This window comes from Botrytis sinoallii (genome assembly GCF_014898435.1).
Source record: "Botrytis sinoallii strain Bc 23 chromosome Unknown BSIN_002, whole genome shotgun sequence".
Classification (NCBI taxonomy): Eukaryota; Fungi; Ascomycota; class Leotiomycetes; order Helotiales; family Sclerotiniaceae; genus Botrytis; species Botrytis sinoallii.
The window spans coordinates 2,295,698-2,367,786 of record NW_024066029.1 but is presented as its reverse complement, the minus strand read 5'-3'; the positions used below and the strand labels follow the sequence as shown (position 1 = coordinate 2,367,786).

The 72,089-nt window shown below is 33.8% G+C and overlaps 11 protein-coding genes across 11 annotated transcripts; 6 read left to right on the top strand and 5 right to left on the bottom strand.

Moving 5' to 3' along the window:
- Positions 1 to 36,973: 36,973 nt before the first annotated feature.
- Positions 36,974 to 37,773, top strand: EAF02_001695 (uncharacterized protein; the record flags this gene model as incomplete). Its single annotated transcript, XM_038897743.1, has 3 exons — positions 36,974 to 37,072; positions 37,258 to 37,320; positions 37,388 to 37,773. The coding sequence occupies 3 exons, from the start codon at positions 36,974 to 36,976 to the stop codon at positions 37,577 to 37,579; spliced, it is 354 nt and encodes a 117-aa protein (XP_038762718.1). The 3' UTR covers positions 37,580 to 37,773.
- A 488-nt stretch (positions 37,774 to 38,261) lies between these two features.
- On the bottom strand, positions 38,262 to 39,215 carry EAF02_001694 (uncharacterized protein; the record flags this gene model as incomplete). Its single annotated transcript, XM_038897742.1, has 3 exons — positions 38,262 to 38,615; positions 38,673 to 38,876; positions 38,931 to 39,215. 3 exons carry the CDS (start codon positions 39,213 to 39,215, stop codon positions 38,262 to 38,264), a joined length of 843 nt encoding a protein of 280 aa, XP_038762717.1.
- Positions 39,216 to 39,837: 622 nt separating this feature from the next.
- EAF02_001693 (uncharacterized protein) lies at positions 39,838 to 42,967 on the top strand. The gene is made up of 4 exons (XM_038897741.1): positions 39,838 to 40,722; positions 40,949 to 41,165; positions 41,217 to 42,541; positions 42,594 to 42,967. The coding sequence occupies exons 1-4, from the start codon at positions 40,593 to 40,595 to the stop codon at positions 42,662 to 42,664; spliced, it is 1,743 nt and encodes a 580-aa protein (XP_038762716.1). The 5' UTR covers positions 39,838 to 40,592; the 3' UTR covers positions 42,665 to 42,967.
- Positions 42,968 to 43,793: 826 nt separating this feature from the next.
- EAF02_001692 (uncharacterized protein) lies at positions 43,794 to 44,515 on the bottom strand (the record flags this gene model as incomplete). Its single annotated transcript, XM_038897740.1, has 2 exons — positions 43,794 to 44,231; positions 44,438 to 44,515. The coding sequence occupies 2 exons, from the start codon at positions 44,513 to 44,515 to the stop codon at positions 43,794 to 43,796; spliced, it is 516 nt and encodes a 171-aa protein (XP_038762715.1).
- A 1,850-nt stretch (positions 44,516 to 46,365) lies between these two features.
- Positions 46,366 to 47,752, top strand: EAF02_001691 (uncharacterized protein; the record flags this gene model as incomplete). The annotated part of the gene is made up of 3 exons (XM_038897739.1): positions 46,366 to 46,443; positions 46,531 to 47,412; positions 47,510 to 47,752. 3 exons carry the CDS (start codon positions 46,366 to 46,368, stop codon positions 47,750 to 47,752), a joined length of 1,203 nt encoding a protein of 400 aa, XP_038762714.1.
- A 3,188-nt stretch (positions 47,753 to 50,940) lies between these two features.
- EAF02_001690 (uncharacterized protein) lies at positions 50,941 to 52,973 on the bottom strand (the record flags this gene model as incomplete). The annotated part of the gene is made up of 2 exons (XM_038897738.1): positions 50,941 to 52,797; positions 52,911 to 52,973. 2 exons carry the CDS (start codon positions 52,971 to 52,973, stop codon positions 50,941 to 50,943), a joined length of 1,920 nt encoding a protein of 639 aa, XP_038762713.1.
- Positions 52,974 to 55,348: 2,375 nt separating this feature from the next.
- On the top strand, positions 55,349 to 56,014 carry EAF02_001689 (uncharacterized protein; the record flags this gene model as incomplete). The annotated part of the gene is made up of 2 exons (XM_038897737.1): positions 55,349 to 55,690; positions 55,769 to 56,014. The coding sequence occupies 2 exons, from the start codon at positions 55,349 to 55,351 to the stop codon at positions 56,012 to 56,014; spliced, it is 588 nt and encodes a 195-aa protein (XP_038762712.1).
- A 1,749-nt stretch (positions 56,015 to 57,763) lies between these two features.
- EAF02_001688 (uncharacterized protein) lies at positions 57,764 to 59,026 on the top strand (the record flags this gene model as incomplete). The annotated part of the gene is made up of 1 exon (XM_038897736.1): positions 57,764 to 59,026. One exon carries the CDS (start codon positions 57,764 to 57,766, stop codon positions 59,024 to 59,026), a length of 1,263 nt encoding a protein of 420 aa, XP_038762711.1.
- Positions 59,027 to 59,750: 724 nt separating this feature from the next.
- EAF02_001687 (uncharacterized protein) lies at positions 59,751 to 61,551 on the top strand (the record flags this gene model as incomplete). The annotated part of the gene is made up of 3 exons (XM_038897735.1): positions 59,751 to 59,829; positions 59,903 to 60,053; positions 60,217 to 61,551. 3 exons carry the CDS (start codon positions 59,751 to 59,753, stop codon positions 61,424 to 61,426), a joined length of 1,440 nt encoding a protein of 479 aa, XP_038762710.1. The 3' UTR covers positions 61,427 to 61,551.
- A 123-nt stretch (positions 61,552 to 61,674) lies between these two features.
- On the bottom strand, positions 61,675 to 62,595 carry EAF02_001686 (uncharacterized protein; the record flags this gene model as incomplete). Its single annotated transcript, XM_038897734.1, has 1 exon — positions 61,675 to 62,595. The coding sequence occupies one exon, from the start codon at positions 62,593 to 62,595 to the stop codon at positions 61,675 to 61,677; it is 921 nt and encodes a 306-aa protein (XP_038762709.1).
- Positions 62,596 to 63,015: 420 nt separating this feature from the next.
- EAF02_001685 (uncharacterized protein) lies at positions 63,016 to 63,958 on the bottom strand (the record flags this gene model as incomplete). The annotated part of the gene is made up of 4 exons (XM_038897733.1): positions 63,016 to 63,181; positions 63,236 to 63,344; positions 63,492 to 63,831; positions 63,884 to 63,958. The coding sequence occupies 4 exons, from the start codon at positions 63,956 to 63,958 to the stop codon at positions 63,016 to 63,018; spliced, it is 690 nt and encodes a 229-aa protein (XP_038762708.1).
- Positions 63,959 to 72,089: the final 8,131 nt, after the last annotated feature.

The window sequence follows — 72,089 nt, the reverse complement described above, 5'->3', positions numbered from 1 at the left end:
TATATTATAAGCATTTAGAAACTGGATATATTAAGGAGATTAAAGAAATTGATTATAATATTGATCTCAAAATAACTTTACCAAATTTTTAGCAAAATTATATCGTTTCTTTTAAGAATAGTGATTATATATATAATAAATCCAAAAAAACCTCTCTTGGATTTATCCAAAAACAATTAGATATCTATACTAATATCTTTTCTATAAATAATTATACTTCAAATTCAAACTTATATACAAAATTACTACCCCGAATATTTTGCTACTGATCCCAAGGATTCTATTATGTATAAGGAATCCAGAAAGAAAAAGATTGATGAATTAATAACTAAAAGTGTATTCAAGGTTATATCACTTTTGAATATTTCTTTTGATATATATATTTTTAAATCACAATTTATTGATAAAATCAAAAACAAAGAAACAAATACTGAATTCCGCAAGTCAAACTAGTCATTCAAGTATATAATAATACTAATAAGATATTTATATTAATATAATCCCCAATAATTCAATAATTATATTAATATATTTTAGTTTTATTAACTACAAGTATTCAAAAAATAGGTATAGAAATGTATATTCAAAATATTATTTAAATATATACTCAATTCATTTCGAACTTGCATTGTACTTTTTATATCCATACTCCGGAAGAAATGAATTTATTAACTGATATGATTTTACTTGTTGTTAAGCTATTATATAGTATTCCTGAGGTAGGAAACTATTGGTTCCGAATATATTATATTTATTATTACAAGAAGCTTAAAATACAGTAATTTATATATAACCCTTGTCTTTTATATATTAATGATAAGAGAACTAGATTTGGTATTATAGAACTTCAAATAGATAATATGCTTATTATTAGAGATAATATATTTATATAAATTAAGGATAAGTAATTTAAGTAAGTTAGCTTTATAACTAAAGATTGCAAGGAATTCATTTATAATTATCTATTAAAGTTTAATGATATTACTCTTATATTTAAGGATAATAATATTCATTTTGATCAGAAAAAGCAATGTGGCAATCTATAGCTCATATCTATAAGATCCATGGATATGCATAATATGTATAACAAAGTTCGGAAGTATACTTCTATATGTGAATAGTATGTTGTATAATAAGCCTGCGGAGTATATATTATAACTATATATCAACCCGAGGTATCTTTCGATCTATCTATAACAGTATAGACAATTCAATCTGATAAGGATGATATTATAGTGTTAAATAAGCGTATCAAATAGCAAAAAGAAAACTTTGTTAAAAGATTTAAATATATATCACTTGATTTAGATTCACTTAAGATTGTTATCTTTGCTGATATCTTTTTTATAAACAATAAGGACTATTTATCTCAAATAGATTATGTGATTATTATAATAAATAAATATAATAATACTAATATCATTCATTGGTTATTTATTAAATATAAAAAAGTCATATATAGTGTTTTGATATTCAAGCTATATAGATTAGTTTAGGGATTCGATATTGATACAGTAATCATTTTTATAGTTAGTATTATTTTCAATAAGGAGATTCTATTAGTTTTTATATATTAATTCCAAATCATTATATGATTTATTTACAAAACTGGGAATGATTAATGAAAAAAGATTAATGATTAATATTATGGTATTATATCAATCCTATAAGCAAAGAGAGATTATTGAAGTGATCTGGATTGATAATTCGATTAATCCAGTCGATGTAATAACGAAAGAAAAGCTATATCAAGTTTTTGCTGATCTGATTAATACGAATAAGATCGATATCAAGATAATGAAGTGGGTGGAATGGGATTAAAGAAAGGGATTGGTTTTGCTAGTAAGAGGTTAGGGACTTTAGCTAGCAGATAGAGGATTTTATGATTTTACGAATTTCTTTTCAGTCATTGTATTTGAAGCTATAAAAAAGAGTTCCGAATATATGAACAAAGGAATTCACTTCAAAAGAATGACTTCAATATAATAGCTACTGTATTAAAGGTATTTAGGTAAATGTAAAGAAGACTAATTCTTTTAGTAATGCCTATATAAAACCTACTATTTCCCCTTATTAGCTAGCTCTTTAGACAGAATACAATACAGACATTTAGGGGCCTACTAATGATAGTGGGAACCACGTCTCCCGTATTCCTGATCTCATTATTGAACCAACAATAGCAGAAACTAGAATACCTTCTAAGTATTATTAATCGTCCTTATCAGGAACGAATATGGTTATATATTGATAACATTTCAATAATCTGGGGAATATGAGGAAGCGTTGCTATTTTCTTTTAATAGGTATATTACAAATGTTATTAAGCAATATAATACTATAATATTATAATCAAGTGATTCCCTGGGCATATTGAGATTGAGGATAACAAGGTAGCTGATTGCTTTGCTAATTAGGATACAGTTGGGCCATTTGATCTTAGCTTATTTTATTTCCTTATAGTTAGCAGTTCCTATTTTATTCTATATGCCAAATATCAGTATTCCAAGAGCAAATGGTGAAAAAAAAAAAGAGATCTAATTTCCAAAACATATAATGTATAGAAATCAGTATATAATATCTCAAAGCTAAAAAACCTCAAACTTTTTTGTGAAGTATTATATAGATTTATAGCAATACGGACCAAATATAATAACTTTGTAGCTTATTATATTAAATTCAATCACAAAAATAGCATGAATATCTATATATATAGAATTGAGAAAAGCTCATTATATTTCTTTCAATATTCAATCAATAATCAAATATACAGTGATTAGCTATTTGTATTAAATCAATTTCGATCTAAATAGAACGCAATAGCATATATCAACCGTATCCTGTAAATATAATATAGCTTTATTGACCTTTTTATTAGATTTAAATTCTATATTAGGATATACTCAAACTACATGAAACTATATGAATTCCAATCTATTCCAATACCCCGAGGATAAGCTCTCTATCTTAATCAACCTAAAACCTGTATCAACTAGCTATAAGCATTCTGAGTGCTCTCTCGATCGATAGCAATCAATCTAATCATTCATTAACACCTGGATAGTATACAAAACAAGGCTCTCTGAAATAGGACCACAAACCCTTAAACAAAACAATCACAGAATCGCTATAAGCGGTATTGAATGGAGAAACACTAGAGACAACAAACCCTTAATTAACTAACATTACACTACTATAAACAGTTGGAACGCTAGCAGCCTGTAGGCCTGCTTCTTAGTACATCTAGAATACCCCTAGGGAGGTCAGATATAAGACGTTAATCACTATAAATAAATAAAAATAAATATGCTCATCTAGTATTAATATTCAATATTTGCTCTTTCTTCGATTCTTAATATATTTATTGAAGTATTTTAATTATTCTAAACCTGTTTCATTATTTGTCTATCCATTAGATATAGATTTAATAGCCCAGTCCACAGGAAAATCGGTTTCGGTATATTAATTGGAAAGATAAACCTATCCTTGAATTACTAGAAATAGGGGAATAGTTTCACCCTCTCCATTTCCGCATATTATTGCTATAGCCCATTCTTGATTGTCTAGCTATACTGATTTGCTTCTACTATATCTCTCAACACTAATAACAATTATTGCTATATATATAATTCCCATTATAAAGTCTATTTCATCGAAATTATAGAAATCTCTATCCAAAATACTGTATTTCACTTGTATATTCACAATTAATCGAAACCACTCTTCAAGAAGCTTAGGATCCTTACAAAAAGCTTTTTGAAAATCATAAATACAATTAAAACATATTTTTAATTCGATTCAATACTTTACAAATCGATATGCTTAAAGCTTTTCAATATATTTTATATTCTTCAATTCGAAAATATAATTCGTTATATCTTTTACATTCTTAAGTTTAAATAAAAAACCTCTCGAATCCATATCGAGTATATATTCAGAAATAATATTTTCTTCTAATTCTAAAAGATTATAAGATTTAAATCGATATTCGAAATAAGAAATTAAACCTTTTATTTTATATTGTAGTATTGTATTCAGGATATTATATATCTTTATAGCTTTTCGAATACTCATTTTTTTTATTTTTTCGAATAATTTCGATAGCAAGGAGTATACAGGATTCTTGATTATTCGAATTCATTATGAGTTATTGAGAAAATGTATATTGAAAGAGAAGAAAGTGAATTGAGGTGAAAGTGACCCATTCATTGATATGACCTACTCACTGATAAACCACGTTATCAGTTTTTCTATTAATTAACTCAAATCCTATTCCGCAAATTATATTACGAATTATATAAGGATTGTCTTAAAGCTAATAAGTACTAAAGCCTTATTTGTAATGCGCTTCTATTGTATATCGATTTTTTTTTAAATAACTGTTTTTATAATTATTTTAATGATATTCTAATCACTTTCGAATAAGTTTGAAAGGAGATTAATACTTTTATTGCTAGTTTATATTCTTTTCGAAATAGTGATTGAGAAGCAGTCATCGAGATTGATTAGAAAGCTTGTTATTCCTGTAGGTGATAACTGGCTCTCTGGTTCTCTCTGATTCTATTATAATAATATTCTTGAGCCAAGCAGTTTGGAGTGTTATAGTAATTGTGTTGGTATGTATTGTATAATATGATTTCGGGATATCTGTAGATATGATTGTTATGAACTCGTGTGTAGAATGTGTTTGATTATGTCTTTGTAATTAGATATAGTTATAGGATATAAAAATAAATTAAGTGAAATAGTTTTAGTAATTATGGGAATGAATACTCTAAAGGAGTACTAGGATTAATACCGTAGGGTTACACTATACAGTGAATTCCGTGACAACTATTAAACTATTTGTTACGGATATATATAGTAGTAAGCTATTAAGAAGCGATCTCTGATACTATGCCTTTTGAATAGATTGCGTATATAGCGTAGTAATAAAGCTTACAACTCCTATTGTGTCCGCTTACGTAAAACTATTAAACTATTAAATTATTGAACTATTATATTAAAAATTAAAAAAGTGAGAATTGTGAAGAATATCACGTGACACACATGATGACTCATTACAGCCTAGTTCAAGACTAGCTTGAAGTAAGTATATACAAGAGATAAAGAGATCTCTTAAGAATCTCTTTCCTCTTTAGCTTTCTTATTCTAGTTATTTAACCTCTATGATATACTCTAGTATGTAATCGTGATAAGAATTAATTGAATAATCTAATAAATCTAATAATAATTATTTATATAAATTTAAACTCGAGCGTAGCGAGGATCGAGGGCTTGAGGGCTGGCCCTTATATATATATTATATTATAGATATAGAATTAGAATTAGAATTAGAATTAGAATTAGAATTAGAATTTATATATTATATCATATTAATACTAGCCGTCTATCACGGGGCAGGCGGGCTGGATAGGGTTCTAATAACTTTGCCCTAATCTGACAAGGCTATACTGATTCGGGTAATAGGTTTAGATTGAGGATTAAGATATAGTTTAAAGAGCTATAATATAGGATTTTCTGAGTTGAAGATATATGGAATTCTTATAGCAAGTTAGTTTGATTGGGCTTTAGTTTGCTTGTATTCTGGTGTGAGTGTTTTTTTCGGTTTTTTTTTGATAGGATTAGTATATTATATGAGCTTATATTATAATATTACCTTCTTTTAAGGGTTGAGCTTTGTCAAAACAATATGTTATAGTTTATAATCTATAGGCAGGTAGGGCTTGATCAAGTGGGATCGGGTTTGTTAGGGTATTTATAGTAAAAATTGCAGATCAGTTTTTGTATATCTTTTAGGTAGCTTGCAGATTCTTCGATCAGTGTATTGTAGCTAATTCAATAAATAGTGTATTTCAGATAAGATTCTTTACAATCTTTTTTTCCTAATAGGAATTTAGGATTTCGGTAATCTCAAAATACTTAAGATTATTTATTTTTATAGAAAGTAATAGTGAATTATATTATCTAGGAATAGAATTATTGTGTATAGGATATAGTAAGTTGATATAAAAAATAAAATAAATCTTTATTGAAATTAAAAGCTTCAGTTTATAGATATAGGAGTTTATTGGGTTCAGGATTTTGAAGAACCTAAGGTTTTTTCAATCGAGTTTTTTTTATAGGTGTAGGGTCTTGATATTTCTAGTATTCAGTTAAATTAGATTATTGGGCAGGTATTTACAAGTAGGGGAACAGCAGGTATCAGTATTCTTCGAGTATCGAGCTTGACTGGTAATTAGTTCGATCTGTAGGTGTAAGGAGATAGTTTCTATTTTAGTAACGAATTCTTTAGCATTTCATACAGTAGAATAATTACTTTAGGACGATATAGGCTCGAAGCCCAGACGAGGGTGGAATCCGTAATTCGAGAAGAATGGAATTATTCGGGTACTTTCGGATCAAACATTATTGATAAAGAATTTGGCGAGTGGGAATCACTCTACTCAATTATCTTGTAGGTAGGCTATATACAACTAGAGGTATTATTCCAGTATTGTATTAGCCCTTTTAATTTGTTCATTAGTTTTAAAATAGTAAGTGATTAAAAACTTAGCGATTACACCTAAGTATTTATAGATATGTTTTTAAAATTCAAAAACGAATTGAGCTTCACAATCAGATATAATAGTTAGGGGTAAGCTATAAAACTTCTAGATATTTTTTGAAATAAGTAAGCAACCTTTTCGGAATTATAGATACCATAGTAAAACAAAAAATATTTCATTTTCATTAATCGATCAACTACTATTATAATAATATCAAAATTAATACTTTCGAATAAATGTATAATAAAATCTATTGAGATATCTTGCCAAGCTTTTTGTAGGATCAGGAACGGGTGGAGAACTCTTTTCTAGCCTCTGCGATTCGGGGCAGTACGGTGGCAACTATAACAGTTACAGATCCATTGTATAATATAATTGTAGTATCCAGATTAGTAATAATTTCGGGATAGTAATTCAAAGGTTCGGGTATAGTGTAGATGATTAGCGGCAGGCGATTCGTGGTACAAACGGAGCAGATAGGTTTTTAGAGGGTTGTGGTTGGGAATGTATAGTTTTTCTTAGTAATACAGCAGATTATTATTTCAGTATATTCAGCAAAAGTGATTTTCGGGTATTTCAGGAATCCCTTTTGTAGGGATTTCAAGATAGATTCGAATATAGAGTTGATTTGATAGCTTTTATAAAACAGGGTAAACAGATTGATAGAAAGGTTTAGAGGGTTTTCTGGATTCTCTAATTGTATTACAGGATTGGGTATAGATATAGTATATGGGATTGCAGGCTTTATAACTTTGCCATTTTCTGGTAAAGTTATAATATTATTGAAATCCAAATAATTGATGGTATCGGTAGGATCGGGATTTCTTTGGTTATAGATAGTTATAGCGAAATATACTCTCTTGACAATCTTGGATTCGATTAGAATAATAATAGCGGAAAACAGATTAGGATTCAGATTCTCTTATTTCAGAATAGTATGGCTTTGGTATAGAAAGCATTCATTTTTCTTCTTAAAGAGATCTTTTAATCTCCTAATTAGTATATCGGGTTTGATACCTAACTTTCCGGGGCGATAGGTAATTCGGAAATTAAATCGAAATAGAAATTCGGATTAATAGGTTTAATAATGGTTTAATAACTTTATTGTGGTAAAGTATTCCAGATTCCTATAATCGATGATTATTTGAATTGATAATATAGCACCTTCCAACTCGGAATACTATTTTTCGAAGTAATAAATAATAGCTAGCAGTTCTTTATTATAAATCTTATAATTATATTCAATTATCAAGTATTTTTTAAAAAAGAATGCAATAGATCTAAGTACTCCATCATTGTTGTATTAGGAAAGTACTTCAGTGGATATGTAATCGGAGATATTGATTTCTATAATCACTTTCTTTTCCCAATCGAAGAAAGCTAGGATAGGTGTTTTAATAAATGCTTACTTTAATTAGTCAAACACTTCTTAACAGGCAGAATTCTATAAAAACAGAATATTCTTTTTAATCAAATCTACCATTAGATTGATAATCTTCGAAAAATCTCTAATAAACTATCAATAAAAATTCGAAAACCTAATAAATACTTAGATATCGGTTATACTAGTAGACAATTTCCAATTCATAATTATTCGGATTTTCTCTGGGTTCATTCAGATATTATCGCTTCCTATAATAAGATCTAGAAACTTGATTTTGGATTTCAGGAATTTGTATTTTTCGAATTTAGCAAACAAGCCGGCTTTCCTCAATACTTATAAAACCTTCTGGATATAATAAATATATTTCTTTCGAGTTTGGCTGTATATCAGAATGTCGTTTAGGTAAGTAGTATAAAATATATTCAGATATCTCTATAAGGAATTATTAATAAATCTTTAGAAGATTATAGAAACCCCTATCAGCCCGAACAGTATGATTAAGGATTCGAACAATCCGAATCGGATATAGAATGCAGTCAGATATTCCTGCCCTTTTTTTATTCTTATATTATTGAAGACAGAGATAATATCAATCTTATTGAAATATTTCATTCCTTTTAGATTATTTAGAGATTTTTTTATTAATAATAAAAGGTATTGATCCTTAACTAACAAGTTATTCAAAGTGTAGTAATTTATATAAAATCAAAGGCCTTTATCAGCTTTCTTGATAAACAAAATAGGGGAAGTAATAGAAAAAAAGTTTAACCGAATAAATCCTTTTTTAAGATTCTTTTTTAGTTATTCTTTCAGGGTTTTTAATTCAAAATGGAATATAGAGTATAAGGTGTTAAAAAGAGAAATAGCTCTTTCTTTAAAACAGATCTCATAGTTGTATGGTCAATAAAGGGATAGCTTCTCTATATTTTTTGGGAAGAAGATATCTTTCCAATTTCGGAATTTGGATAATAGGTTTTTGGGATTGAATATTTTTTTCTTTTTATTTAGAATATCATCGATTTATTTGATTAATATCTAGAACATTTCATATTTCCAGCAGGTGTAAGCCAAACAGACTCTTAGGGAGATTGCGGCTATATCCTTATTCTTTAATTCTTCGGGACAGGCAGGTAAATATATAGATTGGGCTTTTGAAGGAATATCTGATAGAGCTTTTATACAGAATAAGTAGGACGGAATATTATAAAATTCATAGTAAAACGAGCTATCGAATTAAAACGAGTTTGTTGCGAAGTCGATATAGGGGTTGTGTTTCTTAAGCCAAGCTATTCTCAGCACAATAGGATAATAGGCTAGCTCAATTATATATAAAATGATCTTCTTCTCGATATAATCATTGATTCTGAATCCTATTCGAATATAGAAGGTAATTCGATTATCAGATAAAGTGTTTCCATCGAATCTTATGATTTCGAATGCTGTAGATAGTTAATATATTAATATTTTCTGGGAAGATATTCAATTTCGATTTGCAAAGGCAATTCCTTTGCATCTGCTATCGATTATAATGTATATCGGGAGGGTGTTTTTTTCCAAAAGCAGGGTGATGGGTAGAATTATCAGATCCGCATAATTGTTTAGTTTATTTTCCAAAAAAAGGCTATGAGTAATAGTAGCAGATAAACAGAGGGTATATAGAGGATTGTCTTGATTGTGGTTTAGATCAGGTATATTCTGTTTTCCGAATTGATTGAGCTAGTTAGTAAACGGGAAGGAAAGCAAGGTAGGGAATGGATAGAGACTCGGCCCCTCAAAGGACTATTCGATACAGGATTGGTTCTTATAGGATTGATTGTAGTAGTGGTAATTCGAAGTTGAATAGAATGGATATCGAGATGTGGGTAGTTTTGTATCAAATAATTAATAGAGCTGTAGTAATAGCATTCACTGTATTCCTATTGCGAACCTAGGTTTCTAGCAATATATTCCTTTTTTTCTAAGCTCAAATTTATTAAGTCTCTAGGAGTAGATTTAGGTTAGCGAATTGTAAAGACAGAGTAGCAATTATTCTCCAAAATAAAGTTTCGGAAGTAATAGAACGAATATAGTGAATTTATTATTGATATTGACGGAATTAGTTATCGAGTTGTTATAAATGATTAATATATTAATAAAATTCACAAGTCGGAATAAGGTTATATAATAGTATGTTTTGTAGTTTATAAAAGATTTCTTGAAATAGGAATGGGGTTAAAGCATTATCAAATATTTTTTCTTTTAGAGTGAATTTCTAGAATTCTACAAAAAAAATACTAAAATCAAGATATCTTTGTTTCAGTATATATAGTTTATTCTGTACATTTTATATTCGATCAGAATCCCTAAAGGCGTTTTCGAGATATTCGAGGAATACGGTATAATCAATGAACTGAGGAATCCCACAGGAGATTTTAGATAATATAAGTTTATATACTTTTTCAATAAGTTTTTTAGCAGTATAAATCAAGTAGATAAAAGTTGTTGGAAATCTATTATTATTCATATTCAATTTTCTATATATCTATTAAACAAATCTATACAGATCGAAGTGAGTATTATCAAACTCTTTCGAATCGGGGATACACTTATTCAATCAAGTGATTGGAATAGGTACAATAGATTCGGGAACAGAATTAGCAGAAGTTTCGGGGAATATAGTTTCCAAATGAGTAGGTATAGTAAATATAGATTCGGTAAGACAATCGAATAAATAAGTATTTTGAATAGCAATCTGCTCGTACAAAGCAGCTTGAATATATTTGCAGATTAGGGATTTAGAAATTTTGTATTTGAACGATTTGTTGATTTCCTTTAGCTTGATATAATACATAAATGCCGATTGGAGGTATTGATATCAAATCTAGGGGTTCTCCAATACAGAAATACCAAATTTCGAGGAGTCCCCAGGTCGGTTAGGCGGGTGCAAAACAGTTATCGCAAAAACGATATTTTAATAGATAAAAGCTACATAATATTATAGGGCAGGTAGATTGAATAGAATTCTAATAACTTTGCTCTAATCTGGCAAGACTATATTGATTTGAATAATAGATTTAAATTGAGGATTAAGATATAGCTTAAAGAGCTACAATATAGGATCTTCTGAGTTGAAGATATACAGAATTCTCACAACAAGCTAGCCCGATCGGGCCCTAGCTCGCTTGCGCTCCAGTGCGAGCGCTCCTTTCGGTCCTCTCCGATAGGACCAGCATATCACGTGAGCTCACACCGTAACACCGTCGGGGAAAAAGAATTTAAAGCCTACGAATTCGTAGGGTTTCTATTGGTTCAATAATGAGATCAGGAATACGGGAGACGTGGTTCCCACTATCAGTAGTAGGCCCCTAAATGTCTGTATTGTATTCTGTCTAAAGAGCTAGCTAATAAGGGGAAGTAGTAGGCCTTATATAGGTATTACTGAAAGAGCTAGTCTTCTTCGCATTCACCTAAATACCTTTGATACAGTAGCCATTATATTGAAGTCATTCTTTTGAAGTAAATTCTCTTGTTTATATATTCAGAACTTTCTTTTATAGCTTTAAATATAATGGCTAAAAAGAAATTCGTAAAATCATAAAATTCTTTATCTACTGGCTAAAGTCCCTGATCTCTTATTAGCAAAACCAATCCCTTCCTTTAATCCTATTCCATTCATTTTATTATCTTAATATCGATTTTATTTGTATTAATTAGATTAGCAAAAGCTTGATATAGCTTTCCTTTTATTATTACATCAACCGGATTAATCGGATTATCAATCTAGATCATTTCAATGATTTTTTTTTGCTTATAGAATTGATGTGTCACGGGGTGACACTAAGCCCTTTCTGTCCTGTCCTGTCCTGCTATATATGTGAGAGTAAGGTAGAACTTCCAGTTCTACCTCCTAGTCTTTTGGGCGTTTAGCTCAGCGGTAAAGCTTCTGAATACTCCCAGAAGTGATCCCGTGACATTAGGTAGAACTACCCTTGGTTATAAGTGGAGCTGTGTGGGGGGCCCACTTATAGCTTACAGGCCATTGGTCTGGGGGCTAGCATATATAGATCCTGTCTGCCTGTCTGAATGCTTGAGGCATTAGAATCCAGAATCCTGAATCCTGAAACCTCCTAGTAGGTGATGGTATGGAGACCATACCTTAAGGAGGGGGGTGGTGTCACGGGGTGACACTAAGCCCTTTCTGTCCTGTCCTGTCCTGCTATATATGTGAGAGTAAGGTAGAACTTCCAGTTCTACCTCCTAGTCTTTTGGGCGTTTAGCTCAGCGGTAAAGCTTCTGAATACTCCCAGAAGTGATCCCGTGACATGATGTAGTATTATAATATTGATTATTAATCTTTTTTTATTAATCATTCCCAGTTTTATAAATAGATTATATAATGACTTGAAATCAGTATACAAAACTAATGGAATCTCTTTGTTGAAAATAGCGCTAATTGTAGAAGTGATTGTTGTACTGATGTCGAATCCCTAAACTAATTTATATAGCTTGGATGTCAAAATACTGTATGTAATTCTTTTATATTTAATGGATGATTAATGAATGATATTAGTATTATTGTATTTATTTATTATAACAATTATATAATCTATTTGGGATAAATAGTTCTTATTGTTTGCAAAAAAGGTATCAGTAAAGATAACAATCTTAAGTGAATTTAAATCAAATAATATGTATTTGAGTCTTTTAGCAAAGTTTTCTTTTTGCTATTTGATATATTTGTTTAATACTGTAATATTATCCTTGCCAGGTTGGGTTGTTTATGCTATTATGAATAGATCGAAAGATATCTTGGGTTGATATATAGTTGTAATGTATGCTTTGTGAGCTCATTATGCAATATACTGTTTATATGTAGAAATATATTTTCGAATCTTGTTATGTGTATTATACATATCTATAGATCTTATAGATACAAGCTGTAGATTGCTGTATTGCTTTTTCTGATCAAAATAAATATTATTATCCTTAAGTGTAAGAGTAACACTATTAAATTTTAATAGATAATTATAAATGAGTTTTTTGTAATCCTTAATTATAAAGCTAGTTTGTTTGAATTGCTTATCCTTAGTTTGTATAAATGCATTATCCCTAATGATAAGTGTATTATCTATTTAAAGTTCTATAATACCGAATCCAGTTTTTTTATTATTAATATACAAAAGATAAGGATTATATGTGGATTACTGTATTTTAAGCTTTTTATAATAATAAATATAATATATCCAGAACCAATAATTTCCTGTCTCAGGAATACTATATAATAGCTTAACAACAAGTAAAATCATATCGATTAATAGATTCATTTCTTTTAAAGTATGGGTATAAAAAGTGTAATACAAATTCGAAATAAATTGAATATATATTTGAATAATATTTCGAATATATACTTCTATACCTGTTTTTCGAATACTCGCAACTAGTGAAACTAAAATATATTGATATAATTATTGAATTGTTGGGGATTATATTAATATAAATATCTTATTAGTATTATTATATACTTGAATAATTAGTCTTAACTTGCGGAATTCAATATCTATTTTTTTGTTTTTGATTTTATTAACAAATCACAATTTAAAAATATATATATCAAAAGGAATATTCAAAAGTAATATAATCTCAAATACATCTTTAGCTATTAATCCATCAATCTCTTTTTGTGTGAACAAGGGAATTCATTTCAAAAGAATGACTTCAATATAATGGCTACTGTATTAAAGGTATTTAGGCAAATGCGAAGGAGACTAGCTCTTTCAGTAGTGCCTATATAAGGCCTACTACTTCCTCTCATTAGCTAGCTCTTTAAACAGAATACAATATAGATATTTAGAAGCCTACTAATGATAGTAGGAATTATGTCTCCTGTATTCCTGATTTCATTATTGAATCAATATTAATTAGTAATATCACAAATTACTTAATTTATTTATTTAAAATACCTTCTCACTTTTATTTCTTTTATTTCCTGTTGTCAGCACTATGATATCCCAAAGAAGCGCTAGCACTAGCTCTAAGCAAGCTGGCAAGAAATCCGATGCTGATAAGAAACCTGTTCCATCCGATCAATTCATTAGTATAGGAGGATTTATCGATACAATAATTGACAATATCAATCCTTTACAATAGAAATTCAAGACTTCTTTTTACAAAGATATGATCAATACTCTTTCTCATCTTCTTACTCTTTTCAATCTCTATATTTCTGATAAAATAATAGTTGAAGAAAGAAAAACTCAGGAAACTGCTAAGGATTTGAAGTTCAAAGGAGAATTTCAGAATTATTTCTTTTCAAAAGATCTCAATAAAGTTAAATAGTTCTATAAAGGATATACATTCAAGATAGGGACAAAACACCAGATCGATGGATACTTTCTTTTTCGAATGGCTGTGTACTCGAATATAAGGATTATTAATGTATCTCTTCAGAATATAATTATATTTGATTTCGAATTCATTTAACAAGCTCTACTCAGGAGCGTTAATAAATTGATATTATATAACTTTTACAAGATCTTGTAATATTATAGAGTTTATATCAATATAAATACAAATCTCGATAATGCTTTAATGGAAGTATTTCTCTGTAAAGAGTATTACGATTGGACTGTGGATTAACTTCTGGAATATTAGATTAATGAGATACAACTATTTATATCTACAAAATGAACTTACTTTTCTATTGGACTTGATCTAAGATCACAAGTTGAATCTTTCATTGAATCTCAGAATAATATTCCAGCTGGTTATCTAACTTTATCAAAACTCGGTAAAGTTATAAGTGGTTCGATTATTCCTTTTAATATATATGGAGAATCAGTTCTATTCTAATCTGAGGATATATGAGTCCTATATGCACCTTTACCAATACCAGAACCAAACTCTAGAATTCTATTGATTGATGTTTCTGCAGGATCACCTGGTGATAATAATAATTCGGATAATGATAATAATTGGGGTGGCGGTCGAGGTGGTAATAATAGTAGAGGTGGTGGTAATAACAATAGAGGCAACAATAGAGATAATAGGGATAGGGATTATTCTAATTGTTTTAATCACAAGGATAATGATTAATATAATCAGAGTTATTGTTTTATTGATTTTTCGAAAATCTATAGGGATAACAATAGATATAAGGGTATTGATAATTCCTTTAATTTGAAAATCTCTATATTCGAAAAGCATTATTATAGAATATTTATATTAGTAAAGATAATTATAATAGCCTTTTTGATTATACTTGTAAATACAACTAGAGATTATTATTAGGTAAATCTTAATAATCTTTTTGATTTGTATCAAGGCTTGTGTGATATAATGATTAATAATTTTAAAGAATCTGAATATTAATAGAATATATTTTTCAAATGGAATAATATTATTTTTAAGGATTATATTGAGAAAAATCTATTCATAGAGTCTTAGGAAGTATTTAATACAATAATTACACCGATCGCACCAGGATCGGCTCTACGATGGCTAGGCGTGTGGTTTGATCGCAAGCTCATATTCAAATAGCATATCGAAATGCGAGTAGCTAAAGGCCGGAAATTGGCTTATCATATCTAAGGGCTAGTCCGGATTACAAACGGACTCTTAGCAGTATCTTTATGGAAAGTAGTGATTACTTGCTTATACCTAGCCCTATTCTATGGGGCAGAGGTATGGTATGCAGGACAAACAAAAACTATTGGATAGTACCGAGATGGGACATTAGTAGTAGTGAGTGTTTGATTAGGAGGAGCGATTTTAGTTATCAATAAGATCCTATAAATAATAATCAGAGGAATCCTCCCAGTCTGGCGAACAATCCCGAATACAATGATAATAAGGGACAGCGCTCTCCCACCAGTAGAAATAGCACTAGAACAAATAAAATGGAGAGCAGCCTTCCATGCCCAAACTATTAATCCAAAACACTCGCTTTATCACCGAGGGATAAAAGCCATCTATTCCTCCGGCAACAGGGAAGACTAATTGCAGCCAGTTAGAACAAAGGTCCAGGTGATCAGCCAGTGCCTTTCCCGAATTAAGGAGACAACTTTAGCAGGGCCTTATTACACACCAGAGTGTTTAAACAGATCCCACTAAAAGCCTTACAAAAAAGATAGCGATAGAACAATTTCAGGAATGATGGAATAAGCGTATACACAATCAGATCACTATATTCTCTAATGAATTGGAATAGATTGATAAGGATAGTAGACAAGTAGGATATAGATATATTGTATATAGAGGACAGATAGTAATATACGAAGGAAACGGTGGATTGCATTACAATTCTCATATATTCGATGTGGAAGTGATTGGGGTATACCAAGGCCTTCAAGTAGCGATTAGAAATATCACTGGTATAAAACAAATGAAAATTTGTATATACATCGATAGCATATCGGTGATATGGGGAATGAGAGGTATAGTCTCTATCATATTGTAGTAGGCTTTTCTCAAATACTACAAACTAATATAAACACACTCGATTCAGATCAAATAATTGCTAGGTCATACAAGGATCGAAGGGAATGAGCATGCGGATGTATTTGCTGACAAAGGGATAAGAAAATCAGCCTCAGGGTATGCGAATCGATCTACAGCAAGCGGTATCCGTTCTATAGCAAAAACTGCTATGGAATCGGCAGTACAGGCATGGTGGATCAAACAGATACCAACGCTCTCCAAACAGTACCAGAAATGGGACTCAAAGAGCACAAACAAATGCCCTAAGGAACTAGAACTCTCACGAGCAACTCTCCACTGTATGCTAGCAATCCGCTCAGTATATGGCGACTTCGAAAGCTATTATTGATGATTTAAATATAAGGAAGCAACAATCTATTGCTTATATGAAGTATTCAAATCCCCCAAGCATATTATGTATTACTGTAAAGTCCTCGCGACCTATAAAACCTGACCCCCAGATATCAAGCTCAAATACTCATTCTGTAATCAAGTAGTTTAAGAATGATTACTGAAATAGTTAATGTATATATTAGCCAAATTCGTTAAATTCATTGTTATAATAAATTTCTATAAAAGTATATGCTCTAAAACACTATTAGAAGAATAGAAAGAGAGAAGGAAAGGGATTGATTGATCCAGGCGAATATAAGCAGGGAGTAGAAGGGGATAAATCTAGAAAAGCTATGTGGAAGAAAATTGAAGTATACAGTATATTATACTGTAATAGAATATATACAAAAGCTATCCTTATAGGATAAAACAGCTTTCAAACAAATACTATATAGAAAATCGGAAAGCGTGTACGGAGACGCTCAGAGGATCGGAGACAAAGGCGCAAGTGCACTAGCCATTGCTTGGGAGGCTACTGAGAGTATTGAGACCCTATCCCTAGAAAAGGGGGATCATGTAAACTAGAAGATCATCCCACAGTTAGCCCAACCGTAATGCCCCCTGGGAGGCTCGCCTATACGGCCCGGTTGAAAATTACTAATAATAATAATAATAATAATAATAATACAATAATTATAGATTTACGCTTTCTTTAGTATATTATTCCCAGAATAATGCGTGATTCTCAATTATATTATATTAAGATTTTATCTGTATATGATAGTGTTCCGGAGTGTCATTTTGTGATATACAATCCTTATCTAATTATTACAAAGCTTATTAATCAGATTAAATAGACTATTGACTTTTATCAAAAAGCATTTCCGAAACTATATTCTCTACTTAAGATATTCCTTACAGATCAATGTTTCTATAATAATGTATCTTCAGGCTTTTCCTTTCGGAAATCTTATAATAAATATATTGGTCGATAATCCTTCTCTGTATCAACTAATAAGGGCAAGGACGATTGTTATTTTTTTGGTTACAAGAAGAAGGACTATAGATACTATAAGTATATATAAGAAGAGAAAGACCGACTTAAGACAAATTATCGTATTAAGTATAGCAATCTCGATAATAAGAGCTTTATAAAACGATATAATTAGTTCATTACTGATATTGAATAAGAAGATGATCGAGATGGTGATAGTAATAATGATAATAATTATCTCATTAATTAGTATCTTATTAATATAAGCAGTTCTAAAGGGGTCTCCAGAACATTCTTTATCTCAATAAATACTTATAATAATTCTTCAATAGCGATTGATCTTAACAATACTGCAAGTGCTTATAAATTGATAGCTGAGGCATTTACTGCAAGCGGCGAGCGATATGGTGTTGATATGTTTTTTGATATCATAATCGATATAAGTGTGGTTAAAAGATTATCTGTTGGATATAATTAGTATTTGGTATGGAAGAAGATTAAGGATATTGAGTACAATAAAGTTATTGTTGGATAAGTAACAATCCAATACAATATTGAAGTAATAACTTTTATTGATTCGTTTTATATCAAGCTTTCATTTGAAAAAATAGAATAAAAACATAATGGAAGCTAATCTTCTATTTTTGCTTTCTTAGCTGATATAGATAGATTTAGGTTCAAGTATAATAACCTTGATAATGTTGCTATTATACCTAAAGGTGTTTATCCTATATATCAATAATTCAGCTATACATTTTTACTATAGAATATTAATATTGAGGGACTAATCAATTATTCTATTAATAATAATAATTGCTATTTTATTAAAATCGAGTTATAACAAATTCACCATCGATTCGGTTATTTATTTACATATAAGTTTTATAAAATGCTTAAACACTTTGGGTATAATAAAGACTTTAAAATAATCAAATAACTTATCAAGTTTTGTTATTATTATTAAGTTTATAGCAAATTATCCAATAGATTCAAATTCTCTTTGCTCGATAAGAATTTTGAATTCAATTATATTATATTTGTCAACGTGCTTTATATTAATAATAATCCGATTCTGTATATTGTTAATAAAGCCATATATTTTCAAGCTGTTTAATAACTAAGCAATGTATCTGTAAAGTATATATGGGATAAACTCTGTAAGTACTGGATCGATATATATATTGGTTTATTGGAGTATATTATTCATAATACTAATATCAACTTTGTTGGAAGAGAGTTTCAACAATATACTATATTAATATCCATTCAGACAAAAACAGTCCTTGTGGAGGTGCATTATTCAATCGGTATTGTTGAGAGATTTTATATACCATTACAAAGATCTTACAAGATTATTTATAAAGAAATTCATAAACTCGATATTTACAAAACAGCTATATTCCAGATAGCTGTAAAAGCAATCAATAATACTATTAGACCTGATGGTTTAATACCTACTTTACTTGTTTTTGATATTTTTCTCTATATGGTTAACACCAGCCCTCCAACACCTACTATTCAATAATGTGCTGTTATAATCTCTAAAGCTATAATAAAGATTTGCAGATTATATAGTTTTATATAAGTATAAAAGGTCTTGAATATATATAACAGACCCTCTACAACTGTATTTTATGACTTGCTATTAAACAGTAAGGTTTTGATCTAGAGAGAGGATAATGGAATAGTTATTAGTGAATAAAAAGAATCTTTTTCATTTATTAATATGGAAGGGGAGATATATACTCTTGATCTACCTTATGGATCTATAAGATTTAGATTTATATTGGTAAAGCCATATTATAAATATTTAGAAGCTAGATGTATTGAGGAGGTTGAAGAAATTGATTATAATATTAATCCCAAGGTAATTTTGCCAAATTCCGGTAAAGTTATATCGCCTTCTTCAGGAATAGCGATTACATATACAACGAATCTAGAGGAACCTCTCTTGGATTTATTCAAGAATAACCAGATGCCTATACCAACATCTTTTCCACAAGTAATCATACCTCAAATTCGAGCTTATATATAAAATTACTATCCTGAATGTTTTGCTGCTGATTCTAAGGATTCTATTATGTATAAGGAATTCAGGAAGAAAGAGATTGATGGATTGATAATTAAGAGTGTATTCGAGGTTGTATTACTTTCAGATGTTCCTTTTGGTATATGTATTTTTAAATTGCGATTTATCAATGAGATCAAGAACAAAGGAACGGATACTGAATTCCGTAAGTCGAGGCTAGTTATTTAAATATATAATAATGCTAATAAAATGTTTGTATTGATATAATCCCCAACAATTCAATGATTGTATTAATGCATTTTAGTCTTACTAACTATGAGTACTCGAAAAATAGATATAGGAGTATATATTTAAGATATTATTCAGGCGTATACTCAATCCACTTCGAATTTGTATTACACTTTTTATGCTTATACTCCAAAAGAAATGAATCTACTAATCGATATGATTTTACTTATTGTTAAGTTATTATATAGTATTTCTGAGGCAGGAAATTATTAGTTCCGGATATATCATACTTATTACTATAAGAAGCTTAAGATATAGCAATTTATATATAACCTTTGTCTTTTGTATATTAATGATAAAGAAACTGGATTTGGTATTATAGAGCTTTAGATAGATGATATGCTTATTATTGGGGATAATGTGTTTATACAAGCTAAGAATAAGCAATTCAAGTAAGCTAGCTTTATGGCTAAGGATTGCGAGGAACTTATTTACAATCATCCATTAAAGTTTAATGGTATCACTTTTATATTCAAAAATAATAATATTTATTTTAATCAGGAGAGGCAATACAATAATCTACAGCTTGTATTTATAAGATCCATGGATATGCATGGTATACGTAATAAGGTTCGAAAGTATACTTCTATATGTGAACAATATATTGCATAACAAGCCTGCGGAGTATATATTGCAATTATATATCAATTCAAGGTATCTTTCAATCTGTCTATGGTAGTACAGACAACCCAACCTGGTAAGGATGATATTGTAATGTTAAATAAATGTATCAAGTGGTAAAAGAAAACTTTGTTAAAGGATTCAAATATGTGCTACTTAACTTAAATTCATTTAAGATTGTTATTTTTGCTGATGCCTCTTTTGCGAATAATAAGGACTATTCGTTCCAAATAGGCTATGTGATTGTTATGATGGATAAATATAACAATTATTCGAAGATTGGGTGGAAGAGGCCTCTATATTGACTATATAATAACGCGTGTAAGCATATTGATCTCCCTATAGTATTATATGAGGGGATCAATATGCCTGTCTATGGTTCGTCTAATCTAGCCCGTTTAGATAGCTGTATTACTAATCACTATATGTGCTTAGCACCAGTAACTTCTATTCCTTTTAACATTCCCTTATAGGAGTTACCACCTTTGATCTCCCTGATCTTCCGCACCTCTACTATCTCAATCCCAGCATGTTTTTGAACCTTTTGAATACTACTCTCACTAAGGGTTTAGTTATCCCATCTGCTACCATATCCAATATATTGATATAACTAGTTACCACCTTTTCTTTTTCAATAAGATTCCTGATAAAATAGTAGCATATATCGATATACTTTGATTATTTATATAAATGCGGGTTCTTGGTTAAAGTAATTGCTTTTTGGTTATTGTTTAATAGTTGAATAATATCTCTATGTGTAGATATATATTCAGTCTTTTCAAGATCTTTAAGTATTTAAGCTAACTATCTTCCTTGCTTGGTGAATATTGCTATTAATATGTATTCGGATTCAGTACTTGATATTGCTATTGAATTCTGCTTTTTATTAGTTTACGATATTAATCTGTTATAGAATATAGCAACTCCTCTAAAAATACTTTTTCAATTATATCGATCACTTGCCCAATCTGTATCAGTGAAGACTTTTATAATATCTACTGATAGATTGTATTCCTTTGCGATTTGGTATTGTACTCCCTTGGGTCCGTATTTGAGTTTCTAAGTGATTATAACTCTCAGATATTACATTAAGTTCTTTACTCCTATTCCATAGCATTTTGCTAGCTTTGCTATGTATTGTAATAGTCGGTCTAACACAAAGGAGATATCTGGTTTTGTATATACTATTGAATAAATAAAACTACTTATGGCTTGTTGGTATTCAATAATATCAATCAGTTCGTTGTTTTCTATAGTAGGTCATAGATATAAATAATCAGTAGCAGGTATCTTTTTAGTATAATACTAAGCATATGAGATTCCGAATTTTATAAGCATAATTTCCAGATATTCTTCTTGATTCAATATAAGAGATCTGTTTGCTTGATTTCTTATAACCCTAATGCCTAGAATCTTGCTAATCTCCCCCAGGTTCTTAACATTGAAACGCGATAAAAGTATTATAAAAAACTAATTAAATTGATTTTTTGAAATCAAAAAAACAATTATGTTATTGATATACACTAGCAAATTGAATTGGCAAGCAGTGTACATATAAAGACACGGATCAGCAAGACTTTGGGTGAAGCCCCAATTAATCAATTGAGATTTTAAAAGTTGACTCCAATCTCGTTCAGCTTGTTTAAGGTTATACAAGCTTCTCAATATATGTAAAACATATCCATCTAATATCTTGAGTCCCTGAGGTAATGCGAGATATATCTCTTTCTTAAGATGGGATTCTGTAAAAGCATTCTTTATATCGAAATACTAGTATTCCGAGTTCTCTTTTGCAATAATCGCTAAGAATAAGCGAAGCATATCAAGTCACACTATAGGAGCAAAGATTTCGTTATAGTCTTTTCCGAGAATTTGACTAAAACCTCTTACTACTAATCGTACCTTGAACCTCTCGATCTTATTGTCCTTCGTCTTTATTGTGAATACCCATTTTGTTAAAACAAGATTCCCTCCTTTCGATAGAATATACTCTTCCCAGATGCTATTTGCAATCAATGAATTAATCTCTTCTTCAATAGCTTACTTCCATTTTTCTCTATATTTGGGGTCCGAGACTGCTTGATGATATATAGTAGGAATGAGGATTCCTAGAATCTATTCTGCAGGGAAGGCTGTGTCCTCGTCTATAGGGTTTCCTAAGATTACTTGCAGGTTTTCGGATAGTTTTGTCTTAATACTCGTATCGATCCTTAGTGTAAGCAATATGGAGATTATAGTATATTCGATAGCATTTCTATCTGGGTCTGCTATGAGCATTGCTATCATTGCTCTGATCAGTTTCTGGATATGCTCATCTGATCCATTGTCATCTCGCTTGCGTTTTCGAAAAGAGTATCTTTCAGGTGTATCTATGTCCATAAGTGTGATCGGGGTTTCGGTCGAGGGTTGAGTTGTAGATACAGTATCTGATATCTCTACCTCTATTATTCCTGGAGGTAGTATTGGGTCCTCAGATAGATTGATCTCGATGATATTCCCTTTGCTATCTTCATTGAATTCCTGGATATTGTTTATCTTAAGTGCACTGGGGATTATTACCTTTGGGGTCTCGGGGATAGCAGTATCTTGTAATGAATCAGATAGGCATTCTGGTTTCTCTTGTATTTTATGAAATCTACCTCTAAATCTCCTATCAGAAACGATATTCTCTGTATCTTGAGGATCTGATACTGAGTTTCTTATTCTCAAGTCTAGATCTCCTTCCTTTTTGGATTTGTTTATAATTATTTGGCTTGCTTATATAATATAGCCTAATTCTAATGAGTATATTCTAATATATCTATTAATTATAATCAAGTATCCCACAAAGATACCTTCTCAAGCTGTATCTCGTAACTTATCATATTATTAATCCTTTGGAATTGTCTTTAGATTGATATATACATAGCACTTGCTTCCCCATATTCTATAATAACTGATGTCCGGGGTTGATCCTATAAATACTTCGATCAGACTAACCATACTGTTGTTAATAATCGATCCAGTATTTGTTCTGTTTCTATAGTGTACATCATATTCAATAGCTTCATCCTAGAATTCCAGTGGCAATCCGGACTCCTTTAGTATAGCTCTTATATCGGCTTCAGCAATATTAATATTTCTCTCGGCAACTCTGTTTTGATAAAATGATGCTATAATTATTAATTCTAATCAGATTCTAAAATTCCATTCTTTAATAGCTTGAATTAGCTCTAATGCATTATCAGTTCGAGTAATTATTATCTTATTACCAATATCGAATTCCAATTCGGTTTTCCATTTTTTCAATCTTGGTATAACTTTATCTTTTGTTTTTAGGATCAAAATCCAATTTATTCTTATCCAGCTATCTATAATCAATAGGAAATAGTGGTTTTCTTATAATAATTTTGGAAATAGGTTAGCAATATCAAAGTAAATAAGCTCTAGTCTTTTTGTCTTATAGGGATTGAATTATTTCGGGATTAGGTTTTTCATTTTAATAAGTATACAAACTTCGTATACAGAAATCTTAAATGGGATTTTGATTGGCTTTTTTAATATAATAACTTTATAAAGATTTCGTATTTTCTCTGAGTTAAGATAATTAAATTGTTTATATCATAATAGATAAGTTTCTAGATCCTTTTTGGTTTTATTTAAAAAGATATCTAAAGTAATCTCATTTAATTTAATATCACTAATAATCTCTATACTCAATAAAGCAATATCTTTATATCCTTTTATGATATTTAAGATCATATAAATTCCTCTATCCATTTTTGCTTTAATAATATTTATTTTATTCTTTCGAAAATATATACAATCTGAATTGAATCTACCCTTAAATCCAGCTTTACAGATCTTCTTGTTAAAAAGGAAATTAATTTCTAATCCCAATATATATAATGTTTTTAAGAATAAAACCATACCCTCATTTTCCAGTTCCATTATAGTAGTATCTATTCGATTATAGTATATAATTCCCCTACTGACTTTTATTATCTTTCTCTTTATCTTCTTGATATTTCTAAAGAGAGAAAGTTGATTAAATATATATAAGAAAGTATCAGTATCTATATATCAATAAAAAGGGATGATCTTATGAATAAGTTTTTTGGATATACGGCACTCTTTGTTATCAGATTCTTCTTTGCTTTTTAATAAATCGAAATCAATTGGAAGACTCTCACTATCTATAAGGTAAGCTTAATTGTTTTTCTTAAAGAATAATACTTTGATTGTCTTTTTAAGTATTGCTCTCTATTACTGGGCTCTATAATATTTGCGAATTAAAGCTTGTGTAAGTAAGAGATTTTTGTAATTATATAAAAAGTATCCTTCTTGCTTATATAAATGATAAGCAAAGGATTTTATATTATTATTTTGTTTTTGCTTTCTAAATAGACTTGATCTTCTGTATTCTCTTTATTGATCTGAGATTATATACTTTCCACTAGCGATATAAGCTTGTTCTATCTCTTTGATACTGAGTTCTTTAGTTATAAGATACTTGATCTTGTCTTCAACTGTTAGTATACTTTGAATACTTATAGTATTGATTATTATTTAATAATTAATTGGTAGACTTCTTATAAGAACTAAAAAGAGAGCTTGATTTTTATATGAATCTTTAAATACAGGATTGGTTATACCAAGTTTATATCGATATTCCTTAAACTTGTCCCAGACTTCAATAATAATCATCTCCGATTGATTTGAGGGTTTAAAGATAAATGTCTGAATCATTATTAGATATAAGTTTATTGTGATATTATTTGTTCTTAAATATTTGGATTTCAGATAATTCTATAATGTATGTGCTGTATTGTATTCGTCGGCTAGCGCTTTATCATTATCACTAAGCGATCTATATATATATAAAAGTGCACTAGCTTTATTCTTTAAATATACAGTTTTCTTCTCAATATTGAGTTTGATACACATTGTCATAGCACCTTCAGTGATCGAGAAGATCTCAATACCATCAATCTCCATCCCAAGTTCTCCGATTCTTGTATAATCCTGAAGCATGAATTCAATTATATAAAATCAATCCTTTCCTTTCAATTATATTTTTATTTACCAGAACCATCTTTTATAAGTCTTTTGGATAAGAATTGGAATATATTTAGCTTGTTCCTTGATATTGTTCATTTTGGTATCTATACAGAGAATTTGCAGAGTTTTTCCTTTTTTTTTTTTTTTTTTTTTTTTCTTTTTCTGTATAAACAATGCCATACAGATTTGTGATTGTAAATATATAAGTGTAGATAGTACTATATGCTCTTTAACTTTGTGAGTTAGTAATAATAATCGATTGTAGTACTGTGTATTGATTGTAAGGTAGTACTGCGCATTCTTCAATTTCGCAAGCTGGATATAAAGTAGTGCTGTACATTCTTCAGTTCTGTAAGCTGGATGTAATATTGATTATGTCAATTCTATCCAGAGGCCATATTAACCGGGTCTCATAACCTATTCGAAGATTGGGTGGAAGAGGCCTCTATATTGACTATATAATAATGTGTGTAAGCATATTGATCTCCTCATAGTATTATATAAGGGGATCAATATGCCTATCTATAGTTTGTCTAATCTAGCCCGTTTAGATAGCTGTATTACTAATCACTACACGTGCTTAGCACCGGTAACTTCTATTCCTTTTAACAACAATGCTAATATCATTTATTAGTTATCTATTAAATGTAAGAGAATCATATATAGTGTTTTGGCATCCAAGCTATATGGATTAGTTTAGGGATTCGATATCGGTATAGCAATTACTTCTATAATTAGTGTTATTTTCGATAAAGAGATTCCATTAATTTTATACACTGATTTTAAATCATTATACAATCTACTTATAAAACTGGAAATAACTAGTGAAAAGAGATTAATAATCGACATTATAGCATTATGTCAATTCTATAAGCGGAGGGAGATTGTTGAAGTGATCTAGATTAATGATCTGATTAATCCGGTTGATGTAATAACGAAAGGAAAGCTATGTCAAGCTCTTATTGATCTAATCAATACGAATAAGATTGATATTAAGACAATGAAATGGGTGGAATGGGATTAAAGAAAGGGATTGATTCTGCTGATAAGAGGTTAGGGACTTTAACCAGCAGATAAAGGATTTTATGATTTTACGAATTTCTTTTCAGCCATTATATTTAAAGCCATAAAAAAGAGTTCCGAGTGTGTGAACAAGGGAATTTATTTCAAAAGAATGACTTCAATATAATGGCTACTATATCAAAGATATTTAGGCAAATACGAAGGAGACTAGCTCTTTCAGTAGTGTCTATATAAGGCCTACTACTTCCCCTCATTAGCTAGCTCTTTAGACAGAATACAATACAGACATTTAGGGGCCTACTAATGATAGTGGGAACCACGTCTCCCGTATTCCTGATCTCATTATTGAACCAACACTTTTTTTCTGGATTCCTTATATATAATAGGATCCTTAGGATTAGTAGTAAAACATTTGGAGTAATAATCTTATATATAAGCTCGAATCTGAGATATAATTATTTATAGAAAAGATATTAATATAGGCATTTGATTATTCTTAAATAAATCCAAAAAAAATTCTTTTGGATTTGTTATACACATAATTACTATTTCTAAAGGAAATAATATAACTTTGCTGGAATTTGACAAAGTTACCTTGGAATCAATATTATAATCAATTTCTTCAACCTCCTCAATACATCTAGCTTTTAAATACTTATAATACAGTTTTACCGATATAGATCTAAATCTTATAGATCTATAAGATAGATCAAGAATATATATCTCCCTTTTCATATTAATAAGTGAAAAAGATTCTTTTTATTTATTGATAACTATTCTATTGTTCTCTTTTCAGATCAAAACCTTATTATTTAGTAGCAAATCATGAAGTACAGTCATAAAGGATCCGTTACATATATTCAAGGCCTTTCATACTTATATAAAACTATATAATCTGCAAACCTCTATTATAGCTTTAGAAATTGCAATAATATATTATTAAATAATAAATATCAAAGAGCTGGTATCGATCATATAAGGAAAAATACTAAAAACAAATAAAGTAAACACTAAACCATCAGATCCAGCAGTATCATTGATTGCCTTTATAGTCATTTGGAATATAGCTGTCTTACAAACACCGAATTTATAAACTTCTTTATAAATAATCTCATAAGATCTTCGCAATAATACATAAAATCTCTCAATAATACCAATCGAATGATATACCTTCACAGGGACTATCTTTGTCTAAATAAATATTGATATAGTATATTGTTGAAACTCTTTTTTAATAAAATTGGTATTAGTATTATAAGTAATATACTCTAATGGACCAATATATATATCGATCCAGTACTCACAGAGTTTATCCTATGTATACTTTGTAGATACATTGCTTAGCCATCGAACGGCTTGAAAATATATAGTTTTATTGATAATATACAGAATCGGATTATTATTGATATAAAGTATATCAATAAATATAATATAATTGAATTCAAAATCCTTATTGAGCAAAGAGAATTTGAATTTGCCAGACAATTTATTATAGACTTGATAATGGTGATAAAACTTAATAAACTATTTGATTACTTCAAAATCTTTATTATACCTAAAGCATTTAAGTACTTTATAAAACTTATATATAAATAGATAATCGAATTGATAATAAATTCGTTATAACTCGATTTCGATAAGATAATAATTATTATTACTAATAGAATAATTGATCAATCCTTCGATATTGATATTCCATAGCAAAAATACATGGCCGAATTATCGATACACAAAATAAATGCCTTTAAATATAATAGCAATATCATTAAGATTATTATATTTAAACCTAAGTTTATTCATATCAGCTAAAGAAAGCAAGAATGGAAGATTAGCTTCCATCACATTCCATTCTACTTTTTCAAATGAAAGCTTGATATAAAACAAATCAATAAAAATCGTTACTCCAATATCGTATTGAATTATTACTTATCCAGCAATAGCTTTATTATATTCAATATCCTCAATCTTTTTCTATATCAAATATTAATTGTATTTGATAAATAATCTCTTAGCTACACCTGTATCGATTATAATACCAAAGAATATATCAGCACTATATTGCTTACTGCTTATAATGAATATCTCAACTATTAATTTATAAATATTTATAGTATTATTAAGATCAATCACTATTAAAAAACTATTACAAGTATTTATTGAGATAAAGAATATCCTGGAAATCTTTTTAGAATTGTTTATATCAATAAGATATTGATTAATGAGATAATCATTATTATTATCACTATTACCATTTCAATTATCTTCTTATTCAATATTAGTAATAAACTAATTATATTGTTTTGTAAAGCTCTTATTATCGAGATTACTATATTTGATATAATAATTCATTTTAAGTCAGTCTTTCTCTTTTTGTATATACTTGTAATATCTACAGCCCTTTTTCTTATAATCAGAGAAATAACAATCGTCCTTACCCTTATCAACTAATACAAAAAAGGATTATTGACCAGTGTATTTATTATAAGATTTCCGAAAGGAAAAGCCCAAAAATACACTATTATAGAAATGTCGATTTATAAGGAATATCTCAGATGGAGAATATAGTTTCGGAAATGCCTTTTGATAAGAGTCAATAATCTATTTAATCTAATTAATAAGTTCTACAACAATTAAACAAGGGTTGTATATCGCAAAATGACATTTCGGAATATCATTATACATAAATAAAATCTTAATGTAATATAATTGAGGATCACATATTATTCTAAGAATAATATACTAAAGGAAGTATAAATCTGTAATCATTATATTAAACACTTCCTGAGGCTCTATAAATGGGTTTTTCTCGATATAATCCTTGAAAATAATATTATTCCATTTGAAAAGTATATTCTATTAATATTCAGATCCTTCAAAATTGTTGATTATTATATCGCACAAGCTTTGATATAAATCAGAAAGACTGCTAAGATTTGCCTAATAGTAATCTTTAGTTGTATTTGTAAATATAATCGAAAAGACTATTATAATTATTTTTATTAATATAAATACTCTGTAATAATGCTTTCTGAATATAGAAATCTTTAGATCAAAAGAGTTATCGATATTCTTATATCTATTGTTATTCCTATAGATTTTCGAAAGATTAATAAAACAATAGCTCTGATTACATTAATCATTATTCTTGTAATTGAAATAATCAAAATAATCCCTATCCCTATCACCTTTACTATTACCTCTATCACTATTACCGTTACTTTTATCATTATTATCATTTCGATTATTGCCCCAATTATTATTATTATCCGGATCATTACTATCATTAGATAATCCTGTAAGAGTATTAACTAATAGAATTCTAAAGCCTGATTCTGATATTAATAAAGGTGTATATGGAATTTATATATCCCCAAATTGAAATGAAACTGGTTCTTTATACATATCAAGAAGAATAATCGAATCACTTATAACTTTGCCGGGTTTTGATAAAATTAAATGATTAGCTGGAGTATTATTTTAAAATTCAATAAAAGGTTCAGCTTATGATTTCGGATTAAGTCTAATAGAAAGATAAATTCATTTTGTAGATACAAATAATTGTATTTTATTAATTTAATATTCTAAAAGCTGATTTATAATTTAATTATAATACTTTTTGTAAAGAAATACTTTTATTAAAGTATTATTGAGATTTATATTTATATTGATATAAACTCCATAATATTATAAAACTTTGCAAAAATCATATAATATTAACTTATCAATGCTTCTGAATAGAGCTTATCAAATAAATTCGAAATCGAATGTAACTATATTCTAAAGAGATGTATCAGTAATCCTTGTATTCGAATATATAGCTATTCGAAAAAGAAAGTATTCATCGATTTAGTATTCTATCCCCATCTTAAATATATATCCTTTATAAAACTATTTAGTTTTATTAAAATCTTTTGAAAAAAATAGTTTTGAGATTCTCCTTTAAACTTCAAATCTTTAGTAATTTCCTGAGTTTTTTTTCTTTAGTTATTATTTTATCAAAAATATAGAAATTGAAAGGAGTAAAAGGATGAGAAGGAGTATTAATTATATCTTTGTAAAAAGAAATCTTGAATTTCTATTATAAAGGATTGATGTTGTTAGTTATTATATTGATAAATCCTCCTATATCAATAGATTAATCGGATAAAACAGATTTCTTGCCAGCATTGGGTTTCTTACCAGCTTGCTTAAAGCTAATGCTAATACTTCCCCGAAATGTTATAATACTAACAATAGGAAATAAAAGAAATAAAAATGAGAAGATATTTCAAATAAATAAATTAAATAATTTATAATATTATTCGAAGATTGGGTGGAAGAGGCCTCTATATTGACTATATAATAACGCGTGTAAGCATATTGATCTCCCTATAGTATTATATGAGGGGATCAATATGCCTATCTATAGTTCGTCTAATCTAGCCCGTTTAGATAGCTGTATTACTAATTACTATATATGCTTAACACTAATAACTTCTATTCCTTTTAACACTCCCCCATAGGAATTACTACCTTTGATCTCCCTAATCTTCCACACCTCTACTATCTCAATCCCAATATATTTTTGAACTTTTCGAATACTACTCTCACTAAAGATTTAGTTATTCCATCTACTACCATATCCAATATATTAATATAACTAGTTATTATCTTTTCTTTTTCAATAAAATCCTTAATAAAGTAATAGTATATATCGATATACTTTAATTATTTATATAAATACAAATTCTTGATTAAAGTAATTACTTCTTGATTATTGTTTAATAATTGAATAGTATTTCTATATGCAGATATATATTCAGCCTTTGCAAAATCTTTAAGTATTTAAGCTAATCATTTTTCTTGTTTAATAAATATTGTTATTAATATATATTCAGACTCAGTATTTAATATCACTACTAAATTCTGCTTTTTATTAGCCTACAATATTAGTTTATTATAGAATATAGCAACTTCCCTAGAAATACTTTTCTAATTATATCAATCATTTGCCTAATCTACATTAATAAAGACTTTTATAATATCTACTGATAGATTATATTTCTTTATAATTTGGTATTGTATTCCCTTAGATCTGTATTTGAGTTTCTAAGTGATTATAGTTTTTAGATATCGTATTAAATTCTTTACTCCTATTTTATAGCATTTTGCTGGCTTTGTTATATACTATAACAATCGGCCTAATACGAAGGAGATATTTGGTCTTGTATATACTATTAGATAAATAAGACTATCTATAGCTTATTGATATTCAGTAATATCAATTAGTTTATTGTTTTCTGTAGTAGGTTATAAACATAAGTAATTAGTAGCAGGTATTTTTTTAGTATAATGCTGAGCATATAAGATTCCGAATTTTGTAAGCATAACTTTCAGATATTCTTCTTAGTTTAATGTAAGAAATCTATTTGCTTAATCTCTTATAACCCTAATGCTTAGAATCTTATTAATCTCTTTTAGATTCTTAGTATTGAAATATAATGAAAGTGTTATAGAAAACCAATTGAATTGATTTTTTAAGGTTAAGAAAATAATTATATTATCGATATACACTAGTAGATTGAGTTGGTAAGTAGTGTATATATAGAGATATAGATTAGTGAGACTTTGGATAAAGCTTTAATTAATTAATTGAGACTTTAAAAGTTGACTTCAATTTTGTTTAGTTTGTTTAAAGCTATATAAGCTTTTCAATACGTGTAAAACATGTTTATCTGATACCTTAAGTCCTTAAGATAGTACGAAATATATTTCTTTCTTGAAATAGGATTCTATAAAAGTATTTTTTATATCGAAATATCAGTATTCCGAATTCTTTTTTATAATAATCATTAAGAACAAGCAAAGTATATCAAGTTGTATTGTAGAAGTAAAGGTTTTGTTATAGTCTTTTCCAAAAATTTGATTAAAATCTTTTGTTATTAATTGTATTTTAAACCTCTTGATTTTATTATTCTTTGTTTTTATTATAAATACCCATTTTGTTAAAACAAGATTCTCTTTTTTTGATAGAATATATTCTTTTCAAATATTATTTGCAATTAATAAATTAATCTCTTCTTTAATAGCTTATTTTCATTTTTCTTTATATTTAGGGTCCGAAATTGCTTAATGATATATAATAAGAATAGGGATTCCTAGAATCTGTTTTACAGGGAAGGCTGTATCCTTATCTATAGGGTTTCCTAAGATTATTTATAGGTTTTCGAATAGTTTTGTCTTAATATTTATATCAATTCTTGGTATAAACGGTATGGAGATTATAATATATTCAATAGTATTTCTATCTGGATTTGCTATAAGTATTATTATTATTATTCTAATCAATTTCTGAATATACTCATTTGATTTATTGTTATCTCATTTATGTTTTCAAAAAGAATATCTTTTAGATATATTTATATTTATAGATGTAATCAAGATTTCGATTAAAGGTTAAATTATAGGTACAGTATTTAATATCTTTGTTTCTATTATTCCTGGAGGTAGTATTAGATCCTCAAATAAATTAATCTTAATAATATTCTTTTCATTATTTTTATTAAATTTCTGAATATTGTTTATCTTAAATATACTAGGGATTATTATTTTTGGGGTCTTAGGGATAGCAATATCTTGTAATAAATTAGATAAGCATTCTGGTTTCTTTTATATTTTGTAAAATCTATCTCTAGGTCTTTTATTAGAAATAATATTTTCTATACTTTGAGGATCTAATACTGAATTCTTTATTTTCAAATCTAAATCTCCTCCCTTTTTGAATTCATTTATAATCATTTGGCTTATTTATATAGTATAATCTAATTCTAATAAATACACTCTAATATGTTTATTAATTATAACTAAATATCCTATAAAGATACCTTCTCAAGCTATATCTCATAACTTGTTATATTATTGATCCTTTAGGATTGTTTTTAGATTGATATATATATAATATTTACTTCTTTATATTCTATAATAACTAATATCCAGAATTGATTCTATGAATACTTCGATTAAACTGATTATATTATTATCGATAATCGATTTAGTATTTATTCTGTTTTTGTAGTATATATTATATTCAATAGTTTCATCCCAGAATTCCAGTGGCAATCTGGATTCCTTTAGTATAGTTCTTATATCGGTTTTAGTAATATCAATGTTTCTCTTAGTAGTTCCGTTCTAATAAAATAATACTATAATTGTTAATTCTAATTGGATCCCAGAGTTTCATTCTTTAACAACTTGGATTAGCTTTGGTGCATTATCAGTCCGAGTAGCTACTATCTTGTTACCAATACCGAATTCCAATTCGATTTTCTATTTCTTTAATCTTGATATAACTTTATTTTTTGTTTTTAAGATCAAAATCCAATTTATTCTTATCCAGTTATCTATAATTAATAGGAAATAGTGGTTTTCTTGTAATAATCTTAGGAATAGACTAGTGATATCAAAGTGAATAAGCTTTAGTCTTTTTGTTTTATGAGGACTGAGTTGTTTTGGGATTAGGTTTTTCATTTTGATAAGTATACAAACTTTGTATATAAAAATCTTAAATAAAACTTTGATTAGCTTTTTTAATATAATAATTTTATAAAGATTCTGTATTTTCTTTGAATCAAGATGATTAAATCGTTTATGTTATAATAGATAAATTTCTAAATTCTTTTTGATTTTGTTTGAAGAGATATCTAGAATAATCTTATTTAGCTTAATATTATTAATAATCTCTGTATTCAATAGAGCGATATCTTTGTATCCTTTTGTGATATTCGAGATTATATAAATTCCTCTATCTATTTTTGCTTTGATAATATTTATTTCATTCTTTTGAAAGTATATATAATCTGAATTGAATCTGCCCTTGAATCCAGCTTTACAGATCTTCTTATCAGAAAAGAGATTAACTTTTAATCCTAATATATATAATGTTTTTGAAAATAAAACCATACCCCCATTTTCTAGCTCCATTACAGCAATATCTATTCAATTATAGTATATAATTTCCCCACCGACTTTTATCATCTTTCTCTTTATTTTCTTGATATTTCTAAAAAAAGAAAGTTGGTTAGATATATGTAAGAAAGCATTAATATCTGTATATCAATAAGAAGAGATAATCTTATAAATAAGCTTTTTAGATATATGGTATTCTTTATTATCAGATTCTTCTTTACTTTTTAATAAATCGAAATCAATTAAAAGACTTTTGCTATCTACAAAATAAACTTAATTATTCTTCTTAAAAAATAATATTTTAATTATTTTTTTAAATATTGCTTTTTATTACTAGGCTTTATAGTATTTACAAATTAGAACTTATATAAATAAGAGATCTTTATAATCATATAAAAAGTATTCTTCTTGTTTATATAAATAATAAGTAAAGGATTTTATATTATTATTTTATTCTTGCTTTTTAAATAGACTTGATTTTTTGTATTCTTTTTATCAATCCAAGATTATATACTTTCCACTAGCGATATAAGCTTGTTCTGTCTTTTTGATACTAAATTCTTTAACTATAAAATATTTGATTTTGTTTTTGATTGTTAATATACTTTGAATGCTTATAGTATCAATTATTATTTAATAATCAATTAGTAAACTTTTTATAAAAATTAAAAAGAAAACTTGATCTTTATATAAATCTTTGAATACAGGATTAACTATATTAAGCTTATATCGATATTCCTTAAGCTTATTCTAGGCTTCAATAATAGTTATCTCTAATTAATTTGAAAGTTTGAAGATAAATATCTAGATTATTATTAAATATAAGTTTACTATAATATTATTTGTTCTTGAGTATTTGGATTTCAGATAATTCTATAATATATATATTGTATTATATTTGTTAGCTAATGTTTTATTGTTATCATTAAGCGATTTGTATATATATAAAAGTATATTAGCTTTGTTCTTTAAATATACAATTTTCTTCTCAATATTAAGTCTAATATATATTATTGTAGCACTTTCAATAATCGAGAAGATCTCAATACCATCAATCTCCATTTCAAGTTTTTTAATCCTTATATGATTCTGAAGTATAAATTCAATTATATAAAATCAATTCTTTTCTTTCAATTATATTTTCATTTATTAAAACCATCTCTTGTAAATCTTTTAAATAAAAATTGGAATATATTTGGCTTGCTTTTTGATATCATCCATTTTGATATTTATACAGAGAATTTACAAAGTTTTTCCTTTTTTTTTTTTTCTTTTTTTTTTCTTTTTTTGTATAAACAATACTATACAGATTTGTAATTATAAATATATAAGTATAGATAGCACCATATACTTTTTAACTCCACGAATTAGTAGTGGTAATTGATTATAGTATCATATACTAATCGTAAGGTAATACTACACACTCTTCAATTCCACAAGCTAAATATAAAATAGTACTGTATACTCTTCAGCTCCACAAGCTGAATATAATATTGATCACATCAATTCTATCCAAAGGCTATACTAATCGGATCTCATAACCTATTCGAAGATTAGGTGGAAGAGACCTCTATATTAACTATATAATAACACATATAAGCATATTGATCTCCCCATAGTATTATATAAGGGGATCAATATGCCTGTCTATGGTTCATCTAATCTAGCCCGTTTAGATAGCTGTATTACTAATCACTACACGTGCTTAGCACCGGTAACTTCTATTCCTTTTAACAAATATTACTAATTAATATTGATTCAATAATGAGATCAGGAATACAGAAGACATGATTCCCACTATCAATAGTAGGCCCCTAAATATCTATATTATATTCTGTCTAAAGAGCTAGCTAATAAGAGGAAGTAGTAGGCCTTATATAAACACTACTGAAAGAGCTAGTCTCCTTCGCATTTGCCTAAATACCTTTGATACAGTAGCCATTATATTGAAGTCATTCTTTTGAAGTGAATTCCCTTGTTCACACAGTTTCAAAATTATTATAATAATTAAAAAGAAAAAAGAAATTCTACGAATCCGTAGTCTGAAAATTCTTTTTCCCCTACGGCTAGTCAAACTTATAAGGGAATTATATCAATTTTACTCTCCGTTTCTCCTGTAAATAAATACCTTTGTAGCGACGCGACCTCCCTATCCGCACCCCACCCCATAATCCTCACACACCCTCACACACCCCACCAAAAATACACTAGGTAATCCGCGCGCAAACGATAAACTACCTACATACTACCTCGTAGGTACGAGTATTATCCATATCCATATCCATATCACCATCCCATCCCATCCCCCCAACCCAAAAATGTCCTCCTCAACCAATCGATTCCCCCGCTCCTCAACTCCTCCCGAAAAATCATATTTCGAACAGCAGCGCGAGATTTTACTAGGAGAAATAGCTATTGTATGTTTTCTTCCTCTCCCCCTCCCCCTCCCCCTCTCATTCCCACCTCTCAATTCCCTTGCCCCTTTCACCTTTCCTCCCCCGCCCCAATCAAGCACTCAAAATGTTTAAACCCCCTTCAAAAACAAAAAACAAAAACAAAAAAAAAACGAACTCACTAACCCTCCCTCCCCTCCCCCATCTAGTCATTCGAACACGTCCTCTCCAGTATCAATAAACTGAATCGATCTCTAGAAGGTGTAATTGCTGTATGTTATCCCCCTCTCCCCCATCCTCTCCCAACCCCCACTAACTCTCCCCCCCTCCCCCCAATAGGTCGGCAATGAATTCTCTTCCGTCGAAGCCCTCTGGTCCCAATTCGAAAACGTCATGGCCAAAGATCCCTCCTCTGAATCCCCGCCCGAAGAAGAAGTACAGCAACAACAACAACATCAACACCACAGCAGCAGTAAACGCGAAGAGCACGAGGGAGAAGAAACGATTATGGAGGATGATACACGGGTTTAAGTCTACGAGTTGAGAGGAAGGGAAGGGAAGGTTTGGATGTGCCGAATTGGATCGGGCCTATGGACTGCACATATCATGATAAAGATGACATGGCAAGAGGAGTTCTGGACTGGAGTATGATTGATACCCTTTGTTACGTTTCATTCTACTAGATTTCTCACGATTTTCACATATCTCACCAAAACGAAGGAGTTCGTAACTTCTACAATAAAATAAGCTCGAAAATCAATAAATTATGTATACGTTAAGAGTATGATATGCATTGTCTACCCACAAAGTTTCGTTGTACATAAGAAAGAGTCGATACGATACGCTCGCCCATAATCAGTTTGTTGTGTTCACAGTTCCCTCAATTCCCTAACTGATTCACAAGAAAGTCCAAAAACCCACGCAGATCAAAGAAGCCTAAAATAAAAAGATTACCGGAGAAAGTCCAGTCCAGTCCAGCGGTATGAGAGTGCGATGAAAAAAGAAGTAGGAAAAGAATAAAAAGGCTAATGTCCATGTCACAATGCTATTTGATGCAATGCTCAATTTCCTAAAATCTGCCCAATAGTTGCAGATTTTCACAATTATACACTCCTCGTTATGTTATGCAGTTCGTATGTCGTTTCAAAATATCATGCTCATGTCGTACTTTGTTTGGATGCGTAATGGTGATGATTTGGTGAAGGATGGGTTATTACAAGAATCGACAACTGCGCTTCTTCTTTTTCGGGATGATTACACCTTGCGAACCTGATGTACCGGGTGGAGTAGATGAGGATGTATTTTGTTGGTTGCTTCGATCGTTGACCACAACTGTGTTGATGGCTTCGGTAAAAATTTCTTCCACACCAGTCATTTCTTTACTACTGCACTCCATATAACGCGCTCCCATCTTTCTTGCAACTGCCATTCCTTGTTCTGTGGTGACGGGTGTGAGACCTTGGGTTTTGAGGAGATCAATACAAGAACGTTTCGTTCTCAAGTCGGACTTCAGACCGACGAGGATAAGAGGTGTGTATGGGCAAAAGTGTAATACTTCGGGATACCACTATCGAGTCAATTAGTATGATGGATGGATCAACATGAATCCCTTTTCTCATCTTACCTTATCCATAACATTCTCGAGGGAATTTGGGCAGTCGATCGCGAAACAAACAAACAACAAATCTGTCTCCGGGTATGATAATGGACGGAGACGATCATATTCCTCTTGTCCTGCAGTATCCCATAACGCCAATTCGAGTGTCTTGCCGGTCTGCCGATGCGTTGGGTATGTGATATAATTCTCGAATACAGTTGGAACATATTTCTGAGAAAGTATTAGCCATATACCTACGAAGGTTGAGCTTCAAGCACAACATACTTCTGGGAAATATCCTTGACTGTAACTTATCAAAAGACAAGTCTTCCCGCATCCACCATCACCAACCACCACAATTTTTTTCGAATATGAAGGACCTTCTGTCATATGTGTAGCTGCCGATTCCCTTCCCGTTGAAGCATTGCTCATCATTGTGCTAACCGTTCCGTCACTGGATCCTTGACTTTGTTCGCGACGTTGGGTAATTTTCTTTCTTGGACTCGCGTCGTATTTTTCGGTTACACTTTCACGCCTTGAATATTGATTTGGTTGATATTGCGTAGCCATGCTTTTGTGGTCGTCTGGTCTGGAGAACTGAGGCGTCGCTTTGTGACGAAGGTGTACGAGTGAAGTAAGTGAATGCGAGTCGAGACAATGATTGACTTTCCAATGACGAGAGCGTTTCCTTCTAAGACACCCTAATCCTAATAGCTAGGTATGGCTACTATTAAGTGCTAGTTATTGTACGTTTGAAATTGCAATAAGTGATGATGGAATAAAGTTTGGATGAATGGTAATGGGTTGTGGCTTGAGTGTATGGAATGAATAGTGTAAAATGGTATGGATTTCAAGAATGGATGAAAGTCTTGAAAATGATCCCTTTCAGGCTGGTGTTGATAAGTTAGCAATTTTGGGTTTGGGTTTGGGAACGGGTACGGGTGGATTTTTGGATAGGAAGTTACTCGAATGTTAGACTTATTTACATTTGCATGGATCATCCGTTGCTCTGGCAACTTCCAAGCTTCATCCACTCCACCCTAAAATAAATGTGGCAGGTATGTGGCAGGTATGATGACATAAACTTTGAATGTTGGAAATTATGATGGGAGAAATAGCTGGAGGTCTGTGCATTCTGGCACGTGTTTGGCATTGTGAAGGTGTGCATGTGGCTGAAGGATATGTGATTACCTCGTGTGCAGGTGGCTCGTGAAGGTCGACGTAGATGTGTGTGGCTGATCAATATGTGGCTCGTGAAATCCCATACCGCCCGATATTGAGAAAGGCTGAAGTCTCAGTTTGAAAACCTTGGAAGGCTTTGACGATGCATACCGGTATTCACGAATCCATCCATGGATACCATAGATAGCTGGAGAGTCAAGCAATGCGATGCGATAAAAGATCAACTCATAATCCAAGAGCGATAGGAAATTGGCAGTCAGTGATACACACCTACCTACCTACTCCAAGGCGTCAAAGGAAGATCAAATCGATCAATCAAATCAACTCAAATCATACTGGTATCATATCAAATCACCCAAGCAATTGTTAAATCCTTGATGGTGTATCAAATCCCACTCAACCCCAAGATTTCATGGAAATGATAAGGATAATCTTACTAACCTTTTAACGCTTTTTTCTACCAGGGAAAGAAAGGTGTTTCCTATTTCCTAAAGTAGCAGACTTCACCTAAAACAATCCTCTTCTCATCTTACTCGTACCTAGACATTGCTAGGTATTATTGAGTGAGAACACATTTTTCTGTCGCTCATTTTTCTTCTTCTTCTTCTTTTTCCTTTTCCTTTTACTTTCCTTGATTAGGAATTTTCCCCTCTCTTCCATTCCTTCTTCTGACCAATTACTTCAATCTCTTACTTTTCTGTAAGACAAGACTTTTCACATCTCAAGCGGGCACAATATATAGATGCTGCTTCAACGAATGCATCCATGTGTCCGACTCCAAATGGCGACGGCCTAGAGCTTGAGAAATCGAATAATAATACTCAACCTCCATCGATTTCACTTACGGCCCCTCCCACAGAGATCATTGATGCGGGCTTAAAAAGTTTAAATCACTGTGAGTATAGTGATTATGGGATTACTTCTGCGCGCATTGCCCCCTTTGCTACATTTCGTTATCTGGCTATTGAGACAATGATTGCGCAATCCAATATCTTTAGCAATACCAGGTTGACTCAAAACTACATCCACTTATTCTCTCACTTCTCCCAGAGTCGTTGAGAATGTTTCATATGTTCGCCTTACAATTGATCACTGAAGGTATACTGATAACGACCCCGCAGACAAGCGCAAACTTCCACCATGGCGATACAATATGCGACAGGCTTTATTGCCTTTGGTTCGATGGGAGACTCCATACTTGGCTTGGATGCAGGATAAGATGCGATGTCCAGCACTCGATACTTATTTCGCTGTCACTGCAAACCTTGGCACGCATACGTTCTTCATGATTGTACTGCCAATTCTGTTCTGGTGTGGACATACATCTTTGGGAAGAGGGTAACAAATTTCTTGACGGGTACTCGCAGACATTCGCTGATTGAAATCCAGGATGGTTCATATATTGGCAACGGGAGTCTTCATAACCGGGTTCATCAAAGACATGTTCTCACTACCTCGACCACTATCCCCACCTCTCCATCGCATCACTATGTCGGGTTCTGCTGCACTCGAATATGGATTTCCTTCGACACATTCCGCCAATGCAGTCTCGGTGGCTGTATATGCTCTTTTTACTCTTCATTCCCCAGAATGTCAACTGCTTCCTACAACGAAACTGGCCTTAGAGATTGTGAGCTATTCTTATGCCTTCTCTATTGTGCTTGGACGACTTTATTGCGGCATGCATGGATTTGTGGATGTAATTGTTGGAAGTGTTATAGGAGCACTCATTTCTGTCGTCGAGTGCGTATATGGATCAACGATTGACAACTATCTCCACAGCAGTACCTGGAAGGCTCCCGTGACGATTGCCATAGTCATCATTCTTCTGATAAGAGTTCACCCAGAACCAGCTGATGATTGCCCATGTTTTGATGATAGTGTCGCATTCGCCGCGGTTATGATAGGTGTTGAACTTGGAGGTTGGCATTATGCTTCTGGTGGTTGGGCCTGGGATGTTCCAGTTCCAGCGACAGTACCATTCGATCTACATCATATGGGCTGGGTAATTGTGATACTACGAGTTCTCATTGGTGTATTGGTTATCTTTGCTTGGAGAGAAGTCATGAAACCAACATTGTTGAAATTACTCCCACATATTTTCCGAGTCTTTGAGAACACGGGCTTGATCTTGCCTCGAAAATTCTTTATGCCTGCTTCAGAATATAACAATATTCCATCAGGACTTAAGGTGGATAATGTTATGCCATCTGTATCCGACTTACCAAGTTTGATCTCATCTATACGGCATGCTGGACGAGGCCGAGCTGTATCCGTTGGACCTCAATCAGCTGCCGATGCATACGAAACTCTTGCTTATCGAGAGAAAAGACGGAGAGATAGTCTTACTGACGTATTTGAGGGTATGACTCCACGTCAAACAGCTACGAAAGAAGCCAAAGATTATTTTGGCTCCAAGCAACCGACAATGGATGGCGCTGTATCATCTGGAATGTCATCGATTCATGGGAACATGAATTTGCCGACTCCAGCACAGTCCAGAGTCGGCTCTTATGAACAGATGATGGGTGCAGGTCATGTTATGTATACCCCAGGGGTATCCACTCCGGGTCTAGAGGGTGATGATGCTGCAGAAGATGAGATTACCGTTGGGCAAGAGAACGAGCTAGATGAAATAGAAATGTTTTCTAGGCTAGAAAAACCTCGTGTGAGATATGATGTCGAGGTAGTCACGAAACTCGTGGTCTATAGCGGTAAGTTTGTGTGAGAATACGGCCATTGAATTACTAACTGACAACTTTTTAGGTATCGCTTGGCTAGCAGTCGAAGGAAACCCGATCATTTTCGAGGTTATCGGTTTGGGTATGGGCGCATGAAAGTGTGGCGATGAATATTATAGGCTCTTATCTTATGGTCTTGAGCTTGGGATGTCACTTTCACTCGTGCGATTCGGACAGTGTATTGGATGATACTCCCCAAGTACTCTAGGAGTTTGGTGGTACGTAGATTTTTATGATGTGTACTAGGTAGGTATGTCATGAGGCGTTTCGGTAGTCAAATAACATTCAATTGCAAGCTTGCTTGATTTCAATTAGGTGGTGGTTATGAATCTGCGAATATCCAATTGCATATGTATTCTCTGGGTGTGAAATAAGAATTTATAGTGGCAATTTCTTATTTGGTATGTTACTCGTATTAAATATGCATCTCAACTTACGATATTCATAAGAATGCAAACAACCTAGGTAGGTAGGTACCTGAAACTATTAATATCGATAAATTCTAATGATTCTAAATCCGACCATTCATCATCGCCATCTCCATTATAATAATCTATCTATTTGGGTATCTCAATCTCAATCTCACTCTCACTCTCAATCTCAATCATTCCATTCCAGTCTCCCCAGTAATTTTCCCTTTCAGCTCCTTGGCCCCCAACCATGGTTACACATCGAATGCAGTGCAGGGTGGTGTGGCGATCTAGATGCTACCGCAACCGCAACCGCATCAGTCGCTTATGGTTCCCAAATCTCGCATTTCTATAAGGCTAGCTGGCTAGCTGGCTAGTCTCTATCAGCACTATATTTCTGTGTTACGCTGACCTGATCTGGATCTGATCTGATCTGATCTGACACATGGTATGTCTTTCTGTCTAGTCTAGTCTAGTCTAGTCTAGATTTCCCGAGCTAGTCTTCCACGTTATCTTCGTCATGGGATGGGATGTGATGTGATGTGCATGATTCGTTTGTGTGTGTGTGTATGTGTGTGTAACGCACCGAAGCGAAAGGAAAGGAAATGCACGTATCTATTTTCCGCGGGGTATTCGAGACCGTTTCATTCGCTTCGTTGTTTGATGGAGTGGTTTCGCTACTTCCATCTATTCATCCATTTATCCATCTTACTGTTCTTTTACTTCCCAGCTCAGCTCGGTGGATATCATATTATATCATACTAGCCTCTCACTCCCTCCTTCTACGTCTCAAACCTAAATCAAATCCTAAAATATCACCCCGCCAGCGGATTAGCATGCACCGTCACGCTCTCAATCACCACTTTCTCCTTAGGTCTATTCTTCCTATCCACCTCTAACCCCTCCATCTCCCCCAAAACCCTCAAACTCTCCTCCCCAATCACATGTCCAAACACGGTATTCTGGCCATCGAGATGCGGCGCGGGGGCAAAGAGGATAAAAAATTGAGAGCCGTTCGTTTCGGGACCTTTATTGGCCATGGAGACGATACCGCGGGCGTGGTGGCGCAGGGAAGGTCGGATCTCGTCGGCGAAAGGAACGTCCCAGATGGAGGTGCCGCCTTTTGGGGGAGGAGGAGAGGGAAGAAGGGGGTTGGAGGGCGAGGGAGCGCCGGTTTGGATCATGAAGGTGGGGATTAGTCGGTGGAAGGGGGAGGAGTCGTAGTAGTGGGAGGCGCAGAGGGCGAGGAAGTTCTGGGGAGGAGGGGGGTTAGTTGGGTGTAGAGTAGATTGGAGAAGATGAGGAATGTGAAAAGATCATTCATAGAGCGTAGCGAAAAAGCCACCACGGCAGTGGCCTAGCGGAGCGTCTTTCTTCAATTCAATTGGACTTAATTGAATTGAATGAAAGCTTTTGATATGATATAAAGAGATGGGAGAAAAAGAATGAGGGAATTTACCTCTGCCGTTTTGGGTACACTGTCGCAAAATACTTCGATTTTGATATTGCCTAGGCTGGTGTGTAGAGTTACTGACATCTTTTTTTATGTATGTGTTGGTTTATGGTTATGGGTGATGATGTGTATGTATAGGTATGTATGTGTGCGTTTGATATTTATTTCTGGGTGCTGGCTGGTGAGAATTGATGCAGTGGGAATGGATGGATGTAGATGCAGGTGGGTATAGTTGTTTATTTTGGAAGATTGGTGTATGGAGAAAGAAGGCTGAGAGAAGAGAAGGTTGGTGGGATTTTTTATGAGGTCAGATGTGTAAGGTTGTGGATAGATCCATGGATAGACAAGGCTGGAAGGGGCGAGAAGGCTGGAAGGGAAGACAAGGCTGGATGGGGAGAGAAGGCTAACAAAGAAGGAATAAATTTTATGGTTATCGGGAATGGAAGTATTATATTATATTAGTAAGGAAAGGATGAAAGGTAACATTGGAATTATTTGCTTGTGAGAGGGCGGGATTGGCGGGGTGGGATGGGTTTGGATGAGATGGGATTGGATTGGATTGGATATGGGATATGATATGGTAGGGCCATGGTTTTGTGGATCGGATCTTCAGAAGCTTGTTGTTTATTTTGAGTTGAGATTTAAGGAGATCTTTGGATGGATGAATGGATGGATGGGATTTGAATTGGGATTTTATATGACGGTTATTGACTTGTTTATTATATTTCTTTTGAGTATATGTAAATGAATAGATATTATATATAGGTATTTTAGATCTATAGATATATTTATAAATAATACCCCTCAATAAACAAGAATCCTACCTAGCAATATACATTCTTAATACACCTCCCTAGTAAATAATAGATTGAAACTCTTTGTATGGTTGGATAATATGTATGATACGCCGATATCGTGATGGATTTTATACTTTGCATCTAGATACGCCATGTTGCTAGATTTCATCATATGTTTCGCATTTACTTTGATACTTGAGAGAAAGATATGATTGATTGATCACAGAGAAGAGAAGTCTGGACTAGACGAAAGCATCAATCCATCTTACTCTTTCGAACTCTTCTCTTCTCTACTTTTACTCTCACTCTCACTCTCCCTGTCTCACTCTTCCTTATCCGTCCTCTCTCTATCCAAGTTAACCCTTACAACATCAACGTCGATCCAGCTATTGTTCAGTTGTTCAGTTGTTCAGTCGTTCAGTCGTTCAGCTACCCAGCTACTCAATCTACCCATCTCCCCATCTACCTAGCTATCCTTCCTCCATATATTACAATCTCAATTACATCCACATCCACATCCACATCCACATCTATCCATGAAAGGATAACCGCTTGCAATTATTACTGCATCTCAATTCTAATTAACAAACTCCCTATTCCTTTCAAGACTTATCATCTATCTTATTCTCACACCATTTCTTCCTTCACCCACTCATTCATTTCATCATCCATTAAAGGAAACTTCTCCGTCACACAACACAATCGACCTCTCAAATCTACCAGCTATCTCTTGATATTTCTCCCAACTTCCATTCAAAGAAATATAAAACCAACTCTACTTTCCCCCAACAAACTGAGGGGATCCCAAGACTCTCTTACTCCATTTCATACATGCGAATCGATCTTCACAATCAATCTTCACTTACTTAGTAATCTTAATCTCACCTACGAAGAAAACAACCTATCCACCCCCCCAAAAAACAAGAGCTGAGCCTTGCTTATATGGTGACGACGAAAGCTATATCACCGACACGCAACCCCACAATTCGCGCAAACAAACTTACCGCATACATACATACATATCATACCTACATATGAGACTCGAGCTTTTAACACAACCCACACTGCTCATCAACATTGTTTTCCATTTGGCGCAAACCTGCGCGGTGGCGCCAGTGATCTTTGGGTGTGCACGATATGTCTGCCTTTGTCCGTGTCTCCGGACCACCAAACAGTAATTTTCTGGTTGGTTATCCGGGTATTTCTGCTACGCTTGTAGGTGATCTCTATTTCTTTGATTGAAGCTTTGGTTTTGCAATTGTGATTTCTTGGAGGGGATGGTATTAATTCGGGGATTTCTAGCCTAGGATAGAGGGTAAAGTAGAGATTCGACCCCTCACTGGAATTTCTGCGCCGATAGCGATATCGTTGGTACGAATATGTTTACAGCGAAGAGAAACGGTTCATCCATCTGCGGAATCGATAGCGAAGAAACATTTGGGGACACCTCGGAGAGAAACGACAGATGTAGTTGGGAAGGAGTTATTATTGTTTCGATGTACGGCCGGAAAGGAGAGCGAAAGTGTGGTGTTGATGGACCTACCTTTCGTGTTATTCATACCATTTGGAAGGGGTGGAGAGGAATCGAATCGAAGGATCCCACCGGCGAGTTTACAATTACCAAGTCGCACGGCGGAAACTTATTATGAGTTGGTGGTTACGGTTCAACAAGGACAAGATCAAAAGAAATTCGCCTTTCCAGTCCCAATGCAGAGATATGATACTCTTTCAACATTTGGCATGTATAATCGACCAGAATCTGCAGAGAAGAATACGGATCATCTGGTTACTATGAGAATTACAATACCTCGATGGTCATTTGGCCCTTCAGACCCAGTTAGCGTTTACATCCATTTATTTCCAAATTCCCTTTACATGAAGAAAGCTACAAAAGTAGTCATTCAAAAGATCACAATTGGCATAGAAGAGGAGATTACATATAATCCAGAAGGAGATGAACCAACGAAGAAAATCAATCGCATAGCTAAGCAGACGGCGACGGTGGGAGCAAAATTGCCAGAGGCTGGGTATTTCACGACTCTAGGGCTGATATATCCTTCGAAGGATTTGAGAGATTCAGAGGGTATTATTAGGAGAGGAAAAGCTGCATTTCCAATGCATTTTGTCAATTCATTTACGACCACGGGGACCTTATACAAGATTGAGTTTTTTCTCGTTATAAAGGTATATACATTTTTCTTCTCTCATTCACATGCTTTACTAGTCGAACTGTCTCAACTTCCTCATTCAAATTTTCTAAACTAACTGTAACAATTTGCAGGTTCACCTCTCCGGTGCTCGAGATATTACTCATCGTCAACCAATTACGGTATGTCCATTGAATGAACAAGAGTGTAAAGAGGAAATGGATGCAATTGAACAAGCAGCAAAAGATGCATCACATGTGGATCCGACGAATCCAATGTTACCAGCCTGCACAATTATTCGGGCGAAAGATCCAAGTGCTTTGAGAGCATTAGGTTGGACGATGGTAGGAGGTTTCAGAAAGATGGTTATTGAATGAAAGGATGAGGGGATGAATGAAGCTTTGAATTCGCAATGAGGAGATTTTTGATGGATAATCACGAGATTGAAGTGATTTGGAATTAAGAGACCTTGGATTCGATTCGAAAGTGATTATCGAGGAATTGTTGGGCCCGAGAATTATCATGGGGGCGAATGCATGCGATCACTTGCGGCATCGATAGATGTATGCGAAATCAGCAGAACGTTCATACCAAAGCGACAAGCTCTATCAGGAGCATCACACCAGATCACGATACCCAAGGTCGAGTAAGAACGAGTATGATGTAGTGGGGAGCGTAGTGGGGTGTATTTGATTTTTGACCTTGAATATTAGGGTTTGGCTATGGCAATCAATCAAGAAGGATTGGAGGACAAATTTACCCAGGCAAACAAATCGAATATTCGTCGATGGGAATGGAAGGGAAGGGAAATAATGGAACCGGTTGAGCTGGATTAGATTTGAATTGATTTGAATGTATAACGATTTGTTGCATTTTCTGGTAGTTAGGTTGGGGTTGGGGTGGGGATCTTGTTGTGTGGGGAGTTGGAGGCTTGGTTTGGATGCGGAGTTAGATGTATATTGGTTGGTTGATTTGGATTTATTTTGGAGCAGATGGTTGGATGGATGTATATGGATTCATGACGGTGGTCTTGAATAGGATAGGATAGGATATGGAATGAAATGAAACAAAGTCATATGAGGGGATAGTTAGCAGGCGAGATGGAATCGAAAGATCTAAATGTGAGATTGAGTATCTATCTAGGTATTAGGTGGTTGATTTATATGAGGAGTTGTTGGATGAGGTGTTGAGATGAGATGATATATCTGGATCTTGATCTTGGGGTGGGGTGAGATGATATAAGAGGGAGTGAATAGTGAGTGGGTGAATAATAATCAATACAAATAAATAAGTTCTTTCTATGAGGATTTCTTCGATTACTTGTTTAGATGTGGGATTTGTGGATTTGTAGATGGATGTGTAGATGTGTAGATTTCTACTTATATGAATCTCGAAACTGATTTTGATTTTGATTTTGAGGGAAGAGAATGGAGAAGGGGAGGGAGAGGGGAAAGAGGGGAGAAGGGTCAAGCGAGAAGTAAGAGAAAGGGAGAAGGAGAGAAAGGGGGAAGGGGAAGATGAGTATGTATGGTATGTGAGTATATATGAGTATATATGAGTGTAAGAAAGAGTATGTATGAGTGAGAGTATATGAGGAAGAGTATGTATGAGTGAGAGTATGTATGAGTGAGAGTATGTATGAGGAGGAGTATGTAGATATAAGAAGAGTATATATGAGTGAGAGTATGTATATATAAGAAAGAGTATGGATAAATATAAGTATATATATATAAGTATATAAGAGTATATATAAGAAAAAGTAAGAGTATGTATAGATAAGAGTATGTATGAGTAAGAGTATATTTGAGTAAGAGTAAATTGAATAAGTTTAAATATAAATATAAATATAAATATAAATATAAAATAAATATAAATATAAATATAAATATAAATATAAATATAAATATAAATATAAATATAAATATAAATATAAATATAAATATAAATATAAATATAAATATAAATATAAATATAAATATAACTATAAATATAAATATAAATATAAATATAAATATAAATATAAATATAAATAAAATGATGAATTGAGTTGAATTGAGTTTAATAAGTAGATGAGTTGAGTTTGAGATAAGTGGAGGTGAGGTGAGTTGAGGTGAGTTGAGTTGAGTGAGTAGATGAATAAATATTTATTATTATTTATTAGATATGTATATATATGTATGTTGAATATTGAATATTGAATATTGAATTTTGAATGAATAATTAGATGAATGAGTTTATCGAGTGAGTATATTAAATATGAAATATTGAGTATAGAGTTTAACTTTGAGTTGTGTGTTTAGATTAGAGATTTTGAGGGGTTGAGATTTTAGATAACGAGATGGTGAGATAATGAGAGGATGAGATAGAATTTAAGGCTTGAAGAATGGAGGGATGAAAAGGTTTGAAAAGGGAGAGAGGAGAGGGGTATAAGAGTATGAGGTGAGAGGGAAGAAGAGAGGAGAGGAGAGGAGAAGAGAGGAGAAGAGAGGGAGAAGAGAGGAAGAGAGGAGAAGAGAGGAGAGAGAGGAAGAAGAGAGAGAGAGAGGAGAATGAGAGGAGAAGAGAGGAGAAGAGAGGAGAAGAGCGGAGAAGAGAGGAGAAAAGAGAAGAGAGGGAAAATAAGATATAACTTTTTCATCCTCAAAGAGATATAATTTTTGTGAATATTTATATTGATGAATAGAAGATAGATTTTATGTTGTGTTGTGTTGTATTGTATTTGTTTGTTGGACTTTTGGATTAGGTTTACGAGGGTGGAGGTGCTGAGTTGAGAGGATGGTTTGTAGAATATTAGTGGTTATGGAAGGGAAGAGAGGAGAGAGAGAGAGAGAGAGGAGATATATATATATATGTATAAAGAAAGTATATATAAATCAAACATAAACACTAATAACTATATTAAGACGCAGTAATGTTTCTTCTTTTCTTATTCTTTTCTTTCTTTCATAGGTTCATTCTTAGGTATTTTTTATATATATGTTTTCATTTATATAAATCCCATACTACTCATCCATTCCTTATATAAAACCATTCAAATTCCTATTCTCATCGTCATCGTCTTTCTAATCTGATATTCGTGATATATTCATTCGTATGTAGTAGATACATTTCCATTTTCATCTCCATCTCCATCTGCCTTTTTTTTCATCATTATTCCGTATTGAAATGCCCGTCCGTCCATAAATCCGTGAAATCATTAATAAAAAAAACTTCTCTCTTGATTCGAGAATTCCCGGGGAATGGGATATTGTGGAGTGAGAAAAAGAAGAGAAGTGAGGGAATGATGAGTTGAGTTGAGGTGAGTTGAAATACTCGTCAAAAGCTACCGAACCATGATAAATAACCGACCAACCGACCAACTAATTGGTTGAAAACCCGCTAAAAGAAGAGAAAGAGAAGAAGAGGAAAGAAAGAAGTGAGGTCTAATTTGGGAGGTTTGTTGGGTGCGTTTGATTGGAGTGAGTAGATGAGATGGGCTACGCATCGAAATCGAACGATATACCCTCAGAACACCAAAACCTGAATCAAGTCGTAAAAGAAGTCAAACTTAAGCTCAGCTCAAATCTCAAAGCTCAAGTAAAAGCGGATGATGACCCATCTTCTTGCTCTCCTTTTCCTTTCCCTTGAAACTCGTACTCTTCTCCGTCTTGCTTCTGAAAATACTCAAAGGCGTCTTCTTTTTCTTTTCCTTGGGTTCCTTTTCTTCTTTCTCTATACGTTCCGTTCGCTCAGAAGCAAGCGATGCATTATCCTCATCTTTCTTTGAGCGACTCGATCGATGACTCTTAGAAGACTTTGTAGATTTCGAAGTCTTCGTGCGAGAAGTACGGATGGATTCAACATCGTCATCTTTAGACTTGACGGAAGGTTCGTACTCGGAAGGACTACCTCTAATGGGAAGAGTTTTGGAACGACGAGATTTACTCGTCAAGCGACTCATGATGCTTCTCTTTTCTTCTTCTTCTTCACTCTCGTCAATTCTTTCCTCGGCGGCACGTTGACGGATTCGCTCTGCGTGGCGACTTTCCTTTTGTCGTGCTGCGGTGGGGGTAATGTATTCACCATCTACACTTGTGCCTACACTTTCTATTTCTGCATCGGCGATACCGCGACGCCAGATATCGATGCTGCTTAGTTCTTCCTCGTAGGCCTCGTAGGGCATCGCTTCTTCGTACTCATGGTGTATGTCTTTGGGTTCCATGAATCCGGGTGTGTCGGGATAGTTGGGGGTAGCGGGGAGGGCTTGCATGGCCATGGGAGCTTCCAGTGGTTTTTCAGGAGTGGCTTGTAGTTTCTTGATGATTTTGAAGCCGTTGAACATGACGACTGTGACGCCTAGAGCGACGCCTCCGGCGATAAGAAATTGAGGAGATGCGAGGAGGGCGAAGATGGCGGGGGAACTGGCTTTGAGCATGGGGAGGATGGAGGGAGACATTTTGGTGAGGAGGGAGGAAAGCTCGGCGAGGGTGAGAGCTACGGCGGCCATGGCTTCGGGGTTGGCTTGGAGATTCGACATGATAGCTGTGGCGGTGTGGTGAAGACATTGGGCTTCGATGAGAAGAGTATCGAGTTTACTCATTGTTTCGTCGAGTTCTGCTGGGAGTTGTTGCGGGGCGATTGGCTCTTCGTATTCTGGCTCGGGGTCAGATTCAAAGTGATGGGCATCTCCATATGCCAAATCCATATCGATTGAGTCATCATGAAGATCAGGTACGGAAGTTGCACGTGGGACTAATTGTCCGCTGGTATACGTAGCAGGAGCTGTTTCTCTCCTTACGAGATGCCCTGGCATGGGAGGAGCAGCTTCCATCTCTGTATGTCTCCGCGCGAGACTCAATTCCGTTTCGGCGAATGGTTGGCGATACATGGCTAGAGGGGGGTCATCATAAAATCCCTCTTCGGGATCTTCGTAATGGGTTTCCGCAGGCTCATATTGAGTGGGAGCTTTGGAACCATGAACCGAACGACTTCGTTTCGATCGATGAGATCGATGTGAACGTTTGCTTGCGAGACTTTGCATATCTTCTTCCTCGTCCAAATCATCGAAATTAAATTCCTGGCGAGTTCTCGTGTGGGAACGATGAGAACGATGGGAGCGGCCACTGGCCAAACTTTGCGTATCTGGGAATTCCTCATAGTTATTGATGGTAAGAGGAGGACGAGACGCATCTCTCGGTTCCTGACGAGAAGAATGAGAACGATGCGAACGATGAGATCTATGAGATCTTCTTGAAGCTATCGATTGTGCATCATCTCCCCCTCCTCCTCGTGCCTCTTCAATTTCATATCGAGCTTCGTTGAGGCGTCTCTGTGCTCGATATGATCGTGCTTCTTCCCGAAGATAATGTTCTTCTCTCAATTGTGCTTTCTTTTCTTGGTATGCGGCTTTGGCATCTTTGAAGATGTTTACGAGTTGTTTTCCCTATTTTTTTTCCAAAAATGTGCTGGTTAGTCACCGCATCATTTTGTATGTGTGTAACATCGGATGAGGGGAATTCCAAGGGAAAACCTCGGGAAAATGAAAGAAATACTTACAGTGCTGACTACTTTCCCCGATTTATTGATAATGGTAACGGTTTCTGTGATAGGAGGAGCCATTTTTGAACGTATGATATGGGTATATTTTTTGAGAGAAAAAGAGAAGACCGGCTTCTTATTTTTCGGAATGTGGTATCGTAAAGAAGATTTGGAAAAGAAGTGAATGGAATTTTTGGCTTGTGAAAAGAATAAGAAGTAGATTCCCTGAGCGAGCAAGCAAGCAAGCAAGCTACTTCTTTACCGCCAAAAAAGTGCGGTGAAGAGCTGATGGCGGGGGAGATTTAAGTGGGAATTTTTTGGGGAACGAGAAATGTAGGACGTGAGAGAGTCCGTTCCGTCAAGCAGGTACGTCAAGCAGGTAAGTAGGTGGAAAGAAAGGAAAAGGAGGTAAGTATGGCAGATCAACTGAGGAAATTCGTGGGACAGCGAAGAGTGAGGGATTTGAGAGGTTTATTTGTATGGATGGGTTTGTGAATGATGTTAGGATGGAGATGAATACCTGTGGAGAACTGGGTCACGACTTCATTTAAGCATGTAGGTATACCTGGGTTTGTAGGTATATGTATTAGTTATATGTATAGAAGTATACAAGTCCACGATGATAGATGGGATGATCGGATTTCAAGGTGCCTTTTGGAAGGTTTGGAGGGGACATATCGGAGAATCAAACCGATTTCACATAATTTATGTGGAGTGATAGTTATTTTGCAAGGGGGAGTTTTAGTCTTTCCTTGAGAAATGTTGTGGATTCTTTCTTTGGGTGAATGAATCGTGATGGCAATGGCATCCTGGATTCTTGGTTCATAAATAGTAAAAATACTTATGGGGATGAAAATCTCCTATCGATCAATGAGGCGAGAGCTTCTTCTTTCTAGCTCTCGAACTTACCCCTTCATTGGATCATCATCTTTTATTCCCCTCCACTAATATCTAAAATCACTTCGAAATCATTGGATTCAAAAATTGTCAAACCGAAATCGTTCTTCACTAAGAAGAGGAACGGGATCAGTGTATACGGAAAGGAATCCTTCTCGTCCAATAGGACATCCCTTCCCAAAGCAACCTCATGCATGAAAGTGGAAATGTGAATCTCCATCGTGCATCGTGTCGTCGAACTTTTGGTCCAACAGCAAGATTTGTTAGGCTTACATGCATCCAAGTCACCTCTTCCTTGGAAAGAAAAAAAAGCTTACTCCCTAGAAGAATTAATCTGTGCTATTAAATCATATACCAATCTTTTATGGACTCCGAAGCATGCGAGGACGAAATTCAACGTCCTGTCGCTTACCGCTATGGAGCCATTCGGCGCCGGCGGTCTCCCGCTCGCTTCTGTACGTTGTGTACGCTTGCACGCAGGTCTTTTGATGGAGACGAGCGTGGAAAATAGAGGAATTCATGCAGGAGAGAGGAGTGCAGTAACATATGTAGAGTCCAATGATTTACATTACGGGAGGGAAGACGTACTCCATAGATACATATGCACTCTATGAATCACGACGAAATGGATATGAAAACCCGTGAAGTTGGTAAGATAAGATGGGACCGATAGAACCTACAGGACCGACAGGACCGATAAGAAACTTTCAAGACTGGATTTCTCCACGTTTGTTTTGAAACAATAATGTCGTGGCACCAACTGCTTATTTGTGGCTGTGTTAGTATTTTACGAAAGCATGTGACTGAATAGTTAGTAGCACAGATTAGTTTCTTGTTTTGTCTTTGGTTTGGAAATTAGGTTTTTGTTTGTTTTTGCCTAAATTCATGAGCATGAGATTTAGTAATCTTTGTCGTTTTGAACTTTTTTCATCATATTCGTGGCTTGCGGTTCGGATAACTGCTTTGTTTTCGGCACGGTACATTTGTGATTGGGCTGCATGTTAGGCCGGGTAGAAATTTCCAGTCTGATCCTCCGGCGTTGAGAGAGATGATCCGAGTGAATCATTTGCAGTTGACAACATCGTTCCTCGATATGTTTAAGAATGTTATTTAAGTAAAATGATTGTTCGTCAAACGGTGTATATATGCGGTAGTTTCGTATCAGAGTACCGAAGATACTTTTTCGGATTCTATTGTCACTCTCCTTTTGCTAGATGGTGAGAGCTGATTGAAAAGAAGAGGGGCGTAATTGATTGCGATTCTTTGTTTTCTTTCGATTCATTGAGAATTGTAGTAAACCTCCTAGGCAGAACTGAACAATCAGAGAGCTCTCATAAAATATGCACGATTCCGGCACATGGATGATGTTGAGTAAAAATTGCATGACTGAGGGGAAAGCGACTGCATAGCCCGACAGGCAGACGCTGAAAAGCGTTTGCTTTTCTACCTAGATAGTATCATTGATATCTCCCATCTATTTATCAGCCAAAGGAACCTCTTCGTCAGTTCTGGATATATTCATTTGATTCATCCTCTCACATCCATCACCTACACTCAAAATGTCCTACCAGTACACCCTCCACGGGACCCAAGGCCCAGGAAGACATCATTTCAAATGCTGGGAAAATCAGGTCTTCGTTCAAATGCGTCGTAATACCAAAATTCCATACCTACATCTCTATGCTCTACCTTTGCCACGCGATCATCAGAAACGCAAATCTGTTGGAGAACTTGACGGGCTGGATCTAGAAGATGCCAAGAAATTACAACAGGCAGCCGATGAGATTATTGCGCAAACCCGAGACGACTTCGTGCAGAAATTAAGTGATAAGGAACGTGCGAATGGGAGATTGATGTTTGAGGGGATTAAAGAGCTTTCTGAGGATGCGAATTATGCGGACGTTAGTGACCCATCTTTCATCTTCTGCCGTTCGAGTTATTGTTCAGTGCGTATACTGATATAAGAGATTTGAGAATAGGCTTTCGCAGGCTCGAAGATGAATCACAAGATGAGACGTCTATGGGTTGTTCTCAGGGATGAGTTCGTGTTCTTGTCGTATGGTGACGATGGGAAGAGCTCTTGGGGCTGTCTAACACGTTCTATCGTGTTTCGCTGCTTCCTGTTGCTCGCCACGTTTTTTGAGCAGGTGTTTTCGGGTTTGGAAGGATTGAGACTTAAGTTTCAAGGTGATGGCGTACATGCGGAGCCAGTAGGCGAGGTGTGAGGATGGAAGTTTTCACGTTCGAAAAGCTGGGAAAGTTAAAAACTCTATTCTATGTTATTCAATAGTCTGCTCTTTGCCTGGTCTTAATTAGTCTGCTCTATGATAGTCGAATGACTACGGATATTGAAAAGTCCTGAGATTTTATAAACTCATGAACGTTTGAAAATCTAGTGTACTTTGAATTGCATTTTCCGCCCTGTCCATCATATTCGTTACTATCGTCATTGTGGTAGCTAACTTATTGAGATCGAACATCCCAAGAAATTCTCCAAACATCATATTAAATGTCTATTATGCATTTGAACTATCAAACCCCACATTTGGGAAGCACTTCCCCATTTTTTCCCTTCGCCAGTTTCTTCAAGACAAGCCTTTCTGATTTATCCAGCATTTATCTTTCACCAATTTTTTCTCTCTCGGAAACGGATTCTTTAGACGTAAATGTCAAAATAAGTCCGGTGAGGACATTCAACCCATTCGCAGTGACATCAAACCATTAAATCCATCACTTCATTCTTTTAAAAGTCACACAAGGCATACAAGCTCAAGTCAGATAGTGGAACGCGTGTTTGGAGATCGTAATGCGTTATCTAAACCTGACCATGAGTTCCTTGCCAGCTAATCATCTGAAATGATTAAGCTCCAAGTGGATGGGATAGAGCACACCCAACTCGTTTGTGTCCTAGATACCTAGGGCAACAATCGAAAAGTCTCAGGTGTAGTTCTTCTCATATGTCTTCCTCCCCATTAATCTAACTTTCTCTCCTTCGTTCCTTCCTTCCCCTCTCCACCAACCAAGTTTAGCAAAAACGACACCGCGCATTGATTCGCGGAGCCTGGATGATATTCTTCGGTGCTGGGCTTCTGCAAAAGCCACTTCTTCCGGATGGCGTGGTTCGAGCGCCGCATTGTATTGGAACTTCTGTGTGTGCGTGACCACATACGCTAGAATAGTAAACGTACCAACCGCAAAAGCAGTTGTGGGGATTGCTAGGGCTGTTGAAGCGGTGGTTGCCGACATCCATTCCTATTTGACCAGGCTGAATAGGTTGTTGTACTGCTGCCATTGCTGCGATTGATAGGTGTGTAATGGTGTTGAAAGCTTTGGATTGATGGTATGAGAGTTGATTTAGGAAGTTCCTGCCATCCTTGCGATACTTATAATGATGATAGCCAATTTGGCCAACACGCATTCACATTTCCTCTTCTATCCGCATATTTTTATCTGCATAGTCTCGTCTCTGAATGTGTAGCATCTTGTGAATCATCTTGCGCTTATCTTCGAAAGGAGATGGAGTGGATGAACTAGATGGTTGATACCTTACCAATAATAATAAGATTATAGACACCAATAACTTCATGTTAATATTCACAATCTTCCCATTGCCATTCGCCTGGCGGCGTCGTATTATTCACCTTTCAGCCTATAATATCAATAGGTTTAAACCCCATCCTTTGATAAGATGAGGCTCGACTCGTTTCTAGTTTGTGAATGGGCCTACCTAATACTTTTTTATTGGTATACTAGGTGGATGTTGCCGCGAAGAGAAATCGTTGAGTCAATCTTCGAACTCATCCGTGCCGGTCATGTGAAAGTCACGAGTGAATTGATTTTCGAGCGCATTTAGATTACCTAATCTTATATAAAGGTACCTACAAACCGTACACAATCAACAAATTTTCTCTATTTATTAATCTTTTCTATCCATCTTCTATTACTTGTCGATAATTCCAACTTCGATTTTCAACATGATCCCACTTGAAGATAGATTTTGGTCTGAGGGTCAAAATCACCTTGGCGATGGTATAAATGCTTACTGCAATGTCTGGGATTGGGATCAATTGCGCATGATAAAAATAAAAGGCACACCGAAGGTGTTTCCGATTGATAAGGATAAAGAGGTCGCTATTCTGGCGCAATTTGCTGATTATCTATCTCCGGAAGTTCGCGCGGTTGAGGTTGATAATGATGGACTCATCTGTGGGGTCTCAACAGACCCAGAGGAAGATGAGACAGTCTTCATTGCTTATCCTCCATATTCAACTATTGAATCGCTGGCTGGATGTCGCACAATCAAGCATTCCCAGCTGCAAGAGCTCGATCGGCTTGCACCATTTGTCGACCTTTCATCATACAAAGACGAGAATCAGAATACCCGAATGGTTGCCTTCAAATTCAATGTTTTGGAAAAACCACTAAGAGTACGAATGGCTTGGAACGAAATCAACCTTCTCAGAAGTCTACCACCGCATCCTAATATAGTACCATTTGATAGCGTCGTCCTCGAAGACGTGGAGTCTCGTGTGATCGGGTTCACAACGAAATACATCCCAGGTGGCAGTCTCAGCAACCCAAAGACACCTTTTCGATTCGAGTGGTTAAAACAACTTACTGAGGTCGTCGATTTCCTGAACCTAAACCTGGGAATCATGCATCAAGATATTGCACCGCGGAATTTAATGATCGATCCCGACACACAAAAGCTTCTTTTATTCGACTTTGATAGGGCCGCATGTGGAAAAGTATGGTTGATGGACAATCGTGATGACGTTAGTGGTGTAGTGTACGCTGTACATGAGCTTATAACAAATGACTCATACTTCACTGGGATACCCCATTGGGAACGACATATGGATATGGTTCAGAATATCCCAGAATGGGTCTGCAATCGTGAACTGGATGCTGACGTCTCTGTATTCCGCGAGTTTCTGGATGAATGGGTACGGAAACGACAATCTGGCGGCATCATGGAACAATATCTCAAAGCGCCTAACCGACCTACTTGGCCGGAAGAGCCACCTTCTGTATCTGATTACGACGTTCCTTGGCAATTTGGGAAAACGATGGATGGAGAGCCGATGTACAGACCGGGAGTACGATTGAGACGCATTGCAATGGAACTTGGGCAATATTGCTTTCGATGGGAGAGACCACCGCAGAGCATATTGTCAAAAAAGTCTCGCGAGGAGAATGCGGATGGAATTGACCAGAAAGCACACAACGATGATTAAAAGAAAGCTACAGGTAAGACTCCCATCATTAGACTGCTTGGCAGCTTTTAAATGTTTACTAGTTTGACATTTCACCTCAGTTGCATCCACTGAAGCCGATAACAGCATTGTCTATTTGGCTGAGAGACTTGAAAACTTAACGTAACGGAATTTCGAAAATGGAAATCTACAATCGTATCGCTGATTAGGAGATTATAAAGCTCTGATGGATAGATGGTCAAGAATTGCTATTAGGTCTGGTGTTATGGAAGGGAAGGTGTGAATGGAAGGAGTACAAAATGGCTACTAGGTATGTAAGTAGCTATCCGGGTGATTTTCGGAGAATTAGCAGATTGACAGGGTGGGGTAGAACGATTTTTCTCCTCTTCTCAATATTTGCCCAGCTCGAGCCTAGATATTCAATACCATTGGAATTTCTCCCGTAAACTGAATCCCGCGGTCTTTCGGCTGATTGATGTGTACTGTTATCTTCGGCATCTCAAACATTATGCTTTGATAGAACCGTTATCGTCGGAAGTGGGGTTAATGCTTGTCTGCGGGGATACATAGATTCACACGGATTGCCGTACGAAGTAAAGATATCCACGCCAAAGATATCAAAGCCAAAGATATATCAAGCTTTGGTTTCCTCATTTGCATGCCAAAAAGTACTTCGGTCTGAGCCGTAACTATTGTTCGTCAGCTCAGGTCACGCTTGACCAGTCCAAAGAAGCTGTCTTCAATCATGGCAATGTCACGTGTGAGGGAGTATATCTCCCATCCCTACGAGCATCCAGGAGAGAGAAAGCTTGTACAGAAACTAGGTGAGCTCTTGAATCTATCATGCATGGCTCGTGCAATTAAATCTTCATTGGTCGAAATTTCTAATACTTACAGACTTCTTCATTTTAACATTTTGCTGTCTATCTTATTTTACGAATTATTTGGATCGATCGAATTTGGCAAATGCGTATGTTAGTGGAATGAAGGAAGAGTTGGGGTTCGTGGGTAATCAATATAATCTTATTAATACCGTTTTTACTGTCGGGTATGTATTAGGTTTTTGTTCCAGTTCTTTATATGCTCTGACCGAAGTGTTTCTGATTGACAGCTGAATTCTCAACCCCCGTGAAACTGGTTGTGATTTCGGGTACTAACCTATATGAAACTGGTTATTTTGTGTGTGTTCAGCTATACTAATGGTGTTCCAGATACATCATTGGACAAATTCCTAGTAATATGGCACTCTACTACATCAAACCTCGCATTTTCTTCCCATCAATGATGGTTCTGTGGGGGTGTCTCACTATGATCACTGCATCTGTTCATCATCCTCGGGATATAATGGCTATTCGCTTCTTCCAAGGTCTTGCCGAAAGCAGCACATTCGTCGGTACCCATTACATTCTCGGATCATGGTACACTCCTCGAGAGCTCGGAAAGCGTAGCGGCATCTTTACTTCTTCTGGTCTTGCTGGTACTATGTTTGGAGGTTTCATCCAAACTGGGATTCATTCATCCTTGAATGGTGCGAAAGGAATGAGCGGCTGGCGCTGGCTGTTTATCATTGACGGACTTATCACCCTCCCGATTGCCCTTTATGGCTTTCTTCTTTTCCCAGATACTCCGACCACAACATCCGCATTCTATCTCACCCCGACCGAGCGTGATCTCGCTAAAACACGTGTTCCAGAAGTGCCCGAACATCGTCTCTGGAATTTTGCATTTCTCAAAACTGTCGTCACATCATGGTACTGGTATGGATTCGTTATTCTGTGGATTATTGCTGGAGAAAGCGAATCTTTCTCTTCAAATTCATTGCTTTCATTATACATGAAATCCACAAGCAAATATACAATTTCTCAACTCAACAACTACCCTACTGGTGTTCCAGCTGTTGGTATCATATTTACCCTCTTCTGGGCAACTCTTACAGATTTTCTCAACGGCAAACGCTACCTTGTCGCTTATTTCATCGCCATTACCGGAATCGTAACTTCCGCTATGATACTCACAACTTCCAATGTAGCAACAATATTTGCAGCATACTATTGGGCTGGTTCTGTCTACGCTTGTCAAGCCACCTTCTTCGCATGGACCAACGAAGCCATGAGATTCGAAAATGACGCCTTGAGAGCAATAGTGATAGCGAGTATGAATTGTGGTAGTAGTGCTGTAAACGCATGGTGGAGTTTACTATTTTACGGCGCGGTTGAGGCGCCTAGATTCACAAAGGGAATGTGGGCGATGATTGGAACGTGTATTGCTCTTGCAATCTGGACCACGGTTTTGTTGTGGGGCTTAAAGCGAATAGACAGAAAAAGAGAGGCTACTACAGTGGTGGGAAGAACGCGGGCAGAAAGTGATGATCTAGAGGTGGCTGATATTGGCGAAAGGCATTTGGATAGTAAGATACATTGAGACCATTGGGGTTGTGATTTATTGTCGCTCGACAATATCTTAATTTCCGCGAACATGATGGGATCGCGATTGTATATTTCATATTTGAACAGGATGAACATCATTAAAACAATAAGTGGATGCACGAAATACCCCAATGAATCATTTAATCAGGAGAGACTTCTTGAAACAAATTCGATGAATTGGCTCGGCCTTTGCTATACCATTACTCGGATACATAATAGGTGTAGAATAAGCATTCACACTAATCATAAATATGTCCTCTTCACGATGTCCTCCTCCCTCGCAAGAAATTGCTTGAATGTCTTCAACGGAACGAGCCTAGAAAGTTCTTCTATATCGACATAAACCGACATGTATCTCATGGCAATTTGCGAATTAACAAAGACGTTCGAGTCTTTTTGCTTCGTGATCTCCTCTTCTGTCATAAATACCGCTTCAAGAGGCCGTTGAATGACTTCTCTAAGCCGATTAAGTATCTCCGGGATAGTCAACAACTCACTAGCCAGCCCGATTGCACATCCGTGAAACTTTTCAGGGTCTTGAAATGCTGCCGTAGCAACTTTAGCAATATCGACGTGGTCAATCAATGCAAACTTTCCCTCGGCGGTCATGGCTGTTGTCCACGTACCCTTATCTCGCAACTCGGGGTATCTATGTACTTTCGGCTCTAGAAAATTCGCCATGAAAAAGGCAGGACGGAGAAACGTCCAATGTTCAAAATTCCCATCAATAACAGCCTGCTCCACTCCCTTCTTTCCCGCGAGGTGCTTGGCCATGAAGGACTTGGGTGTAATGTGTATCCCAGTACCAAGCATACTCACTCCGAGACTCGTAGATGCAACGACCTGCTTGACACCTACCTCCTTTGCGACTTTGAGAATTTTCTCGGCTTGTCGACGCTCATAATCTAAATCGTCGAGCTTGGGATGTAGACACAGGAAGAGTTTCTCGCAGCCGCTCATAGAATTGCGGAGGGCATCCATATCGTCCCAATCGCTTTGTGTAAACTGTACCCCACGATTCCTCAATGTGCGTGCTCCAGGTGACTCGAGGTTGCGCGTTGTTGCATGGATATTCCAGTCAAGGGAGCGGTTTGTGCCAACAGCTCCGCGATCTTGACTGCCTGTGGCACTGAAGATCAAGGCGGTGTGAGTCACTGGAGACATGGTATTGAGGCCTCTTGCTTAAATGAATGTTAGATTCAATAATAGTTACGAGGTTTTTTGGGCATAGTGTGGCTTTTATGTTAAAGGACTCCCCTCGTTTGTGGGGAAGTCTGTACTGTAATTGTCCGAATTATTACGGGTCGTTTGGCCTATTTAGGAATATGCATGTACCCAAGTTAGTATTCAACTTTGAGGATATCTTTAAAAAGATTTGTTAAACTGAGGGTCTGGAAATCAATATCGTCAACAAAATAATTATTGCTATAAGTAAATTTACACCAGCTATTTGATGTTGAACGTGAAAAGCCGGATCTGAAGCTTATGAATTTCCACTCTTGAATAGCGTACCGTGCGCCCAACGCCAACAAGTCCTGATCTTAGACCTCAGTCTCCTGCCCTAGATTTTCACTTCAGAGCATATTATTCACAAGAAGTGACAAAAGCGTTCAAGACGCCCTTACCACTAGTCCCAATGATGAACTGATCACTCTCACATTTAAAGTCCTTTGAAGCAACGCCCTCAAAGTGGAAATCAAATCGTTGAACAAGAGCGGCAAGAAGCATATACATCTCAGCCCATACGAGACTAAAAATAATGTCAGCGACAGCAACTATAACATCAAGTCAAAAGGAGACATACTTCATGCCGAGACAAATCCTCGTTCCCCTCGAAAAGGGAGCATAAGTTTTGTCGTGCTTCCTTCGGACATCGATATCCATCCACCGCTCAGGATTGAAATGCATTGGGTCTGGATATAGTTTCTCATCCGTGTGCATTAACAGTGTCGTCATACTAATAGGTGTGCCAAAAGGGATACGCTATTTTCCATATGTGAGATCTCTATCGGGAGAAATTCTTGCTGATCGTCAAGCAATGGCAGGGCTGAGACGCATACCTTCCATAAATATTGATGATAAGTATGGGAGTTGCTCAAGTGTCTTTACTTCGACCAGATCAGAAGGAGAGATCGAGGCAGACGAAAGTTCCTTGCGTAGTCGATCGAGGATTTCAGGATTGTTGAAAACGCGGAAAATGATTAAGCGTAGAACGCTAGCAATTGTCTCAAAACCAGCTCCTGTCACTGTAGCTACGTCGTCAAAGACACGTTCAAACTTCTTGTCTTTGGCTGGAAGCTTGGACTCTAGAATTTCGTGGACTATAGTGCGGGGAGTCTTGTCATTTGGATCAGACAAAGCTATTGCGGCTAAAAGCTCTTTCGTATCATGTGTAGTTTCCTATAAAGATCTCGTTTATGATGAAACTTCACATTAAAATAGGATGGATTACCTTCAGATAGCGGAAAAAGGCCTTTGTACCATCATCAGCAACTTTAATAACCCAGTCTACCGGTATTGATTTCATAGTGGGACCAAACCAAGTAATATGCTTGGTTATGCGCCAGATGTGACCAGATCCTTGGAAGACATTTGTCATCCCAATATCAAAGTTTTCTTTATCAAGACTGTTAACGTGATTTATCATCGAGTGGACCATATCATCGAGTAGACCACTTTCACCTCAATTCACACTTTCAAACTTATATTATTCAACAACAACTAAATCAATTAATTGAAACTATAAAGATTCTAATAATCTAGAATCTATTAAATCATTTTGATAAGTCCTTATATTATACCCAGTCTTTCTATACTTATTATAATATTAATTAGAAAATGCTTTCTTATTAGAATTCCTTTTTTTTTGATACTTATTACATTAAATCTGAATATCAATCTTTTATTGAGATAATATATTAAAAGCCTTTTATTCAATAAATACTCCTTCTTAATGTAATTAAGTTTTTTTCGCATATTGATATTTACTTAATGCTTTATTTACTACTCGAAATATATAAATCTCTATATTCAAAAGTGTATTTTCATAAGCTAATCTTTCTATACCCTTAACTAAAACTAATATAATTTCAAATATAAATATAAAGAAACTTGATTAATAATAAGTTATTCGAGATTTTACTAAAATTGATTGTAAAAGAGTTTTAGATAGATTATAAGGAATTTGAGAGATCTATAAATCTTGATTAAAAAAGGGGGGAGTAGATATGCAATGTTACGGGGTGACACTAAGCCCTTTCTGTCCTATCCTGTTCTGCTATATATATGAGAGTAAAATAGAACTTCTAATTCTACCTCCTAGTCTTTTGGATATTTAGCTTAGTGGTAAAGTTTCTAAATACTTTTAAAGGTAATCCCATAACATTAGATAAAACTATTCTTGATTATAAGTGGAGCTGTATGGGGGGCCCACTTATAGCTTACAAGCCTTCATTGGTTTGGGGGCTAGCATATATAGATCCTGTCTGCCTGTTTGAATACCTGAGGTATTAGAATCCAGAATCCTGAAACCTTTTAGTAGGTAATAGTATGGAGACCATACCTTAAGGAGGAGGGTGGTGTTACAAGGTGATACTAAGCCCTTTCTGTTCTGTCCTGTTCTGCTATATATGTGAGAGTAAGGTAGAACTTCCAATTCTACCTTCTAGTCTTTTGGGTGTTTAGCTCAGTGGTAAAGCTTCTGAATACTCCCAGAGGTGATCCCGTGACATGCAAACTCGAATATCCAGTTTCGAAAACACAGTTTCAGGATCGAAAGGTATTAAACCTATTCCTCGAAACCCTGATTTCATATTCTGAGAGGTAATTGATTCTTCATATATAGCTTTAAAAGTTATAAAGAATTCAATTTTTGAATATAATTGATATATACCTTAATAAATCTATCAATTTGATTATTATATAAACATTTCAGATTATTAAAACAGTCAATATCAAGTGGCTAAATTAAATGATTTGAATGTGGTGATAAATTTAAATATATAATATTATTCTTTTTGTAGTATATTTGAAAAGCTATTGATTCATGGCTTTTATACCTATCTAATACTAATATTCGATATTTACCCTTTTTTCGATTCTTAGTATACTTATTGAAATGTTTTAACCATTCTAAACCCATCTCATTGTTTGTTCATCCATTAGATATAGGTTTAATAATTCATTTTGCAAAAAGATTGGTTTCGATATACTAACTGAAGAGATGAATTTGTCCCTGAACCACTAGAAATAAGGGAATAATTTCACCCTCCCCATTTCCGTATATTATTACTATAGCTCATTCTCGATTGCCTAATTATATTAATTTACTTCTATTATATCTCTTAATATTAGTTATAATCATTCCAGAATATATTATATTTATTATAAAATCTGTTTCATCGAAGTTATAGAAATCGCTATCCAAAATACTATCACGGATCGCACCCAATCGCAGCTGCAATCGCTCACGTGCGCGCTTGCGCACATGCACGATCACGTGTACATAGCTAGTATATAGGAACACTTTACAAGCGCTTTGCTCCCAATTCTGTAATTATAAATTCTAAGAATAAATTGTACCCTACTCTCATAGTTCTTTTAAAGCAAAGTGTTACATTATCTACAATTCATTATACAATTATACAGCCATCTGGTAGCCAATCAAATAATATCTTATAATTATAATATCTTCTTGGGTATATTAAGGACATTCGATATTATTTATAAGAAAAGAGCTGATTTCGAGTAAATCTATTCAATAGAAAATAACAAATCCTCAATATATAGAGTTACAAGTATCGCTATTATATCCAACCTATTTATCTCAAAAAGACTCTATTGCTTTTCTCCTTTCACCGGCTGAATACCCCTAGCTGATAATAGTCAATCTTAATGGAGTAATGGTTACAGTCCTTACGGTTTTAATATAAATACTGATAGATATGAAAAGGTAAACAGTCTAAAAACAACTCCTCGATCAAGATATTAACTTTCAAGAGTAGTATATCGATATACACTCTTCTATTACAAAAAGAATAAGTATCGACTCTTAAAGACTTTAAGAACTTGTAAAACAAAATTGTAAGACTTAAAGACGAATTGCTATAGTATAATTTTAATACTATTTATTTATCTCAATCTTCAAAATATCGATAGCAATATTATACAGATTCCCTTGCGAATCACAAAGTTCGGACTCCTGATATTCTAATCGATTTTATTGAGAGGGTATCTTTTATTATTAGAAAAAGAAAGAACAAAAAAAACCCCTATTTGCAAAGTCAGTCTTTACAATAATCCCTTTCGAATATCAATAGCAAACCCTTTTCAAATCTGATTGCCTTGTTAAGCAATCTACAAATTCATTAAATACTTCATTTTCATTTATCTATTATTATAATAGAGTATTCATATATTTCGAAGCCTATTAATCTTTTATTCAAATTCAAAAATAATATAAAGCTAAAAGCAAGCCTCTAATAGCTATTGATTACCAAGCAACTCGAACTTTACAAAAATTCACTTATCTCAAAAATATAATGACGATTTTATATAGTAAATTAAACAAAAGAAAAGATATAAGAATATATATTCTCATTGTATATTCAAATCCCCTATTTGATAGAATAGCAATTGATCAATCAGCTTATAATCATTTACAAGAACCCGGCTAAAGCCGATTATATACAAACTGAGTATGAATACTAGATTATACCTAATAATACTCAACAAAGAAACTTTCTAGTATAGTATTACAGATTTAGATTATTAGTTATATAGGCGGAAATCACCAATCCAATAACTTTCCTTTATAATCTGGAAAGAAAAATATTCGATTTCCTTTAATAAGCTATTAGCCTTTATATTAATGAATATTATATTATTAAAAACCTAGCTATTAAGCTTATTGAGATTAATAAATTCAAAGTTATACTTCAAGAATATAATTATTACAAAACAACTAAAGAGATATCTTTTAGAAAGCTATTTAGTAATACCGATTCGTCAACTACCCCTAGAAGCACTCTCCGTTCATCAGGTAATTCAAATCTATCTATTCAGTTTCACACTCAATATCCTCCTTGTATTCCTATTGACTATATAGAAACCTTCAAGCTAAACAATATTCTATCTCTAAGAAATAATTTCAATCGTAGTATTATTGCCCTTATATCGAAAATAAATTACAGTTTCATGCTATATATAGGTAATATAAGTATTATAACCAAGATCCAAGAGATTAGAAAAAACAAAGAGTTCTATAATATAAAAGAAAATACTAAAAAGAATATAAACCAAAAAGTGCAAGTGGAAGCTATTGAGTCTATTTGTATTGCTGAAGATCAATATTTAAATCAATACGTTTAGATAGAAGTTCCCTTTTAAATACAATCCGGGATATGAGATTCCTCGATTTGATAAAACTAATAAGAGGTGATTCTATAAATCTATTATATATATTTTCGAAGAACGGATATTTATATAATACTTAATCTCTTATAGATTCCAAAGCGAATAGCTTTACTTTTATTAATAAAATACTTCTTTTATTATTATTCTCTATATTCAAATCTTACTTTATATTACTCAAACTATCAATTGTATCACGGGGCAGGCGGGCTGGATAGAGTTCTAATAACTTTGCCCTAATCTGGCAAGGCTATACTGATTCGGGTAATAGATTCAGATTGAGGATTAAGACGTAGCTCAAAGAGCTACAATACAGGATCTTCTGAATTGAAGATATACGGAATTCTTATAGCGAACTAGCCCGATTGGGCTCTAGTTCGTTTGTATTCCGGTGCAAATGTTCCTTTCAATCCTCTCCGATAGAATCAGCATATTACATGAGCTCATACCGTGATATTATTCTCCTTTTAAGGGTCGAGCTCTATCGAGGCGGTACATCACGATTTACAATCTACAGGTAGATAGGATCTGATCAAACGGGATTGGATTTATTAGAGTATTTATAATGGAAATTGCAGATTAGTTCTTGTATATCTTTCAGATAGCTTATAGATTCTTTGATTGGTATATTATAACCAACCCAATAGATAATATATTTCAAATAAGGTCCTTTACAATCTCTTCTTTTTTAATGGGAGTTTAGGATTTCGATAATCTCAAAACGCTCAAGACCGTTTATTTCTATAAAGGGTGATAACGGATTATACTATTTAGGAATAAGATTATTATATATAGAATATAGTAGGTTGATATAAAAAACAGAATGAATCTTTATTAAAACTAGAAGCTTTAGTTTATAAGTATAGGAATCTATTGGATATAGGATTTTGAAGGGCCTAAGGTTCTTTCAATCGAGCTTCTTTTGTGAATACAGAGTCTTAATATTTCTAGTATTCAGCTAGATCAGATTATTAGGTAAGTATTTATAGGCAGGGGAATAGTGGGTATTGATATTCTTTGAGTATTAGACTTGATTAACAGTTAGTTTGGTTTGTAGGTGTGAGGAGATGGCTTCTATTTTAGCGACGAATTCTTTGGCATTTTGTATGGCAGGATGGTTACTCTGGGATGGTGTGGGTTTGAAGCTCAGGTGGGGGTGGAATCTGTAATTCGAGAAGAATGGGATTATTCGGGTGCTTTCGGATTAAGTATTATTGATAGAGAATTCAGCAAGTAAAAGTTATTCTGTTTAATCGTTTTACAGATAGACTATATATAATTAGAAATATTATTCCAGTATCGCATTAGCCCTTTTGGTTTGTCCATCAGTTTCAGGATGGTAAGCGGTTGAAAGCTTAATAACTATATCTAAGCGTTTATAAATATATTTTCAGAATTCAGAAATGAATTGAGTTCCACAATCAGATATAATGATCAGAAGTAAGCTGTGAAGCTTTCAGATATTCTTCTGGAATAGGTAGGCAACCTCTTCAGAGTTACAAGTACTATAACAGGATAAGAAATGTTTCATTTTTGTTAATCAATCAATTACTATTATAATAATATTGAAATCGATACTTTTGGGTAGATATATAATAAAATCTATTGAGATATCTTGCCAAGCTCTTTACAGGATCGGGAGCGGGCAGAGAACTCTCTTTTAGCCTTTGTGATTCGGGGTAGTGCGATAGCAATTATAACAATTATAGACCTATTGTGTAATATAATCGTAATATCCAGGCCAATAGTAATTTCAGAATAATAATTTGAAGGTTCGGATACGGTATAGGTAACCAACAGCAAGCGATTTGTAGTATAGATAGAGCAGATAGGTTTTCAGGGGGTTATGGTCGGGAATGTATAGTTTCCCTCAATAATACAGCAGATTATTGTTTTCGGTATACTCAACAAAAATGATTTTCGGATATTTCGGGAATTCCTCTCATAGGGATTTCAGAATAGATTCGAATACAGGGTCGGCTTGGTAGTCTTTGTGGAACAGAGTAAGCAGATTGGTAGAAAGGTTTAAAGGGTTTTCTGGGTTCTTTAGTTATATCGCAAGGTTGGGTACAGATATGACATATGGGATTGCAGGCTTTATAACTTTGCTATTTTCTGGTAAAATTACAGTATCGTTGAAATCCAAATGGTTGGTGGTATCGGTAGGGTTAGGGTTTTTTTGGCTATAGGTGGTTACAGTGAAGCATACTCTTTTAGTAATCTTAGATTCGATTAGGGTAACAGTAGTAGGAAATAGATCGGAATCCAGGTTCTCTCGTTTCAGAATAATATAACTTTGATACAAAAAGTGTTTATTCCTTTTCTTAAGAAGATCTTTTAATTTTCTGATTAACATATCAGATTTGGTATTTAGCTTTCCGGGGCGATAAGTGATTCGGAAATTAAATCGAAATAGAAATTCGGACCAGTAGGCTTAATAGTGATTTAATAGCTTTATTATAATAAAGTATTCTAGATTTTTATAATCAATGATTATTTGAATTAGTGATACAACGCCTTCCAATTTGGGATACTATTTTTCGAAGTAATAAATAATAGCTAGCAGTTCTTTGTTGTAAATCTTGTAGTTGTATTCAGCTACCGAATATTTTTTAGAGAAGAATACAACAGGTCTAAGTATTTCATCATTGTTATATTAGGAGAGTACTCCAGCAAATACATAATCGGAGGCATCAGTTTCTACAATCACTTCCTTTTTCCAATTGAAGAAAGTCAGGATAGATGTTTCGGTAAACGCTCGCTTCAATTGGTCGAACACTTCTTGATAGGCAGGACTCTACAAAAACGAAACATTCTTTCTAGTCAGGTTTACTATCAGGTTGATAATTTTCGAAAAATCTTTAATAAATTATTAATAAAAGTTCGAAAACCCAATGAATACTTGGATATCGGTTATACTAGCAGACGGTTTCCAATCTATAATTGTTCGGATTTTCTCTGAGTCTATTCGAATACTATCGCTTTTTACAATAAGGTCTAGAAACTTGGTTTCGGATTTCAGGAATTTGTATTTTTCGAATTTAGTGAACAAGCTGGCTTCCCTTAATGCTTATAGAACCTTTTGAATATAACGGATATGTTCCTCTCGAGTTCGACTATATATCAGAATGTTGTTCAGGTAAGCGGTGCAAAATATATTTAGATATCCCTATAGAGAATCATTGATAAACCTTTGAAAGGTTGTGGGGGCCTTTGTCAATTCGAATGGTATAACTAAGAATTTGAACAATCTAAATTGAATATGGAATGCAGTTAGATATTCCTGCTCTTCTTTTATTCTTATATTGTTAAAGGCAAAGATAATATCGATTTTATTGAAATATTTTATTCCTTTTAGATTGTTCAGAGATTCTTTTGTTAATAATAAGGGGTATCGATCTTTGACCAATAAGTTATTTAAAGTATGGTAATCTATATAAAATCGGAGGCTTTCATTAATCTTCTTGATAAACAAAACAGGGGAAGTGGTGGGGAAGAAGCTTGGTCGGATAAACCCTTTTCTAAGATTCTCTTTTAGCCATTCTTTTAGAACTTCTAATTCGAAATGGGATATAAAGTATAAAGTATTGAAAAAAGGAACAGCTTCTTTTTTAAAACAAATCTTATAATTGTACAATCGATAAGGAAATAGTTTCTCTATATTCTTTGGGGAGAAGATATCTTTTCAATTTTGGAATTTGGGTAATAGATCTTTAGAATTGAATATTTTCTTTTTTTTATTTAGAATATTATTAATTTGTTTAATTGATATCTGGAACATTTCATATTTCCGGTGGGTATAAGCTGAACAGACTCTCAGGGAGATTGCAGCTATATTCTTATTCTTTAACCCTTTGGGGTGAGCAGGTAGGTGTATAGGTTGGGTTTTTGGAGAAACATTTAGCAGAGCTTTTATATAGAATAGGCGAAATGGAGTATTATAAAATTCGTAGTAAAACGAGCTATCGAACTGGAACAAGTTTGTTGTGAAGTCGATACAGGGATTGTGTTTCTTAAGCTAAACTATCCCTAGTATAATAGGATAGTAGACTAGCTTGGTTATATACAAAACAATCTTCTTCTCAATATAATTATTGATTCTAAGTTCTATTCGAATATAAAAGATAATTCGATTATTGAACAGAGTGTTTCCATTGAATCCTATAATTTCGAATACTATAGATAATTGATATACTGATATTTTCTGGGAAGACACCCAATTTTGATTTGCAAAGACAATTTCTTTA

Bases quoted from the DNA above. Each gene is read 5' to 3' on its own strand.
- EAF02_001693 (XM_038897741.1), top strand. From the start codon at position 40,593: ATGTGTCCGACTCCAAATGGCGACGGCCTAGAGCTTGAGAAATCGAAT. The intron at 40,723-40,948 runs GTGAGTATAGTG...ACGACCCCGCAG, and splicing joins CTTAAAAAGTTTAAATCACT to ACAAGCGCAAACTTCCACCA. The intron at 41,166-41,216 runs GTAACAAATTTC...ATTGAAATCCAG, and splicing joins CATACATCTTTGGGAAGAGG to GATGGTTCATATATTGGCAA.